A 72,089-nucleotide genomic window follows, 5' to 3' on the forward strand; every position below is an offset into this window, starting at 1 on the left:
GCCGGGCAGCCCACCTCGTAAGGTAGGCCGCCGGAGCCCCCCGGTGCTGGGCAGTCCATAGAGGGTCCCGCCCGATTGTCCGACTGGTGGCGTGTATCGCGCCGGCGCACGATGGTGGTCCGAGCATCTTCGTGAGCTCGTTCTCAAAGAACTTGGCGCTGGTCGCGGAGGGTCCGGGGGTCGGACGATGCTATGGAGATGTTATCACAAGCGTCGTCACGACGGGCCGACGCCCGCGGCGGCTGGCGAGGGGGAGGAGAGTGCACCGTGGCCACAGCTACCCCGGTCCTCCCAGCACCAGCATGTGGCGGCTCGGTGGAGCGCCGACCCAAGGGCCCTGCCGGTCGCGGATCGTCTTTGTTGGCGACGGCGACGAGGCTCCGGATGGTGGCCCTCCACTCGTCGAGCTTCTCTGCAGCAGGAGGGAAGTCGAGGAGCAGCTGCGCGCACGCCAAAGCTTCTGCTGGCGTGGGCGGCGGCGACAGCTGCGTGGATCGCGGCGCGCTTCGACTTCTAACTGCGTTAGAAGGAGCTCCGATACGACCCAGCGGCTACGTGCCATTTTTGCCAGCACTTCGGCGGGCATGCTGAACCCCTTCATCCCGCGGATGACGCACGGGGCTCTTCTTACGGCGGTGCCCAGGGTCACCAGCGTGGTGACGCTGCTCGGCGCGCACACCATGGGAAGAGCGCGCAGTGGTCGCCGGTGTGGGCGTCTTGGAGGTCGCTGCGCCGCCCGGAGGTGGCACAACGACACCCCTGGAGGGCCCCGCGCCGCCTGCGGGCGGGCCAGCTCCGGCTTTGGATCTGGCGACGTGCGACCGGTCATCTGGCGCGCGAACGACGCCGCGCGCCAGGCTCTGACTGCCAGGGCGATGCTGGTGCTCGCGGACCGCGGCCCGGGTCTTGTCCGCGACCGGTCCACTGCTCGTCCGCACCGGCACGGGCCGTTCGGCTCCGAACGAGCCGATCGCCGTGGTCGTCTTCTTCTTGGGAGCCATGGCGACGAAGAGCTGCTAGGCTAACTACTAGACCAGATTCTCACAATTGCGCCCCCTACCTGGCGCGCCAAAGATGTCGGTGTGGAGCGACACCTATGGGATCACAAGAATCCCTACTACGGTTGCCGGGGCGCAGGGTTGCGAGAAGAGCAGGATTAGTAACCAGCACGAGGATCGTTTACCCAGGTTCGGGCCGCGAGGATGCGTAAAACCCTAGTCCTGCTTTGGTGGGTGTATTTCAGAGAGTTCTTGAGCTCTCGAACTAGCTGTGGTGAGTGCGTGGTTTGAAAGAGCCGAATCCTTCTCCAGTATGCCATGGGCCTCCTTTTATAGTCGAAAGGGGCTGCCACAGTGGCACACAGGAGATGGAAAGGCGCACAGTGCTATGAGCTTATCGCTGATATTACAGGACAAGTCGCATTTAATGCGCCGCTGAGGTGTCCCCTAGCTTTATCGGGGACGGGGGCGAGGCCCGTCCCGTCCGTCGCCGCTCCTCCTCGCTTCGACACGCGCCCTGGCCAGCGATGTGTGTGGCGCTATGTAGGTAGGCAGGCAGCTGAGGTGGCGTGGTGGTAGGGTCTTGACGAAGATCTGCATGCCGCCACGCAGGCGCCTGCTGAGTTGGCCTGGAAGCTGCATGTTGCCATGCAGGTGCCTGCCTAGCTGGTTTGGGCTGGCAGCTGCATGCGAACGGCGGTGAAGACTTGGCTGGTGCGGGCCTGGTGGTGGCCCTGCTGGCGTCCTCGGTGAGGGCCTTGCCGGGTGGCCCGGCAAGGGTCTTGCCATGGCGCGCTGTCGTCCCCGGCAAGGACCTTGCCGGGGGTCTGGTGGCCTTCCTCGGCAAGGACCCTGCCGAGGATCGTCGTCTTCTAATCCTCATCTGATCTTGAGTGTTTCTTGTCTTCACAAAGATCTGCATGCCACCATGGCGGTGCCTCCCGAGCCCTGGGCCAACATGATGCTGGAGACCGTGGGCTCAAGGGTGGCTCGCTCTGTTGGTGTGGGGCGAGCTGCCCCGGCAAGCGTCTTGCCGGGGGAACCTGCTTCGTCCCTCTGCTCTTTGTGGTCTTGGCCTTGGCGTTGCTCTGGTTGTCTTGGGCTTCGGTCTTACCTTGGCTCACCTCCCCTGTTCTCCTTGGTGTGACCGTGGGCGCGGCTCCAACTGCCGTGCACAAGTAAAGGGGTACAAAGGTGCGCCCCTTCTTTTGTACACCCACACCATTGCTTTTGTATCACACTATTTGTCCACAAAACTACAACACACGTTCGGCTGATAAACTCTAGCTCGCAACAAAACCAGAATCCAAAATCAAAATCCAACAAATGAAACTTGTATATTTACCATTTTTACCGCATCACAGATACAATAAACATTTTGTTAAATATAGGAAAAATGGCATTTTTTTTAAACGTCGGAGGGGCGGGGGGTGGGGGTGGCTTCACCACCAGAAGTTTCAATGAAGGGGTTTATAGGCCAATCGTTTACCGAGAGGAGAAGAAGTCATGCCACATGTTGGGGTCTTCCTTTTCCTTAATTTTTCTTAGTCTGTGTGTCCAAAGGATCAGCTTGCCAACGGTGTTTTTAGTTATATCCGCCAAAGACAAACGGATTTTCCTTAAAACCCAGGCATTCTTGGAGTCCCGGATTTCCCAAAGAATTTGCAACGTCATAAAAGTTTGTTGAGATGATGGAAGGTGAGCTTGTAGCTTGATGTCTCTGCAGTTGTGGTTTATACCAGGGGCTCGCCCGATGGCTCTCGCATTGGGGCAGAGCAAGAAGGGGTGAGTGTTATCTTCAGATGCTTGCATGCACAGGGGTAGTCCACGCAGTCGACAATCTTTTTCATGATTAGATTTTTGCATGTGTTTAGCGCTCAAGGAAGAGCAACTATCCAGAAAACTTTATTTTGTTTGGTACTTTTGAGGACCAAACGTCCAAACCATGCCCGGAGTTGGGTCATCGACTGCGTTGTATAACATGGAATAGGCAGTTTTGGAGGAGAAGAGCCCGTCGCCTACAAGAGTTCTTTGATATAGCTGTTCTGTGAGCAGTACCCCCTGCAGTAAGACACGAAGCGATGCAAGTTCCTTTGTTGCAACAGAGGTTATTCTATTACGCAGTACAGAGCCGATCTCTGCATGCATAATCTCGTTGACAAAAGCGTGTTGTTTTAGGTGGTGTGAGTAAATTTCTGGAAATGCAGTGGCTAGTGGAACTGGGGTAAGCCATTTATCTAGCCAGAAGAAGGTGGAGGGGCCACTGTTTGACAGTGCATCCAGTTACTTCTCTGAGAGGTTCAAGATTTTTGTCGACTAATTTTGCTTGGTAAGCTACTCTTGAACCCATAGAGACTGGGAAAGGCGATTGGATTAGGATCCACTGCTTTCAAGGTAGGTTTGTTGAATGCAAGTTGTAAGCAAACCTCATCATAAGACAAAAAAGTTATGCGTCAATGTTTTAACCCCTAGACCACCTACTGTTTTGGGAGTGCATACTTTGTCCCATGCCACCAAACATTGAGCCCATAATCCTATATGTCCTTGTCTGACCAAAAGAAGCACCTACATTTTTTGTCAATCAATTCAATGAGGATTTTTGGCAGCTGAAAGGAGCCCATGAAATAAGTTGGAAGAGAGTCTAGTACTGCAAACTGTAGCACTATATGCCCCCTTTTGTGAACAGCAGATCATCCCAACCAGAAAGGTATCTACCAAAATTATCTAGTAGAGGTTGGAAGGTTGTGATTGTCAAGATATGTTTGGGGGAAATTAGTTAATGTGGTTTGAAGACCAGTAGCTAGTGCGTTGGCAAGACTTGGGTCAACGTTTAAAGTTAGAAAGGTTATTTTATTGTACTTTATATGGAGATTCGTGGATGCAGCGAAATCGTCAAGAGTTTGCTTTAGGTTTGGGCCGCCATTGGTGTGGTTTGAGCAGAATGAGTGTGTCCTCGGCGTACTGGAGAACAATTGGTGGGAAATCGTTTTTGATCGTGTGGTTAGGCTCGTTGTTTGAATGTGCCTACTCAATCATGCGTCTGAGTAGGTCTAAAATGATTATGAATAAAAAGGGTGAGATGAGTCCCTTGTTGGGGACCTTGCTTGTAGTTTATCCATGGACTAGGTCATCCATTTAGCAGGACAACCGTTTTGCCGCTGCCTAGCAATTCATTGATCCAGTTGGACCAACGTTGAGGAAAGCCCCTGATTGAAAGCATTTTAGGAGAGAACCCAACTGACGGAGTCAAAGGCTTTTCTAAAGTCAAGTTTGATCATGAGCGTCCGATGATCTGATCTATGGCAGTGCTTCTTCTTTGAGTCAGTCTTTCGGGCTTTGATTCTCCTCAAATTTTCCCGTGGGAATGGATTAGACGGAACACCGGCTAGATTCTTGCTAACTCCTTGGGGCGCCGAGGTTAGGGTTTCTCATCGTGGGTACGCAACGGCGATATTGGTGTCAGGTTCTTCAGATTGTTTCAAGGATTCAAGGGTGGCGAATGCTGCTGCACGAAGACTTCTCGACTGTTATTGACAAGGTCAGGCCGGCTCCGGTATGAGAGCGGCGACAACGGCGCCTTGGCAGCTTGTTCTGGCGGCGGTAATGGTCGTTCAGTGGTCCATGGACCTCGATGTAATTTTATTATGTTTGAGGTGTTTTGTACATCCGATAAATCTTTATTTTTATTTATTATTTTGAGGGAGGTGAATCTATCTATCTATCTATCTATCTATCTATCTATCTATATCTATCTATCTATCTATACCTCTATATATATATATATATATATATATATATATATATATATATATATATATATATATATATATATATATATACTAATTCTAGACTTCCAATAAATTATCACGTTAATTAGAAATTAGGAGCCGTTAATCTGGTGGGACCAAGTTATTACGGTGTAGATCAATCCTAGAAAACAATCAATAAATCTTTTTTATCAATCCTAGAAAACAATCAATAAATCTTTTTTTTCGAGCCTCCGCATTGATCCATAAAAACGTTGCACGTAATGCTAAAGGTTTGTGCTACATGGGCAACAAGTCCAATCTGGTCACGTTAAAAAAAGCAACATGTCAAATCTGGTCACGCTAAAAAAAACAAGTCCAATCTGGTCACGTAGGTATATAAAACTTGCAATTCCTGTCATGGCGTGTATAGCTTGATTAGGTATGATGAAAAAATAGGACTCCAAATATGTCACTCTCCCCCACGTTCCCATAATTAATGATAAAAAAATAGATGCAATCTTTTCCTAAAAGTATAGATGCAGGTAAAAAAATCGATTCCGAAAGAGATCTGATTCTAATCTCAGCGTGGAAAGTATTCCCCGATGGAAACTGAAATATCTAGCCCACGGTTCCTTCCTCTCCATTATCTCTCTCTCTCTCGCCCCATGCCATCGTTCCTTCCTCTCCATTATCTCTCTCTCCCCCCACAATTCCTTCCTCTCCATTATCTCTCTCTCTCTCTCTCGCCCCATGCCATCGTTCCTTCCTCTCCATTATCTCTCTCTCCCCCCATGGAACTATTTCACGTCCTTTCCTCCCTCCAATCTCTTTCCCGCATAAAAACCAAAGCCATTATCTCTCTCAAACTAAAGAAAAGCAAGCAGGTCCGTGGATCTAAGAGGAAAAGGAAGGGAAGCCATGGATCTGGCGTGGTCAAGAGGCTTACTGCCTCAATTTTGTTTTCCTGGTCTATATCAGGTTCGTTTCTAAAATATTTTGTGTTAAATTTTTCTTGCCGTTCTACCATCCTATATTTTAATGTTGATTCGTGTTACATTGTTTTGTATCGCTCTTTTGATTGGCGCTCGAATTCATCCTAATCAGGATTCGTATTGAACCCTGAATCTTCTCACGTACAATTTTTGGATGCCTCATGAAGATCGGGCTGGAGCACCACTATGCCCATCAGTTGTACTTATACTTCTTGACTATATAGGATTCCCTCGGGAGGCACAAGGCATCCAACGCTCTAGCCCCCGGGTTTGCCCGGCCACATCTCTCACGGGGAGCATGGGCATCCATTACACAAGAGATGCTGGAGAAGCGGGAGTAACCCCATCGCCTGCAGCTCAATAATTGTGGCATCCAGGTAGTTACTTCAATCGCAGACGACATGCTCAAATCCATGCCATGGCATGTACATCACGTCATCGATGCATGCATAAATTTGTACATTGGTGAAACCTGATCAGCGAGCTAGGGCGTTCAACAGGTTAGTATTGATTGGTGCAATCATATCTTTCTACTATTGTATAGATATTTCACTGCCACATTTATCTTCTACTATTCTCCACCACATGGAAGTGGAATCTATGTAAAAATTGTGCGTGGTTAAGATGATCAATGCAGGTTGGCAAAGCATCTGAGGAAAAATAGACAACTCAGGGATCTCAAAGACTCAAAATATTCTGATTCAGATTGAGTGTATATTGCAAGAAAGTAAACAAGTACAAATACAATGGTTGTCAATACTTACGACTCCTGGAATATACAGGGATAATAAAATGTTAAAACTATGGAGTCAGAGAGAAGGTCAACAAAATTGTGGAGCATTCTTTCCGTTGTGTTGTCATAGTAACATCAAACAACTGTCCAAAATTTGATATTTGTGTATTTCATATTAAAAGGATGTAAGTATTACTATGTGTATATTTACTTTATAGGAAAGTTAATATCAACTTCCACCACCGAGAAGATGCTGTGTGCTGCGCCCAGTCAATCCCACCGCACTTCCATACTTGCACTACTATTGCAGATGCCCAGCCGGCTAACTGCCATGGATGAGGCGCCACACATGATTGAGGATGACATGGAGTACCGGTGCACCGCCGTCCGCGCTCGCCCATTATCGCCGGAGCCCACGCACGATATGCTCGCCTGTGGCCACCGTTTCCATCCGAATGAGAGTTTTCCACATCATTACCACGGCTGGCAGGTAGGCCATTCCATCCGCTGCTGCTGTTCCTTTTGAGGTCTGTTTTCCATTTGATTTCAACTTGGGAAAGGTGGAAAAATACCTTTTAGCTGAAAGCAGTTTCATCCTATAGTTTGTACTATTTCTGGATTTCTTTAAATTGCTGTTGTTTTGTGAGCTTTAAACCTGATCTACTTTTGATTTTAAAGCAGGTGCTGCTTTGTGGAGTTTTTACTCAACATAATTTTGATCGTCCATGCTATTCGCGTATATTTGAAAATTAAATTTGTCTTAGTCTACAATGGTTGGGAGTGAAGGCTACAGCATTTTCATGTATTATTTGGTTCAATTTCTATTCCACAAAAACACCTCGGTCCCGTTTTTTGCTGTGACTACTCAACAGTCGACACTGTACTTCTCTTTTTCCTATTTAAGATTAGTTTATTTATGTCATTCCTTAATATTCCTCTGGTAGAATAGCAGGTTAGTTTCTCGCATAAAAATAATAAACTATAAACTCCGGCACTCCAGCACTTGCTAAACTGGTACGTGCAAAAATGTACCATGTGTGGAGAAAAGACACATTGATGCTCAACTCCATGACAAAATACATATGGCAGATCCACGCATACCCATGAGCTATTGTACACCGCAAGGCTGTGGCTACGTCCAGTTTATCCAAATATGATTCGCGTGCTACTATACATATGTTATCTTAGCCAATTTGGTCCAAGATCGTGCTAAAGCAACCAAAACGGTCTGATTTTTGCCACGCTTATCTGCCACTCTGGAGGGCAACCAACATAAAATAGATAACACACAGATTTTGAGATACGAGATTACATTTTTATGGCATCACCAATGATTCCATCGCACAGCTTTTCCAGGGCAGAAGTGGGATTCTGATGATTTCTTAGGTCACTATTACTGCATATGTAATGTTTTTAATTAAATTTTTATAATGGTCGAGACGCGGGTTGGCAGTGCAATGCAAGAACTGTTAGCAGCACAACCGAAAACAGACCAGGGACACACGGCATGGTATATGAAATTAAAAAGTGATCCAGATTTCACAGGTTAATCCGGTGAAGTATTCTTTGTCACTTGGAGCATATTTAATTTGGGTGGCGCTATGACTATCAGATGTTCTTATAAATCAATGAGGATGTACCACATATAACGAAAACGAAGGAGTCTCTCAATGTTGGCAACAACATCCCTTGCATGTTACTGAGTTAGGGATTCATCTTCCCATTTGTTCCTTTTCCTAACTATACTTTTAAGTTTCATAGTATTACGTTGTGCAAGAATTGACACTATAGCCTTGATTGTTGTTGCCCTGTAGGTTATATAACCAAATTGGACCTTCATTTGTTTTGTTCCTTTTCCCTGTTTTCAAACTTCTCTAATTCTTTGTGTGTGGAAATTATTGGGGAAGCAATAGCATGTGACACTACTGGAAATTGTTGGGTAAACAAAGAAGGTGAATCCAGTACGTGAACTGATTGTTGCTTTCATTTGATATGCTATCAACTTTATCAAGAAGTTACTAAATTTCGACAGAAATATTTTATTTTCACCGTTTGATAGTTTTTATTTGCAATTGTAATGAGATTACAAAACCCTTATTTTTACCATATCTTTCTTACTAGGTTACATAACAGCTGTCTCTATTAAGAATCTCATAGTTTACATGGTTCTGCATCTCCAGTATACAATATACCTCCATAGACATAGACTAACTTTCTTGCGTGAATATAACTTTGTTTGTGGTAACTTAATTAAGTTATACCTCTCACAAGAAATATCTGATGAAAAATAGTGTGGCGCGCATTGTAAGAGTGCAAGTAACAGAAATCTAATACAAGTATGAAAAAGTTATTTATTTATAATCACTTAAATTAAATAATGTCATACTACATGTTTTAATGTAGTAATTTGGCTTATAACCCATGGAACAAGTTTGTAAATGCATAAGCACCAATTGAAACATTATGACGTTTTACAAACTAGCATTTTTTGAAACATGCATTGACCATTATTTTGTAAATTTGATTATTAATGAAACTATTTTTATTGAAAATTGATATGGTAGGTAAAATTTTAAGCAATGCATGTGCAAATTTGATGCACGAAGTTTTGCACATAGCTGAAATATGAACAACAAATATACCATTTTTCATGGCAATATAGAAACTTACCCATAGATAACCAAATGTTGAACTAATTCAATGGAAATAATCAATGTATTTCATAATATTCATTTCAATTAGGCATTAAATACACTAGCCCGTGCAAATGCACGGGTTGACGAGTAGTCTTTATAATAGATCTGATACTTAAAAAAAGATAAATGTACGGGCATTTAGCTAATACACGCATGCTTTTTTACGTAGATCCTAGCATCAATGTTAGACTAATTTTTGGACCGCGATAGTCGGCGAACGTTTGTTAGAGAGATGGTATTTGCGAACATTTTTTTTTGGCAGTTTCTTCAGATTCGCATGGCATTTTCTTCAAGAACATGCCAGTTCTATAATGAAAGACATTTTTCTTTAGAGGAAGACATTTTTTCTTCTAAAACTACCACCACTTGATCTCACGTCACAACTAAAACTGCAAGGAAAATGTGTTTGCTTGCCACCCCACTCCGAGGAAACGTTCGCCAGTTAGTATTTTCGTAATTTTTTTGTTAGATAAACATGATTCTTCATATCTGTTCTTTTAGTTTTGAAGGGAATTATAATTTTCAACCAATCAATTATATTTGTTTTCATGAACTTTTCAACTCCAGCATATCGTGATAATATTGTGGATGATAAGGTTTTAATTATCACATTAATTCTTAATGTGTGGCGATTCATTGCAATTACACACACAGAGAGTGGCTGGGGGAGAGAACGGAAAGGAGGATAAATGGCGACACAGATGGGGTGACGTGTCAAAACAGAGGATGTTGGCATTTCCATGTGTTGGGGGGTTACGACTATGTGACGGTTTTTGTCCCCGTTCACGCACACTCATGTTTGCTATTTGATATACCAATCTTAGGAGGGATTCTGATAATTACCATTGCTTTTGTATCACACTATTTGTCCACATAACTACAACACACGTTCGGCTGATAAACTCTAGCTCGCAACAAAACCAGAATCCAAAATCAAAATCCAACAAATGAAACTTGTATATTTACCATTTTTACTACATGACCGATACAATAAACATTTTGTTAAATGTAGGAAAATTGGCATTTTTTAAAACATCGGAGGGGCGGGGGTGTGGGGGTGGCTTCACCACCAGAAGTTTCAATGAAGGGGTTTACAGGCCAATCGTTTACCAAGAGGAGTAGAAATCATGCCACATGTCGGGTCTTCCTTTTGCTCAATTTTTCTTAGTCTGTGTGTCCAAAGGATCAGCTCGCCAACCGTGTTTTTAGTTATATCCGCCAGAGACAAGCGGATTTTCCTTAAAACCCAGGCATTCTTGGAGTCCCGGATTTCCCAAAGAATTTGCAACGTCATAAAAGTTTATTGAGATGATGGAAGGTGAGCTTGTAGCTTGATGTCTCTGCAGTTGTGGTTTATACCAGGGGCTCGCCCGTCGCATTGGGGCAGAGCAAGAAGGGGTGAGTATTATCTTTAGATGCTTGCATGCACAGGGGTAGTCCATAGAGTCGACAATCTTTTTCATGATTAGATTTTTGCAGGTGTTTAGCGCTCAAGGAAGAGCAACTATCCAAAAAACTTTATTTGTTTGGTACTTTTGAGGACCAAATGTCCAAACTTTGCTCGGAGTTGGGTCATCGACTGCGTTGCATAACATGGAATAGGCAGTTTTGGAGGAGAAGAGCCCGTTGCCTACAAGAGTTCTTTGATATGGTTGTTCTGTGAGCAGTACCCCCTGCAGCAAGACACGAAGCGATGCAAGTTCCTTTGTTGCAACATAGGTTATTCTATTACGCAGTACAGAGCCGATCTCTTCATGCATAATCTCGTTGACAAAACCGTGTTGTTTGAGGTGGTGTGAGTAAATTTCTTGAAATGAAGTGGCCAGTGGAACTAGCGTAAGCCATTTATCTAGCCAAAAGAAGGTGGAGGGGCCACTGTTTGACAGTGCATCCAGTTAATTCTCTGAGAGGTTCAACATTTTTGTCGTATAATTTTGCTAGGTAAGCTACTCTTGAACCCATTGAGACTGGGAAAGGCGATTGGATCAGGATCCACTGCTTTCAAGTTAGGTTTGTGGAATGCAAGTTGTAAGAAAACCTCATCATAAGACAAAAGAGTTATGCTTCAATGTTTTAACCCCTAGACCACCTGCTGTTTTGGGAGTGCATACTTTGTCCCATGCCACCAAACATTGAGCCCATAATCCTATATGTCCTTGTCTGACCAAAAGAAGCACCTACATTTTTTGTCAATCAATTCAATGAGGATTTTTGGCAGCTGAAAGGAGCCCATGAAATAAGTTGGAAGAGAGTCTAGTACTGCAAACTATAGCACTATATGCGCCCTTTTGTGAACAACAGATCAGCCCAACCAGAAAGGTATCTACCAAAATTATCTAGTAGAGGTTGGAAGGTTGTGATTGTCAAGATATGTTTGGGGGAAATTAGTTAATGTGGTTTGAAGATCAGTAGCTAGTGCGTTGGCAAGACTTGGCTCAACGTTTAAAGTTAGAAAGGTTATTTTATTGTACTTTAGATGGAGATTCGTGGCTGTGGCGAAATCATCAAGAGTTTGCTTTAGGTTTGGGCCGCCATTGGTGTGGCTTTGAGCAGAATGAGTGTGTCCTCGGCATACTGGAGAACAATTGGTGGGAAATCATTTTTGATCGTGTGGTTAAGCTCGTTGTTTGAATGTGCCTACTCAATCATGCGTCTGAGTAGGTCTAAAATGATTATGAATAAAAAGGGTGAGATGAGTCCCTTGTCGGGGACCTTGCTTGTAGTTTATCCATGGACTAGGGCATCCATTTAGCAGGACCACCGTTTTGCCGCTGCCTAGCAATTCATTGATCCAGTTGGACCAACGTTGAGGAAAGCCCCTGATTGAAAGGATTTTAGGAGAGAATCCCAACTGACAGAGTCAAAGGCTTTTCTAAAGTCAAGTTTGATCATGAGCGTCCGTTAATCTGATCTATGGTAGCAGTTAAGCAGGTTAGCTGCATAGAGGAAGTTTTTCGAAATTAATCTACCTGCTAGAAAACCTTTTTGATCGTCTGAGACAAGCAATGAAATGATTGGCTTTAGGGTGTGTTCGGAAGTTGTGCTCCGCAAACTGCGCATGAGAAGCTAGGCCGAACACTCTAGCTTCATGGAGGCATCTTCGAGAAACTTTACCGAGTCGTTGTGCAATTTGAAGGAGTTAGGGTTTTCACAGCTTTCTGAGAAAGGCTTTCGCCCATCTTTATACATAAAGCAACGATCATCAACAACCCGGTATAAACGCATGCCACCACAACACATGCACACACCCAAGGCATGATAGATAGGCGCTGAGTGCAGCAACACCACCCCTAGCACTACAAGAGCAACCGCGGGCTTCAACCGGGAACGCGCCACCGCAAAGAGATGAAGCCGCATACGACAAACCATGGGCTCCAAGGCAGCGCCGTCTAGAATACGACACTGGAGCGCCGCCACCGCCCAATCCGAGGATCAGAGTTTCCCCTGGAGCAACACGAGGGGCAATGAGAGCTGCGACGACACCTTCAAGAAGGGAGCGAGCTTCGCCGCCGTCTGTCCGTTCGAAGATAGAACAGGTTTTCACCCCGGCCAACACTCACCGCCACTAAACGCCACGCCCCGGCTACCTCGCCGCCCAAACGTCCATGGCCCCCGAGCAGCACCAAGCCACGGCCTCAGCCCACGAGCACCGCGCACCAGGGCCGCCACCCTGTCATCTGAGACCTTGACACCACCTCACCCGAGACTCGCCACTACCCCAACCAAAACCAAAGAAACAAGCGGAAAGGTCCCGCCTTTCACACCCTGGGCGGCCCCAGCACCGAGATTCAATAGGTCTTCCAAAACTGGCCTCCATCGACCCGTTTTGCATCACCGGGCGTGATACGAGCTCAGTCCTGCAGCACCATGTGCGAGATGAGGCTGGTCCTGCAGCACCGGCGTGAGACGAGCGATGGACCGCAGCTGGGAGGAGGCCAACCCTTCAACGAGAGTAGCGCCTGGACAACGAGGAGAGGGATCAAAGGCTGACACAAGCCGCTACTACTTCGCTGCATTGGGATTTCCCCGAAGAGGAGAGGATGATGTAGTATTTCTCTCAGTTAAGAACCAAAGTTATCAATCCATTAGGAGAACCACGTGAAACCTCGTTAGTAGAACCTACACACAAAAGAGCAAATACTTGCACCCAACGCGATCAAGGGGGTTGTCAATCCCCTAGGCGGTTATTTGCAAGAATAAAATCTGATAGTGATAGATAGATAAAATAAAACACAAAATAAAATAACGGTAAATAAATTACAGCAAGGTATTTTTGGATTTAATATATGATAAAGGTAGACCCGGGGGCATAGTTTTCACTAGAGGCTTCTCTCTCGAATAAAAAGCATACAATGGGGTAAACAAATTACTGTTGGGAAATTGATAGAAAACCGCATAGTTATGACGATATTCAAGGCAATGATCATGTATATAGGTATTACGTCGAGACAACTAGACCGACTCCTGCCTGCATCTATTACTATTACTCCACCCATCAACCGCTATCCAGCATGCATCTAGGGTATTAAGTTCATGAAAAACGGAGTAACGCCTTAAGCAAGATGACATGATGTAGACAAAGTAAACCCAAGCAATATGAATAAACCCCATCGTTTTCTCCTTAATGGAAACTATACAAATATGTGTCATGTCCCCTTCTGTCACTGGGATTGAGCACCGCAAGATTGAACCCATTACAAAGCACCTCTCCCATTGCAAGATAAATCAATCTAGTTGCCCAAACCAAATGGATAGATCAGAGAGAAATACAAAGCTATAATAGTCATGCATAAAATAATTTAGAGAAGAGTCAATTAATATTCATGAATAATCTGATCATAAATCCACAATTCATCAGATCCCAACAAACACACTGGAAAAGAAGATTACATCGAATAGATCTCCAAGACATTGTATTGAAGAGAGAGAAGAAGCCATAAAGCTACTAGCTATGGACTCATAGGTATGTGGTAAAGTACTCACACATCATCAGAAGGGCAGCAAAGTTGATGTAGAAGCCCTCCATGATTGATTCCCCATCCGTCGGCCTCCAGATGGGATAGCGGAAGAATAGAAACTTGCCCGGCAGAAAAAGTATTTTGGGTGGCTCTCTGATGTATTGGGAATTTATAGAGGTGGAATTAGGTTAAGAGGTGCTACAAGGGGCCCACAATCCTAGCACCAAACTTTTTTCTTTGTTTGGACTCTGTTTGATATTGATTTTCTGAAACACCAAAAACAAGCAAAAAACAACAACTGCCACTGGGCAATAGGTTAATAGATTAGTCCTGGAAAATGATATATAATTGCATATAATGTTGGGAATCGTAGCATAATTTAAAATTTTCCTACGCTCACCAAGATGCATCTATGGAGTCTACTAGCAACGAGGGGAAAGGAGTGCATCTACATACCCTTGTAGATCGCGAGCGGAAGCGTTCCAATGAACGTGGATGACGGAGTCGTACTCGTCGTGATCCAAATCACCGATGACCGAGTGCCGAACGGACGGCACCTCCGCGTTCAACACACGTACGGTGCAGCGACGTCTCCTCCTTCTTGATCCAGCAAGGGGGAAGGAGAGGTTGATGGAGATCCAGCAGCACGACGGCGTGGTGGTGGATGTAGCGGGTCTCGGCAGGGCTTCGCTAAGCTTCTGCGAGAGAGAGAGAGGTGTTGCAGGGGAGGAGGGAGGCGCCCAAGGCTGTTGTTTGCTGCCCTCCCTCCCCCCTTTATATAGGCCCCCTGGGGGGCGCTGGCCCCAAGAGATGAGATCTCAAGGGGGGGCGGCGGCCACAAGGGGGGAAGGGGTTGCCTTGCCCCCCAAGGCAAGGGGGAACTCCCGCCCCCCCAGGGTTCCCAACCCTAGGCGCATGGGGGGAGGCCCAAGTGGGGCGCCCCAGCCCACTAAGGGCTGGTTCCCTTCCACTTTCAGCCCACGGGGCCCTCCGGGATAGGTGGCCCCACCCGGTGGACCCCCGGGACCCTTCTGGTGGTCCCGGTACAATACCGGTAACCCCCGAAACTTTCCCGGTGGCCGAAACTGGACTTCCTATATATAATTCTTCACCTCCGGACCATTCCGGAACCTCTCGTGACGTCCGGGGTCTCATCCGGGACTCCGAACAACTTTCGGGTTTCCGCATACATATATCTCTACAACCCTAGCGTCACCGAACCTTAAGTGTGTAGACCCTACGGGTTCGGGAGACATGCAGACATGACCGAGACGCCTCTCTGGTCAATAACCAACAGCGGGATCTAGATACCCATGTTGGCTCCCACATGTTCCACGATGATCTCATCGGATGAACCACGGTGTCGAGGATTCAATCAATCCGTATGCAATTCCCTTTGTCAATCGGTATGTTACTTGCCCGAGATTCGATCGTCGGTATCCCAATACCTTGTTCAATCTCGTTACCGGCAAGTCTCTTTACTCGTACCGCAATGCATGATCCCGTGACTAACGCCTTAGTCACTTTGAGCTCATTATGATGATGCATTACCGAGTGGGCCCAGAGATACCTCTCCGTCACACGGAGTGACAAATCCCAGTCTCGATCCGTGCCAACCCAACAGACACTTTCGCAGATACCCGTAGTGCACCTTTATAGTCACCCAGTTACGTTGTGACGTTTGGCACACCCAAAGCACTCTTACGGTGTCCGGGAGTTGCACGATCTCATGGTCTAAGGAAAAGATACTTGACATTGGAAAAGCTCTAGCAAACAAAACTACACGATCTTTTATGCTATGCTTAGGATTGGGTCTTGTCCATCACATCATTCTCCTAATGATGTGATCCCGTTATCAATGACATCCAATGTCCATAGTCAGGAAACCATGACTATCTGTTGATCAACGAGCTAGTCAACTAGAGGCTTATTAGGGACACTTTGTGGTCTATGTATTCACACATGTATTACGATTTCCGGACAATACAATTATAGCATGAACAATAGACAATTACCATGAACAAAGAAATATAATAATAACCATTTATTATTGCCTCTAGGGCATATTTCCAACAGTCTCCCACTTGCACTAGAGTCAATAATCTAGTTACATTGTGATGAATCGAACACCCATTGCGTCCTGGTGTTGATCATGTTTTGCCCTAGGGAGAGGTTTAGTCAACGGATCTGCTACATTCAGGTCCGTATGTACTTTACAAATATCTATGTCTCCATTTTGAACACTTTCACGAATGGAGTTGAAGCGACGCTTGATATGCCTGGTCTTCCTGTGAAACCTGGGCTCCTTTGCAAGGGCAATAGCTCCAGTGTTGTCACAGAAGAGAGTCATCGGGCCCGACGCATTGGGAATCACCCCTAGGTCGGTAATGAACTCCTTCATCCAGACTGCTTCCGGTGCTGCCTCCGAGGCTGCCATGTACTCCGCTTCACATGTAGATCCCGCCACGACGCTTTGCTTGCAACTGCACCAGCTTACTGCTCCTCCATTCAAAATATACACGTATCCGGTCTGTGACTTCGAGTCATCCAGATCTGTGTCGAAGCTAGCGTCGACGTAACCCTTTACGACGAGCTCTTCGTCACCTCCATAAACGAGAAACATATCCTTAGTCCTCTTCAGGTACTTCAGGATATTCTTGACCGTTGTCCAGTGTTCCTTGCCGGGATTACTTTGGTACCTTCCTACCAAACTTACGGCAAGGTTTACATTAGGTCTGGTACACAGCATGGCATACATAATAGACCCTATGGCCGAGGCATAGGGGATGACACTCATCTCTTCTATATCTTCTGCCGTGGTCGGGCATTGAGCCGTGCTCAATTGCACACCTTGCAATACAGGCAAGAACCCCTTCTTGGACTGATCCATATTGAACTTCTTCAATATCTTGTCAAGGTATGTACTCTGTGAAAGACCAATGAGGCGTCTTGATCTATCTCTATAGATCTTGATGCCTAATATATAAGCAGCTTCTCCAAGGTCCTTCATTGAAAAACACTTATTCAAATAGGCCTTTATACTTTCCAAGAATTCTATATCATTTACCATCAACAGTATGTCATCCACATATAATATGAGAAATGCTACAGAGCTCCCACTCACTTTCTTGTAAACACAGGCTTCTCCATAAGTCTGTGTGAACCCAAACGCTTTGATCATCTCATCAAAGCGAATGTTCCAACTCCGAGATGCTTGCACCAGCCCATAGATTGAGCGTTGGAGCTTGCATACTTTGTTAGCATTCTTAGGATCGACAAAACCTTCCGGCTGCATCATATACAACTCTTCCTTAAGGAAGCCGTTAAGGAATGCCGTTTTGACGTCCATCTGCCATATCTCATAATCATAGTATGCGGCAATTGCTAACATGATTCGGACGGACTTCAACTTCGCTACGGGTGAGAAAGTCTCATCGTAGTCAACCCCTTGAACTTGTCGATAACCCTTAGCGACAAGTCGAGCTTTGTAGATGGTCACATTACCATCTGCGTCCGTCTTCTTCTTAAAGATCCATTTGTTTTCTATGGCTCGCCGATCATCGGGCAAGTCAGTCAAAGTCCATACTTCGTTTTCATACATGGATCCTATCTCGGATTTCATGGCTTCTTGTCGGAATCCGGGCCCGCCATCGCTTCTTCATAGTTCAAAGGTTCACCGTTGTCTAACAACATGATTTCCAGGACAGGGTTGCCGTACCACTCTGGTGCGGAACGTGTCCTTGTGGACCTACGAAGTTCAGTAACTTGATCTGAAGTTTCATGATCATCATCATTAACTTCCTCCCCAGTCGGTGTAGGCACCACAGGAACATTTTCCCGCGCTGCGCTACTTTCTGGTTCGGAAGGGGTGACTATCACCTCATCAAGTTCCACTTTCCTCCCACTCAATTCTTTCGAGAGAAACTCCTTCTCTAGAAAGGACCCGTTCTTGGCAACAAAGATCTTGCCTTCGGATCTGAGGTAGAAGGTATACCCAATAGTTTCCTTAGGGTATCCTATGAAGACGCATTTTTCCGATTTGGGTTCGAGCTTTTCAGGTTGAAGTTTCTTGACATAAGCATCGCATCCCCAAACTTTTAGAAACGACAGCTTAGGTTTCTTCCCAAACCATAATTCATACGGTGTCGTCTCAACGGATTTAGACGGAACCCTATTTAAAGTGAATGCGGCAGTCTCTAAAGCATAACCCCAAAATGAGAGCGGTAAATCGGTAAGAGACATCATAGATCGCACCATATCCAATAGAGTGCGATTACGACGTTCGGACACACCATTTCTCTGAGGTGTTCCAGGCGGCGTGAGTTGTGAAACTATTCCACATTTTCTTAAGTGTGTACCAAATTCGTGACTTAAATATTCTCCACCACGATCTGATCGTAAGAATTTTATTTTTCTGTCACGTTGATTCTCAACTTCACTCTGAAATTCCTTGAACTTTTCAAAGGTTTCAGACTTGTGTTTCATTAGGTAGACATACCCATATCTACTTAAATCATCAGTGAGAGTGAGAACATAACGATATCCTCCGCGAGCCTCAACACTCATTGGACCGCACACATCGGTATGTATGATTTCCAATAAGTTGGTTGCTCGCTCCATTGTTCCGGAGAACGGAGTCTTGGTCATCTTACCCATGAGGCATGGTTCGCACGTGTCAAATGATTCGTAATCAAGAGACTCCAAAAGTCCATCTGCATGGAGCTTCTTCATGCGCTTGACACCAATGTGACCAAGGCGGCAGTGCCACAAGTATGTGGGACTATCGTTATCAACTTTACATCTTTTGGTATTCACACTATGAACATGTGTAACATCACGTTCGAGATTCATCAAAAATAAACCATTGACCAGCGGGGCATTACCATAAAACATATCTCTCAAATAAATAGAACAACCATTATTCTCGGATTTAAAGGAGTAGCCATCTCGAATTAAACGAGATCCAGATACAATGTTCATGCTCAAAGCTGGCACTAAATAACAATTATTGAGGTTTAAAACTAATCCCGTGGGTAGATGCAGAGGTAGCGTGCCGACGGCGATCACATCAACCTTGGAACCATTCCCGACACGCATCGTCACCTCGTCCTTTGCCAGTCTCCGTTTATTCCGTAGTTCCTGCTTTGAGTTACAAATATGAGCAACCGCACCGGTATCAAATACCCAGGAGCTACTACGAGTACTTGGTAAGGTACACATCAATTACTTGTATATCACATATACCTTGGGTGTTGCCGGCCTTCTTCTTGTCCGCTAAATATTTGGGGCAGTTCCGCTTCCAGTGACCACTTCCCTTGCAATAAAAGTACTCAGTCTCGGGCTTGGATCCATTCTTTGACTTCTTCCCGGTAACTGGTTTACCGGTCGCGGCAACTCCCTTGCCGTCCTTCTTGAAGTTCTTCTTACCCTTGCCCTTCTTGAACTTAGTGGTTTTATTCACCATCAACACTTGATGTTCTTTTCTGATCTCCCCTTCCGCTGATTTCAGCATTGAATATACCTCGGGAATGGTCTTTTCCATCCCCTGCATATTGTAGTTCATCACAAAGCTCTTGTAGCTTGGTGGAAGCGACTGGAGGATTCTGTCAATGACCGCGTCATCCGGGAGATTAACTCCCAGCTGAGACAAGCGGTTGTGCAACCCAGACATTCTGAGTATGTGCTCACTAACAGAACTATTCTCCTCCATTTTACAGCTGAAGAACTTGTCGGAGACTTCATATCTCTCGACCCGGGCATGAGCTTGAAAAACTAGTTTCAGCTCCTCGAACATCTCATATGCTCCATGTTTCTCAAAACGCTTTTGGAGACCCGGTTCTAAGCTGTAAAGCATGCCGCACTGAACGAGGGAGTAATCATCAGCACGCTGCTGCCAAGCGTTCATAACGTCTTGGTTCTCAGGGATTGGTGCTTCACCTAGCGGTGCTTCTAAGACATAATCTTTCTTGGCTACTATGAGGATGAGCCTCAGGTTCCGGACCCAGTCCGTATAGTTGCTGCCATCATCTTTCAGCTTGGTTTTCTCTAGGAACGCGTTGAAATTGAGGACAACGTTGGCCATTTGATCTACAATACATAGTGTAAAGATTTTAGACTAAGTTCATGATAATTAAGTTCATATAATCAAATTATTTAATGAACTCCCACTCAGATAGACATCCCTCTAGTCATCTAAGTGAAACATGATCCGAATTCGACTAGGCCGTGTCCGATCATCACGTGAGACGGACTAGTCAAGATCGGTGAACATCTCCATGTTGATCGTATCTTCTATACGACTCATGCTCGACCTTTCGGTCCTCCGTGTTCCGAGGCCATGTCTGTACATGCTAGGCTCGTCAAGTCAACCTAAGTGTATTGCTTGTGTTCCGAGGCCATGTCTGTACATGCTAGGCTCGTCAACACCCATTGTATTCGAACGTTAGAATCTATCACACCCGATCATCACGTGGTGCTTCGAAACAACGAACCTTCGCAACGGTGCACAGTTAGGGTGAACACTTTCTTGAAATTATTATAACGGATCATCTTACTTACTACCGTCGTTCTAAGCAAATAAGATGCAAAAACATGATAAACATCACATGCAATCAAATAGTGACATGATATGGCCAATATCATCATGCTCCTTTGATCTCCATCTTCGGGGCACCATGATCATCTTTGTCACCGTCATGACACCATGATCTCCATCATCATGATCTCCATCATTGTGTCTTCATGAAGTCGTCATGCCAACGATTACTTCTACTTGTATGGCTAACGCGTTTAGCAACAAAGTAAAGTAAATTACATGGAGTTATTCAATGACACGCAGGTCATGCAAAATAATAAAGACAACTCCTATGGCTCCTGCGGGTTGTCATACTCATCGACATGCAAGTCGTGATTCCTATTACAAGAATATGATCAATCTCATACATCACATATATCATTCATCACATCTTCTGGCCATATCACATCACATAGCACTTGCTGCAAAAACAAGTTAGACGTCCTCTAATTGTTGTTGCAAGTTTTTACGTGGTTTGTAGGTTTCTAGCAAGAACGTTTTCTTACCTACGTATGACCAAAACGTGATTTGCCAATTTCTATTTACCCTTCATAAGGACCCTTTTCATCGAATCCGTTCCGACTAAAGTAAGAGAGACAGACACCCGCTAGCAACCTTATGCAACTAGTGCATGTCAGTCGGTGGAACCTGTCTCACGTAAGCGTACGTGTAAGGTCGGTCCGGGCCGCTTCATCCTACAATGCCGCCGAAACAAGAAAAGACTAGTAGCGGCAAGAAGAATTGGCAAACTCAACGCCACAACTGCTTTGTGTTCTACTCGTGCATAGTAACTACGCATAGGCCTGGCTCATGATGCCACTGTTGGGAATCGTAGCATAATTTAAAATTTTCCTACGCTCACCAAGATGCATCTATGGAGTCTACTAGCAACGAGGGGAAAGGAGTGCATCTACATACCCTTGTAGATCGCGAGCGGAAGCGTTCCAATGAACGTGGATGACGGAGTCGTACTCGCCGTGATCCAAATCACCGATGACCGAGTGCCGAACGGACGGCACCTCTGCGTTCAACACACATACGGTGCAGCGACGTCTCCTCCTTCTTGATCCAGCAAGGGGGAAGGAGAGGTTGATGGAGATCCAGCAGCACGACGGCGTGGTGGTGGATGTAGCGGGTCTCGGCAGGGCTTCGCTAAGCTTCTGCGAGAGAGAGAGAGGTGTTGCAGGGGAGGAGGGAGGCGCCCAAGGCTGTTGTTTGCTGCCCTCCCTCCCCCCCTTTATATAGGGCCCCTGGGGGGCGCCGGCCCCAAGAGATGAGATCTCAAGGGGGGCAAAAGGGGGGAAGGGGTTGCCTTGCCCCCCAAGGCAAGGGGGAACTCCCCCCCCCCCTAGGGTTCCCAACCCTAGGCGCATGGGGGAGGCCCAAGGGGGGCGCCCCAGCCCACTAAGGGCTGGTTCCCTTCCACTTTCAGCCCACGGGGCCCTCCGGGATAGGTGGCCCCACCCGGTGGACCCCCGGGACCCTTCTGGTGGTCCCGGTACAATACCGGTAACCCCCGAAACTTTCCCGGTGGCCGAAACTGGACTTCCTATATATAATTCTTCACCTCCAGACCATTCCGGAACCTCTCGTGACGTCCGGGGTCTCATCCGGGACTCCGAACAACTTTCGGGTTTCCGCATACATATATCTCTACAACCCTAGCGTCACCGAACCTTAAGTGTGTAGACCCTACGGGTTCGGGAGACATGCAGACATGACCGAGACGCCTCTCTGGTCAATAACCAACAGCGGGATCTGGATACCCATGTTGGCTCTGACATGTTCCACGATGATCTCATCGGATGAACCACGGTGTCGAGGATTCAATCAATCCGTATGCAATTCCCTTTGTCAATCGGTATGTTACTTGCCCGAGATTCGATCGTCGGTATCCCAATACCTTGTTCAATCTCGTTACCGGCAAGTCTCTTTACTCGTACCGCAATGCATGATCCCGTGACTAACGCCTTAGTCACATTGAGCTCATTATGATGATGCATTACCGAGTGGGCCCAGAGATACCTCTCCGTCACACGGAGTGACAAATCCCAGTCTCGATCCGTGCCAACCCAACAGACACTTTCGCAGATACCCGTAGTGCACCTTTATAGTCACCCAGTTACGTTGTGACGTTTGGCACACCCAAAGCACTCTTACGGTATCCGGGAGTTGCACGATCTCATGGTCTAAGGAAAAGATACTTGACATTGAAAAAGCTCTAGCAAACGAAACTACACGATCTTTTATGCTATGCTTAGGATTGGGTCTTGTCCATCACATCATTCTCCTAATGATGTGATCCCGTTATCAATGACATCCAATGTCCATAGTCAGGAAACCATGACTATCTGTTGATCAACGAGCTAGTCAACTAGAGGCTTACTAGGGACACTTTGTGGTCTATGTATTCACACATGTATTACGATTTCCGGACAATACAATTATAGCATGAACAATAGACAATTACCATGAACAAAGAAATATAATAATAACCATTTATTATTGCCTCTAGGACATATTTCCAACATATAAAACATCCAAGATTGGTACTGTAATAGAATAGAACAATAAAAAATTATAGATATGTTGGAGACGTATCAAGCGTCCCCAAGCTTAATTCATGCTCGTCCTCGAGTAGGTAAATGATAAAAACAAAAAAAATTGATGTGGAATGCTACCTAACATGTCTGTCATGTAATCTTTCTTTTATGGTATGAATATTTAGATCCGAGTGATTCAAAGCAATAATCTATAATTTGACATAAAGACATTAATACTCAGGCATACTAACAAACAATCATGCCTTTCAAATATAAATGCTAAACAACGCCATCCCTACAAAATCATATAGCCTTGTCATGCTCCATCTTCTTAACACAAAGTACAAATCATGCACTACCCCGGTGTCAGCCATGCAATTGGTTCATACTTTTTAATGCACTTTAGCTTTTTCAACCCCCACGCAAGACATGAGCGCAAGCCATGTATATAGCACTATGGGTGGAATGCAGAGGTAGAGACTAATTTGGAGAAGACAAAAAGGTGAAGTCTTAGATTGACGCGGCTAATCAACGAGCTATGGAGATGCCCATCAATTGATGTCAATGCAAGGAGTAAGGTTTGCCATGCAACGGATGCACTAGGAGCTATAAGTGTATGGAAGCTCAAAATGAAAACTAAGTGGGTGTGCATCCAACTTGCTTGCTCTAGAAGAGCTCGGGCATTTGAGGAAGTCCATCATCGGAATATACAAGACAAGTTCTATAAAAAAAATTCCCACTAGTATATGAAAGTGACTACATAGGGGACTCTCTATATGAAAAACATGGTGCTACTTTGAAGCACAAGTGTGAAAAAAGATAGTAAAGTTGCCCCTTCTCTCAATTTCTCTCATGTATTCTTTGGTGGGCTCTTTTTGGCCTCTTTTTCTGGGCTTTTTTGGACTTTTTTTTATTTCCTCATTGGGACAATGCTCTAATAATGAATAATGATGATCATTACACTTCTTTCTACTTACAACTCAAAATTACAACTCGATATTAGAAAAAAATATGACTCTATATGAATGCCTCTCATGGTGTACCAGGATGTGCAATTATCTAGCATAACATGTATAAAAAATGATGAGCAGTGGCCGAGCCACAAATACAATGTCAGCTATATGATCATGCAAAGCAATATGCCAATGATGATGTTTGTCATAATAACAGAATGGTGGAAGGCGCCTGGCAATATATCTCGGAATGGCTATGGAAATGCTATAATAAGTAGGTATGGTGGTTGTTTTGAGGAAGATATAAAGAGGCTTATGTGTGATAGAGCGTATTATATCACGGGATTTGGATGCACCGGTGAAGTTTGTACCATATATCGAGGTGAGAAAGGGCAATGCACAGTACTGAAGAGGCTAGCAAATGGAGGAAATGTGAGAGTGTGTATAATCCATGGACGAGCAGCCATGGCCACGCGGGTGGGTGGTCGCTGGTTGTTGGCGGAGCTAGGATGCATCTGGGAGTGCCATGGTACATCACTTTCCCAATCATTGTATTGGCCGTGGACACCGTATCCTTCACGAAGGATCCGTCCTGGTGTCCCTACTCCTTCCGTCCTTCGAGATGCTCCAGGTGAAAACACGATCTTCAGGATCGGATGGTGGCGGCTATCAGTGGACGTTCCCTTTTAGGAGGCACCATCTTGGAGTCTTTCTTTCATCGTTTTCCATTTCACCTCTCCTCGGAGGATTGCTCGTGGTGGAGGTCTCAGTTGGCTCCAAGCGGTTTGTCTTCGCTCATATGTAGTGGCTTGGTAGTCGTTGGGGTGGTGTGGCGGTGCTCGGCACCTTTGTTTCTTGCCCTGAATGTGTGTGTGTTGTGTGCGATGGTGGCGTGAATTTGTATCATGATGCTTGTGGATCGGTGCTTTTATATACACTAGTAGAAAAAGGGCCTTTAGTCCCGGTTCATAAGGGCCTTTAGTCAAGGGTCGTTACTAAAGCCTCCCCCTTTAGTCCCGGTTCTTACACGAACCGGGACTGAAGGCCCTCCACGTGGCCGCTGCCTGGAGGTCCACCTTTAGTCCCGGTTGGTAACACCAACCGGTACTAAAGGAAATTTTATGATTTTTTTAAAAAAAAAATTGATTTTTTTATTTTCAAATTTCTGAATTATTTTAACCTCTAATCTCTAATCACCCCTCATCACTGCTCAATTTAACCTCTAATCTCTAATCACCCCTCATTATTCCAAATCATCTAACTTCCCGGACAGTCACCCATCCTCTCACTACTCCAGCCTGAGCACGCTTAACTTCCGGATTCTATTCTCCCTCGTTTTCAAGTCTGCACTTGTTGTTTTCCTGACAATAGTAAGATGTCAATCCTATTAACCCTCGGGAATTTAGCTTGAGCATGAAGTCACACATTTCACTGTTTGAGTTTGAAACTATTGTTCTAAAAAACAATAATTATTTAGTAACACTAATATTTCTTGAATAAGTAGTTTGACCATAGTTTGACAATAGTTTGACCGGATTTGACCAAAATTCAAAAAAAACTGAAATAATTATTTAGTAACACTAATATTTCTTGAATAATTAGTTTGACCATTGTTTGACCATAGTTTGACCAGATTTGACCAAAATTCAAAAAAACTGAAATAATTATTTAGTAACACTAATATTCTTGAATAATTATTTAGTAACACTAATACTTCTTGAATAAGTAGTTTGACCATAGTTTGACCAGATTTAACAAAAATTAAAAAAAAAACAGAAATTTGAGCATAACTTTTTTTCCTTTTAGAATCTGAGGATTCTAAAATTTAGAATTTGACCAGATTCAATCCAAGCATTACTGATGATTGGGCCGCAGTGTGGGTGGGCCACCTACGCATTTTCAAGACCGAATAGCGCGTGAGGAGGGATTGTTGTATCCATGTGCATCTGAAGCTTGTCTCTAAAAAAATGTGCATCTGAAGGGGGGAGCTCCCCGGCGCCTTCTGTGCCCTTGAACCCAGAAAAATGTGTAGTGACCAATCAGGACTTTACTTGGGTTCTTCTGCTGTGGTCTTCCAAGGAATTAATGATCCACTGATTCTGGAAACGTATGCTTGTCGAGAAGCTCTAGCTCTTGCGGAGGATCTCGCCGTGCAAAATATATTGGTGGCCTCAGACTGTCAAGAAGCGGTGAACGGCATCAACAAAGGGACAGGGGGTCCTAATGCTGCCATAGTACATGAAATATCGGCTCGTCGGAATAGTTTTACTTCTAGTGCTTTCATTCATGAACATAGAAACTTTAACTTTGAGGCTCACAAACTCGCCAAGTTCGTTTGTAATTTAGGTGTAGGTCGACATATTTGGTTGGGCAATCCTCATGACCCAAACCTTGTACCTATGACCTTTGCTTTGGTTGAATAAAGATGGCGAGTTTCTCTCAAAAAAAACTGGCGCACATGCGCGCCCAAGCCGGCAGCGCCCTAGCAACGGGACTTCGCTCCCCTGCTCGCCCAGCCGCAGGCTAGTTTTTTTTTCATTTTTTGTGTTGTTGGCCTGGTAGAAAAAAATTATGATATTTTTTGTGAATTACGAAAATTCATTAAAGAGTTCATCCATTTGGAGAGAAGTTATCACCGATTTTAAAAAAATTCATAAATTTTGGAAAAATGTTCACAAAATAAAGAAAAAAATATGACTTTTTTAGAAAATAATTTATTTAAAAAGTAATTCATCGGTTTTAAAAAAGTTCATTTTTTTAAAAAAAATCATCCTTTAAAAAAAACTTAGTTCAGAAAAAACTTTGAAAAAATTTCATCAATTTTGAAAATTTTCATTGAATTTGAAAAACAAAAATCATCGCTTTTGAAAAAATTCACTTATTTTGAAAAATAAAATACTCACACAATTAAAGAAAAAATAATTAAAAATGTCCAAAAAACCAGAAAAAGGGAAAACACGCTGTGATTTTTTAGCGTTATATTTACAGAAGGAAAAAGAAGTAGACTAGGCACAGCACAACTGTTTTCCCAATGTCCCAGTTGGTTACCTTGGCTTGTACTAAGCGAAGAGATTTGGTATTGTGATCTCATCGGTTGCACTCTTTTTTGAAAGGTTTACAGAAAAAGAAAAATACTACCTGGGCCGGCCCATATAGCGCTTAAGGCGCCAAATAGGAAATGGCTTGAAGAGGGGCATGATCGCTAATGAAACAGGTGAGAGAGGTTAATGTAGTGTTTGGAAAAAGCTAGGGACCACACATTGTTAATGAAGACTGTCAATTTTCTCAAGTGTGGTTTCGTCTCTCTTGTTGTACCAAGTAAACTTTCTGTCAAGCAGCGGGATTTTGACGAGTGCGAGAGAGTTGAGCGAAGCGTTAAAGAGATCGGCTTCCGCCTGCCTGAAGCGATTATTTTTCTGTTCCTCCACCGCATAGGGTTAAAATCACCAAGTATCAGCGAAGGAGAGTTTTGGTGGGCTGGATTGAGGTGAGCTCAGCAAGGAAGGAAGGTTTGAGAGTGTGGTCAGTATGGGGCATAAACGTTTGTCATACTGATCGGTGCAGTACACTGCAGACAGTGCAGCGTGGTGGTTAGTGTGAAGTCTCGTTCTCTGAGCTGATGATCGTCCAATGGCTCTGAGCGAAGGAGGAAAGAATTCCACCCGACGATTCATCTTGAAGGAAAGATCTGGCTTTAATTGGGGGATTGCAGTTTGTTTCTAAAGAAAAACAGCATGTGGTTTTGAGCTGCAATAGTTCAGACAAAATGTCTGCACACTTGCCCGGCTGGCCAAGCCCGGGCACAAAACCCAGGAGACAATAGAGTGGTGTTTTTCATGGATGAACTAGGTGAGCACCAAGCCAGAAGTAATTAAGATAAACTAGCATTACGGGTAGGCGACCAAAGGCATAGTACAATACAGACCAAGTGACCATAAGGATCAGATTAAACGGGAATAAAACTGCAACAAACTGGGTACATACTAGATAGCCACTATGGCGCTGCATCATCAGCAGGGATGAAAAGACTCCAAGTCCACGGCGAGAAAACTTGTGTCGAGGAGTCAGACTTCAGTTGGCGATCTTGAATGTCCCACTAACACTCGATGACATTCTCGAACTATTATCATTTACAGTGTCATTTTACAGTGTTCCCCCCGATAAATACTGACGTCGCCAGATAGATAGGCGCGCCACTGGATTGATACAACATTGACTACACTAGTAAAGAAAGAAAGAGCTCTTGGTATGAATGAAATAAATAACACTGCAGTGCTGGATTGCTTGAAAGGGAATCACACTGGTGAACAGTTTCACCAGGAGTTTTGGTTTTCACGAGACCGAGGAGGCTCGTTCAGAACTCTGCATGGCTTGGTAGGTCGATGACGTCCCGTCGGGGCGTTCCGCTCCAGAAGGAACCGGAGTTCTGGTAGAATACGTAGAACAGGACGGCTGATGCGAGGAAGAGCGCCAAGAGTATGAGCCAGATTTGCCATTCTGCAAAACATAAAGAGTAACAGCTTGGTCAGTAAAGCATATCACTTGAGTGCCAGACAGCAATTTGGCTTAGAGATATACCTTTCCAGTCAGCAGGCACATTCAGTCTTGTCAGCTCTGCTCCCCACTGTGGCGATGTGGAGATTACAACTCTGGAATATCAGCAGGCATGATATAATTAATAGCAGAAACAAGGAGAAACTTCTGAAAATTTGTTCTTGCAATGGCTATTGTTCCCAGTTCTTTATGATATAGTACAAGTCCTTACCTTTCAGTAGGACAAAATTCAATTCCGCATATAGGGGAACCAAGATGGACCTTCTTGCTCCAGTGAGAAATCTCCATCTCCTTTACATCCACAACACAAAAATCACCATCCTGGCTTCCTCTGAAAGAAATACAGAAGCATGTCAGGTTTCACAAGCAATGGAAGTCAAAAGATGGTAACCGATACAACGAAACAAGCTATTAGCAAATAAAACAAAATGTCAGCTGATGCTGTCATTATTTATGTATTCGGATTAATGGAAGGGGTAGTGTTCATGAACTTTTCAGGGCATGCAACACACTGGGCTTAACCTATATGATAAGCTGATAGCCCCTAACAACCAGAGTAAAGTACTCGACAAGACAAAGTAATAGGAAAACATAGAATACGAGATTTTCCTAGGTATGGTAAAGGAAATCTCACAACTGCAACATTGTACGAAAGAAAAAACACAAGCAGTATTTTATCCACTTACAAAGCCAGAAATTTCCCATCCAAGCTAACTGAAAGTGTGGAGACAGGTTTTCCCAGTAGTCTTTTGTACCCAATTCTAGACCAATCACTTATGTTCCAAACAACAGTCACAGCTTTGCTACCTGTCCAATGATGAAAACATATCCAGTTAAACTGGGCAGATGCATACATTTCTTTTTTTGACTTGGATAGAAAACATACCTTTTGCAACTGTGCAAAACAGGAACGGTTTCATGCCATCCCTAGAAAAGCGGCAACACTCAATCTTCTCGTCCTGCATAGAAAAGCAAAAGCACCAGAGAATAAGTTTCTGACATAGAAACAAGGAAACAGGAAATGTACAAATGTATAATATGTACCGAAGATCGAGTCAAGTTGACCAATGGTACCCCCTCATTTATCTTCCAAATTCTTGCAGTGCCATCAGTAGACGATGAAACTAAAAACTCTGAATCTAAGCTACAAGAGAGAAGGCAACAGCCTAATATCAGTCCTGCTGTTTACTGAATAAAGTGTAGAAAAGATAGCCAAGGACCATAAGACTTGACTTGCATGTTTGGGATTAGCATTACATTATTAGTGTTTTTAGTTGAGACAATGCCTGTGTACTTGTATGTGCTTACATCAAGTCTGTTGTTCAATCTGTTAAGGAAAAATACTGTTTGACTTGGCCTAACCTGATATCCATGTCTCTGAAGGATTTATGAGCGTTGGGTTCATCTAAGAGCACCTTCATGCTTGGCCAATGAAATATTCTTAGATGCCCATCCTAGAGTAGTACAAAAAAGATACTATGAGAAAATTAAATGCAGTAGCCACGTCTCAGAAAATTAGCTACAAGAATAGTGCTATCAAAGAAAATGCATTGCCAAAGCAAACCACAAAAAATGAACAAGCTCCAAGAAATAGCATAAAGGAATGGAATCACGGTTACTGTTAATGTTGAAAGCTTGCACAGCTAACAAATGTCATAGTTAAAAAAAAAATACTCCCTCCGATCCAAAGTTGTACTGGTGACTAGGGTGAGCGTCAGTTAATTTGGATCGGAGGGAGTAGAAGAAAAATGTAACCAAGTAACAGAAAGGAGGCAATATCATAGTAAAATTTAATACCTCACCACCGATAGCAAATTTAGCACCATCTGTGCTAAAGGCAACACATTTCTGCAGTCCAACAGATTCGATCGCTGGAGCTTTACTTTCAATAAAGCGAACGGTGAACTCTTCAAAAATCAGTTTAAATAGCCTGCAATTTTAACATTCTTTCGTTACAAGTCCTAGACTTCATGAAAGTAAGCTTTAAAGGAAAAACAGAAGGTAATAGTAAATCAGAGTTAACAAAGAGAGAATATGTGTGTTGCTCTCAGCCTCTCACGATAATTTTATCAGTGCAATTAAGCTTACTTTGAGTTCATCAGAAAATATAACAAAAGAAACAACAGTGCTAAAAATAACAGGAACCAGATGTGAAATAAACCTGTATATCACGTGCAACTCACACAGGTATTGTCCCATGCATTTATGATTCTCATTACTTCTAAGAATCTATAAATAACATCAGCTATTGATGAGAAATTCAAAGTGCAAGCAGTATCTTCTCTCAACAAGTCGTGAAGCATGTGTTTGTTACTGTAATCCCAGAAACAGGAGGAGAAAGTTCTTGTTGGACACTACATCGCCTTGCATTGCACATTTGGACGGTCTCATAGATCTTCAGAACTTATAAACAGCCAACGGCACTAAAATCCCTCACTTAATTTATAGTAGTTCTATTTAAGCTTTTCAGGTGTTTGGGAACATTGTACCACTGATATTGGTTTCCAGAGTATGTGCAAGGAGAACTTGAATCAACACTGCCGATAGTAATCAATTTAACACTCTAATACTCCCTCCACCCAGATAAGGAAGCCGTATAAGACACTTTAGTCTCCAATGCAACACAACGACTAGATTTTTCATAATATACTAGCCATTAAAATGAGTGTTTACCAAATAAAATCATTTTGTTTACACAATCACATTAATATGGCAGGTAAATCACGGGCAAATATGTAGTAAGAGTAATAAAGATAAGATAAATAAAGTGCAGCGGCCTTCTAGTTTTAGCATCAATTCACACAAACACACCTGGCTCTAGAGCAGCAAGCCAGTTTCCTCCTCTAGATTGCCATGACCACACGATAATCCAAATATCTAATTAGCCTTGACACAAATTGTAACGCAGACCTTCAGATCAGCTCGATTCAGCACTATCCAAACTATGTAGCAGGGCACAAACAGAGTAGGCAGAGAGAAGCAGAGTCGTGCACGCACCTGCACCCCTTGGCCGTGGTGCACACGAGCTCGTCGCCGGTGGGGTGCACCGCGACGGCGAGCGGCGCGTCGTCTGGATCCTCCCCGAGCACAATCCTCGCCTGCAGCCCAAAACCCAAAACCCCAAAGAGAGAAAAGAGGGCACACACAGGTCAACGGTCAACCACAGTCGAATCTGAAGCCCAACCAAAATCGAAGCAAAAAACAGGCCGCCGGGCGGCGACGGCGACGCACCAGGGGCTCCTCGGAGAGCGAGCAGCTCCCGGAGTCGAAGCCGAGAACCTCCAGGGCCGGCGGGGAGGGCCGGCCGTGCACCGCGAAGACGCGGGTGGCCTTGTCCTCCCGGCGCCGGATCCACGCCGCGCACGCCACCTTCCCGCCGCCGCCTGCCATGGGGTTCGGGAGCTCGCTGGTGATCGTGCTTGGAGGTGGGAGCTATGGAGTCCGTACGAGATGGCTTCAAATTGGGAGATTTTTCGGGGGGTTTAAAAGGGGACGGGAGGGGAGTGGTGGGGATGGACGACGGAGGAGGGAGGCGCCGATCAGGAGGAAATCATTTTGTTATGCGGGGGTTGGAGGATTATCCGTGGCCCCCAAGGGATATGCTTTCGGTTATCCGTTGACATATCGTATAGTTAACGCAGCCTGGGGCCATCTCATGTTTATACTTCTTCATTCATTACATTGCAATCAAGGGTTTGTTGCTGTTGGCTTCAATGATTTTGGAGAGTATTTGAGTATTGGTTGACTTTGTGCAAAGATTAGTAATGGTTGACCTGCAACTAAAATGGAAGGCTAAGGGCGTGTTTGGTTGCCGTGTGCTACAGTATCAGCGTTGCATACCCTTCTTCACTCAGCCTAGCTCTGAAAAAACAGCCTCATATGCGACATCTGCGAGTTGTTGGTTGTCTGCATATGGACTTCCTGCATTAGGGATCAACTTTGGCATGTTGTTTGGTTGCCTGCATTGTCTCGGCGCATACAACTACACGCTGTTTGGTTGCCCGCATGGGGTATGATTAAGAGCTAGCACTTGCACTTAGCACACAGGGTTAAGAACTAGCAGAGAAAGGGGGGGGGAAGAAATGCAGTGTGCGACGGACCATGGCGACTGCGGTGGACAGTGGCCGTGGCGTCGTGTCCGACATGACAAGCATGGAATCGTGGGCGAGCGACCCCGTCGGCGGCACGGCGAGCGACACCGTCGGCGAACTAGTTGCGGTGCTCGCACAAAGACAGTGGACAGGGGAGGAGAATGCAGTGCTCGCGCCATGGTATCATCCGTGCGGTAGGACGAGAGAGGAGGCCGAGATGATCGACGCCGGAAACGACTCCAGTGTAGTGGGACGAGAGAGAGGAGGCCGAGAGGAGGCCAAGATGATCGACCCCGTCGGCGGCGCGGCGAACTGCAGTGTGCGCGTCATTGCAGCGTCAATGCAGTAGGAGGACGACAGAGAGTAGACCGAGATGAGCGACGCCGAAAACGACTCTAGTGTAGTAGGACGCGGGCAAGGAGATCAGGGGGAAGGGTATCGGCGTCGAGAGGGACGAATAGGAGGGCTTCGAGCAGAGGACAAAGGAGCTCGGCATGGCGGCGTCAGTGCAGTAGACTACTGTTCAAAGAGAGATGAAGCTACGATCGTCGAAATCAAAAACTTACAACACGAATGTTGTGAGGAACTGCGAGATTAGGCTGCTGGTCAAAGGGAATTTCAAATGATCAATCGTGCGCGACGAATCTGACAAAATTCGTCCAGAATAGCTCCAAACGGGAAGACGAAATTAAGAAATTACGGCTGACGAAACTACGAACCGATCGCCTGAATGGAACCGTAGCATCAGGTGCATCTTTTTCGTGTAGAGCTTACCTCGAACCGAAGCACCGTTGTGTAGATCAAAAGGGAGAAGATTAGAAAGGAGCTTACTGGAGGTTGAAGAAGACCTCACCTAATCACCTCGCATCCCTCCTGTCTTCACTCGTGCAAGGGCCCACTCGATTGCGCTCGGCTCGGCCTTGCTCGCGAGAAACTGCCGATTCCAGCGTTTCCAGCGAGCCAGCCTCTGGGCTGCTTTAAGAAGCGTGCGATGCAGGCCTAACAGTGAAACCAGGCAACCAAACTGGCCTCTTGCTTCCCGCGCGGGCCTGGTTGAGCTCTATGCAGGCAACCAAACACGCCCTAAGGCGTCATTTTAGGGGTTGTTTGTAGGCTGCGGCAACTTGGCCATGCTGCATGAGGCTTGGTTGAGAAAAATGGTGCAAAAAAGGCGTAAGCATGTAGTTTGGTCCCCTCAATCAGTGGCGGAGCTAGACCATGAAGATTGGGGGGCTAAAGAGAAATTACTATTTCTACGGAGGGCAAAATCTCTATTTTTTCCAATCTAAAAATCTATATAAAATATTTCTTCACTAAGTTTACCCAGGTTGGGGGGGGGGGCATGACACCTGCAGGGATGCACGTAGCTCCACCAGTGCACTCAATGACGGTTGGTGGGGTTTGGTCGCATGCATGGTGCCTTGTTTGTTTGTGATGGCTTCTCGCATGCTATATGAGAGAAGGATGCAGCTTGACACGAAAAATGAGAGAATCTTTCCCACCTCATGGTCCATGACAGGATGCATGAGTGGCAACGGTCGATTCAGTCGCTCCTCCTCGGGAAGGCCCGATAGTGCTTTAAACAACATGTGATGCAGGAATCTCATGAAACACAAGCAAGTGAACACCACGTAAAAGCAAAAGATTGCTTCCACATGCAGTCTACCTACCATCGTGCAAGAAACCAACCCCCATAGGTTTCACAGGATCCTCCAGGGATCCCTGCCTATTCCTCGGGCCAAGTAACCACGGGCCAAGTTAGCCCCGGGTGATCCATCGACGCATTTGAAAGCCCATGAGACAGGGGTATCCCCCCCCTTTCTGTGGCCTTTCCTCGGGAGAGCCTTCCACGTGTGCATAGGTCGGGGAGGCCACGCTCGTTCAGCCTCGTGAACGAGAGGCGGTGGCGATAAGATTCAAGAACAACGCTCCACTCTCCTTCGTCCAACCCCTTGCCCTCATCTGTCCAGCCATCCAACCTGTAACTGTAAGCAACACACTCACTACTAGGGAAAAGCCTAGCAGTAGCGCGGGGGCCTGCGCTACTGATACGGCGCTACAGCTAACATGTATCAGTAGCGCGGGTTGCCCCACGCTACTGCTATACATGGCTAGCAGCAGCGAGCTTTAGCTCAACGCGCTACTGCTAATAGCTGCAGCGCTTTTAACTAGGGCGTGCTACTGGTAAGAGCGCGCTGCTGCTAACTTCATTCCCCTCGCTACTGTTAGTTTTATTAGTTTTTGTTTTATTTTCTGCATATTTGTTTTGTATTTGAACATGCTTTATACAATAATCTTTAGCATATCATACACATACAAATGTAATCATAGCATCAAATCATGTCATCATCATAATCATCATCCAACACAAAGTGGTCTCTGGTCATCATCTCGAAAATAGCGATACAATTCTTGATTACTTGCAACTACATCGTCATCCATCTAAACAATGATATACACGAGAAGAGCTATCACTAGGAGTGAGAGCGGAACTATGCAGTACATGAGTTCGTATCCCTCTCTCGCACTAGCGTGAACCTAAACTAACTACTGGCTGTCGCTCGGAAACCGAAAACCGGTACACCTGGGCCTGACACTCCGGCCACTCGTCGTATACTCCTGGCGTAGCACTTCTTGGTCATCGATGATCTATGCACCTGCATCGTCACATGAGTCGATGATATGCAACATATATAGTTGAGCAACAGAAAGAGACAGACTTAGCAAAAATAGAAGCAACATATCATAAGCATAAATAACAAAGTTCATCATACCCAAAATGCCCTAACCAGAGTGATCTTCGCTAGTTGAGGAGGACGATTTAATTACATCACAAGTAAAGTTTCGTTGTGCATAACTCAATGTTTCGTCATTCAGAAAGTATGGACTAAATGGGCACATTGTCATATATCGACAATCACTCCAACATGTCGTTCCATCCATCCAAGTCAGGGAGATACTCCCCGAGCTTAGCGAAAGGCTTCAGATCGAGACGCTGAGCGGCTACGCGTGTTCGGACGTCTTTCCGTGCCCTTCCTCGTAGAACAGACCTATTTGTCGAGGACCTCATTCATGATGACTTGGGCAAGTTCACACTGGATGTGATAGAACTCAGCTCGAAGTCGATGATCCGGGAGATCTCCTACGTTCTTTGCCCATTGCAGAATATGGGCATCGCCGGATTTAGGTGATATGCGAAGGTTCTGCTGATCCTGTCTGTACTCCAACATGTGGTGTAGGACATAGAATCCATCACTAAGAGTATCACTCGGTTGCTGGATGCAGCAGAAGTCGGTCTTATGGCCGAAGGCGGGCCTGCCGTCCCTTTTCTTCTTGTCCTTGATCTCTCCAACCCGTACGCCGTAGTAAAAGATAGCACTGTCGAGAACAGACTTGATGTGGGTGTAATCCTTTTTGTTCATGTTCTTCGACGAGTCCAAGTAAAGAGCGTGGGAGTATCGGGGGTAAAGGATGATGAGGACGGCGCGCCCGCCGCTGCGCAAAATAAGTACACCTCAAACTAATTTGCCTCCACCGTGCAAATGAATGATTGAAATCGAAGGAAGGATATCCGCGCGGATGACTTACAGGGGATGATAAGGCACGAGAATCGCCTCCTTGTCCATATTGGCAACCACGAAATCGGTGATGTAGTCCCTCGCGTATTCACGATGCTCTGCGCAGACTGCCAAGAAGCCCTCGTGCATGAAGTACGGGCCAGCGACACAGATATAAGGTATTTGCTCAATCCCGATGATGTAGTTCATGTACAAGTGCTACCTCTTAAGCATGCGTTGGTTTTCCCTTGAAGAGGAAAAGGTTATGCAGCAAAGTAGCGTAAGTATTTTCCTCAGTTTTTGAGAACCAAGGTATCAATCCAGTAGGAGACTACACGCAAATCGCCTAGTACCTGCACAAACAATCAAGAACCTTGCAACCAATGCGATAAAGGTGTTGTCAATCCCTTCACGGCCACTTGCAAAAGTGAGATCTGATAGAGATAATAAGATAAATATTTTTGGTATTTTTGTTGTATAGATTGGAAAGTAGAGATTGCAAAATAAACGGCGATAGAAATTGGCAAGTTGATGATAAACTAATATGATGTAAAATAGACCCAGGGGCCATAGGTTTCACTACTGGCTTCTCTCAAGATAGCATATATTACGGTGGGTGAACAAATTACTGCCGAGCAATTGATAGAAAAGCGCATAGTTATGAGAATATCTAGGCATGATCATGAACATAGGCATCACGTCCGTGTCAAGTAGACCGAAACGATTCTGCATCTACTACTATTACTCCACACATCGACCGCTATCCAGCATGCATCTAGAGTATTAAGTTCATAAGAACAGAGTAACGCATTAAGCAAGATGACATGATGTAGAGGGATAAACTCAAGCAATATGGTATAAACCCCATCCTTTTATCCTCGATGGCAATAATACAATACGTGTCGGTTCCCTTTCTGTCACTGGGATCGAGCACTGCAAAATTGAACCCAAAGCTAAGCACTTCTCCCATTGCAAGAAAGATCAGTCTAGTAGGACAAACTAAACCGATAATTCGAAGACACTTGCAAAGATATCAAATCATGCATATAAGAATTCACAGAAGAATCAAATATTGCTCATAGATAATCTTGATCATAAACCAACAATTCATCGGATCTCGACAAACACACCGCAAAAAGTATTACATCGAATAGATCTCCAAGAACATTGAGGAGAACTTTGTATTGAGAACCAAAGAGAGAGAAGAAGCCATCTAGCTAATAACTGGACCCGAAGGTCTGTGGTAAACTACTCACACATCATCGGAGAGGCTATGGTGTTGATGTAGAAGCCCTCCGTGATCGAATCCCCCTCCGGCAGATCGCCGGAAAAGGCCCTAAGATGGTATCTCACGGGTACAGAAGGTTGTGGCGGTGGAAAAGTTGTTTCCTGGATGTTTTCAGGGTATAAGAGTATATATAGGCGAAAGAAGTAGGTCGGTGGAGCTACGAGGGGCCCACGAGAGTGGGGGCGCGCCTACCCCCTGGACGCGCCCTCCTGCCTCGTGGCCGCCTCGTTGCATCTCTGACTTCCACTCCAAGTCTCCTGGATTGCGTTTGTTCCAAGAAAGATCTTTGCGAAGGTTTCGTTTCAGTTGGATTCCGTTTGATATTCCTTTTCTGTGAAACACTGAAATAGGCAAAAAACAGCAAGTGGCACTTGGCCTTTGGTTAATAGGCTAGTCCCAAAAATAATATAAAAGAGAATATTAAAGCCCATCAAACATCCGATAATATAATAGAATGGAATGATAAAAAATTATAGATACGTTGGAGACGTATCAGCATCCCCAAGCTTAATTCCTGCTCGTCCTCGAGTAGGTAAATGATAAAAACAGATTTTTTGATGTGGAATGCTTCCTAACATAATTTTCAATGTAATTTTTTTTATTGTGGCATGAATGTTCAGATCCGAAAGATTCAAGACAAAAGTTTAATATTGACATAAAAATAATAATACATGAAGCATACTAATAAAGCAATCATGTGTTCTCAAAATAACATGGCCAAAGAAAGTTATCCCTACAAAATCATATAGTCTGGCTATGCTCTATCTTCATCACATGAAGTATTTAATCATGCACAACCCCGGTGACAAGCCAAGCAATTGTTTCATACTTTGATGTTCTCAAACCTTTTCAACTTTCACGCAATACATGAGCGTGAGCCATGGACATAGCACTATAGATGGAATAGAATGGTGGTTGTGGAGAAGACAAAAAGGAGAAGATAGTCTCACATCAACTAGGCGTATCAACGGGCTATGGAGATGCCCATCAATAGATATCAATGTGAGTGAGTAGGGATTGCCATGCAACGGATGCACTAGAGCTATATATAAGTGTATGAAAGCTCAACAAAAGAAACTAAGTGGTGTGCATCCAACTTGCTTGCTCACGAAGACCTAGGGCATTTTGAGGAAGCCCATCATTGGAATATACAAGCCAAGTTCTATAATGTAAAAAATCCACTAGTACATGAAAGTGACAAAATAAGAGACTCTCTATCAATGAAGAACACAGTGCTATTTTGAAGCACAAGTGTGGAAAAAGGATAGTAACATTGTCCCTTCTCTCTTTTTCTCTCATCATTTTTTTATGGTGGGCTTCTTTGGCCTCTTTTTATTTTTTCGTTCGGAGTCTCATCCCGACTTATGGGGGAATCATAGTCTCCATCATCCTTTCCTCACATGGGACAATGCTCTAATAATGAAGATCATCACACTTTTATTTACTTACAACTCAAGAATTACAACTCGATACTTAGAACAAATATGACTCTAAGTGAATGCCTCCGGCGGTGTACCGGGATATGCAATGAATCAAGAGTGACATGTATGAAAGAATTATGAAAGGTGGCTTTTCCACAAATACGATGTCAACTACATGATCATGCAAAGCAATATGACAATGATGGAGCGTGTCATAATAAACGGAACGGTGGAAAGTTGCATGGCAATATATCTCGGAATGGCTATGGAAGTGCCATAATAGGTAGGTATGGTGGCTATTGTACGGAGGGTATATGGTGGGTGTATGATACCGGTGAAAGGTGCGCGGTATTAGAGAGGCTAGAAATGGTGGAAGGATGAGAGTGCGTATAATCCATGGACTCAACATTAGTCATAAAGAACTCACATACTTATTGCAAAAATCTATTAGTTATCGAAATGAAGTACTACGCGCATGCTCCTAGGGGGATAGATTGGTAGGAAAAGACCACCACTCGTCCCCAACCGCCACTCATAAGGAAGACAATCAATAAATAAATCATGCTCCGACTTCATCACATAACGGTTCACCATATGTGCATGCTACGGGAATCACAAACTTTAACACAAGTATCTCTCAAATTCACAACTACTCAACTAGCATGACTATAATATCACCATCTTCATATCTCAAAACAATCATAAGGAATCAAACTTCTCATAGTATTCAATGCACTTCATATGATAGTTTTTATTATACCCATCTTGGATGCTCATCATATTAGGACTAATTTTATAGCCAAAGGAAATTACCATGCTGTTCTAAAAGACTCTCAAAATGATATAAGTGAAGCATGAGAGATCAATAATTTCTATAAAATAAAACCACCACCGTGCTCTAAAAAGATATAAGCGAAGCACTAGAGCAAAATTATCTAACTCAAAAGATATAAGTGAAGCACATAGAGTATTCCAATAAACTCTGATTCATGTGTGTCTCTCCCAAAAGGTGTGTACAGCAAGGATGATTGTGGTAAACTAAAAAGCAAAGACTCAAATCATACAAGACGCTCCAAGCAAAACGCATATCATGTGGTGAATAAAAATATAGCCTCAAGTAAAGTTACCGATAGACGAAGACGAAAGAGGGGATGCCTTCCGGGGCATCCCCAAGCTTAGGCTTTTGGTTGTCCTTGAATTTTACCTTGGGTACCTTGGGCATCCCCAAGCTTAGGCTCTTGCCACTCCTTATTCAAAAATCCATCAAATCTTTACCCAAAAACTTGAAAACTTCACAACACAAAACTTAAACAGAAAATCTCATGAGCTCCGTTAGTGTAAGAAAACAAACCACCACTTTAAGATACTGTAATGAAATAATTCTTTATTTATATTAGTGTTAAACCTACTGTATTAAAACTTCTCTATTGTTCATACCCCCTGATACTAGCCATAGATTCATCAAAATAAGCAAACAACACACGAAAAACAGAATCTGTCAAAAACAGAACAGTCTGGCGTAATCTGTATCAAACATATACTTCTGGAACTCCAAAAATTCTGAAATAAATTGGTGGACGTGAGGAATTTATCTATCAATTATCTGCAAAAAGAATCAACCTAAAATCACTCTCCAGTAAAAAATGGCAGCTAATCTCGTGCGCGCTAAAGTTTCTGTTTTTTAAGCAAGATCGCAAAGACTTCACCCAAGTCTTCCCAAAGGTTCTACTTGGCACAAACACTAATTAAAACATAAAACCACAACTAAATAGAGGCTAGATGAATTATTTATTACTAAACAGGAGCAAAAGGCAAAGAACAAAAATAAAATTGGGTTGCCTCCCAACAAGCGCTATCGTTTAACGCCTCTAGCTAGGCATAAAAACAAGAATAGATCTAGGTATTACCATAATGATAAGGCAAATCACGAAAACTCATCTCATACTCCCTATGTTCAGCAGAAAGTTTTCTTTGCGGCAGGCAAAAGTAATAAAAAGGGCTAAATTCAATGGGACAAAAGTCCCCAAGATCAAGCTCGAGAGGTATTGATTCCTCCTTTGGCCCCTCATATTGCACAACCAATTCATCATTATAAGCATTCTTTTGGCAAAAAGTCATGAGCCTATGTTCAAGAGGAAATCCTAACCCATTATTCCTAATAGCAAAATCATCATTAAGTTCAGAGATTCTATTAACTAGAACATCGGTAGGAACCTTCTTTCTAAGGTTTTCATTATAAGCAACATGATCTAAAGATCGTAAACAAATTATGTCTTCTTGATTAAAAAGGATAGATTCTATGGGAGGACGGCCAGCGTCCACCCTATAATGCGCAAAAATTTCATTGGCCTCTTTCATTATAAATCTGAACTCATGTGCTAAAAAGATAGTAGCTGCTCGATCGCTTAACAGAAGAATGCTCAATATTGGAAAATTCTAGAAAAATCCTTTGTATGCAAGGGTGCATATGAATAAACTGTCTTTCAAGTTCAACTACGAGCAAAGATATAGCATCCGCAAGACTACTAGTTCTATGAAGAATAGACCCACCCATAGTGGGCAGGGCACCGGCACAAGTAAAGAAATCTTGAATAACTCCTTTTCCAATAATATTACCACTACCAATCTGAAACTTTTTAGTGTGTAAAATAGTAGGTTCTTCATGAGGATCATCAAAAGCATCAAAGTTTCCCCCGTTATTACTATTATCCTTAACAATGATAACCTCCCCAGTTTCAGACATGATGGCAACAAGCCGCACAAAGAGCGAACACACAAAAAGGTAAGCAAAAAGAGGCAAACGGAAAAGGGCGAATAAAACGGTAAAGGTGAAGTGGGGGAGAGGAAAACGAGAGGCAAATGGCAAATAATGTAATGCGAGGGATAAGAGTTTGTGATGGGTACTTGGTATGTCTTGACTTGAGCGTAGATCTCCCCGGCAACGGCGCCAGAAATCCTTCTTGCTACCTCTTGAGCGTGCGTTGGTTTTCCCTTGAAGAGGAAAGGGTGATGCAGCAAAGTAGCGTAAGTATTTCTCTCAGTATTTGAGAACCAAGGTATCAATCCAGTAGGAGACAACATGCAAATCGCCTAGTACCTGCACAAACAATCAAGAACCTTGCAACCAACGCGATAAAGGGGTTGTCAATCCCTTCACGGCCACTTGCAAAAGTGAGATCTGATAGAGATAATAAGATAAATATTTTTGGTATTTTTGTTGTATAGATTGGAAAGTAAAGATTGCAAAATAAACGGCGATAGAAATTGGCAAGTTGACGATAAACTAATATGATGTAAAATAGACCCCGGGGCCATAGGTTTCACTACTGGCTTCTCTCAAGATAGCATATATTACGGTGGGTGAACAAATTACTGCCGAGCAATTGATAGAAAAGCGCATAGTTATGAGAATATCTAGGCATGATCATGAACATAGGCATCACGTCCGTGTCAAGTAGACCAAAACGATTCTGCATCTACTACTATTACTCCACACATCGACCGCTATCCAGCTAGCATGCATCTAGAGTATTAAGTTCATAAGAACAGAGTAACGCATTAAGCAAGATGACATGATGTAGAGGGATAAACTCAAGCAATATGATATAAACCCCATCTTTTTATCCTTGATGGCAATAATACAATACGTGTCGGTTCCCTTTCTGTCACTGGGATCGAGCACCACAAGATTGAACCCGAAGCTAAGCACTTCTCCCATTGCAAGAAAGATCAATCTAGTAGGCCAAACTAACCGATAATTCGAAGAGACTTGCAAAGATATCAAATCATGCATATAAGAATTCAGAGAAGAATCAAATATTGTTCATAGGTAATCTTGATCATAAACCCACAATTCATCGGATCTCGACAAACACACCACAAAAAGTATTACATCGAATAGATATCCAAGAACATCGAGGAGAACTTTGTATTGAGAACCAAAGAGAGAGAAGAAGCCATCTAGCTAATAACTATGGACCCGAAGGTCTGTGGTAAACTACTCACACATCATCGGAGAGGCTATGATGATGTAGAAGCCCTCCGTGATCGAATCCCCCTCCTGCAGATTGCCGGAAAAGGCCCCAAGATGGGATCTCACGGGTACAGAAGGTTGCCGCGGTGGAAAAGTGGTTTCGTGGCTCCTCTGGATGTTTTCAGGGTATAAGAGTATATATAGGCAAAATAAGTAGGTAGGTGGAGCTACGAGGGGCCCACGAGGGTGGGGGCGCGCCCTCCTGCCTCGTGGCCGCCTCGTTGCATCTCTGACTTCCACTCCAAGTCTTCTGGATTGCGTTTGTTCCAAGAAAGATCCTTGCGAAGGTTTCATTCCGTTTGGATTCCGTTTGATATTCCTTTTCTGCGAAACACTAAAATAGGCAAAAAAAACATCAACTGCACTGGGCCTCCGGTTAATAGGTTAGTCCCAAAAATAATATAAAAGAGCATATTAAATCCCATTAAACATCTAAAACAAATAATATAATAGCATGGAACGATCAAAAATTATAGATACGTTGGAGACGTATCAACAAGGCATAAAGGCGGGCAAACGTAAAATCCAGCTTCTTCAAGTGAAACATGTCGAAGATGTAATCGAATCGAATGAAGAACTTGTCCGCGGGGCATGTATGGACGTACGACCTTTGTTGCGGCACGTTAACCACGTAGAGTGGGTATCCTGGATTTTCCGAGGCGATGAGGCTTTTCTCTCTCCGCAGCACATCGTCATGAAGTCTCCTTAGATCGCCGTGTGTGGCCTCTACCGCTGCCTTAGGTAGGATTGGTTCACCGAGGATATGCCATTTTGCCGCACCGGGGATAGGTATACGGTCTTGAACACGAAGCTGCTGAGGCGGTTGGATCATAGAAGCAGCTTTGTTGCTTTCCTCGGTCTCTTCCTATGCTCCTTTCCTACTGGAAGTTCGTCTATAATACGTTCAGTCTCCGGAGGCGGCAATTCAGACACCGACTCATGACGCTCAAACCCTGAGTACTCATCATAGGCGCCAGTATTGAGATACTTTTGAGTGTCATCATCATGCTTATCCTCATCTATGGCGATGTCATCAGCGACTAATGTAGCGTCTTCCTCACCCCGTCCGCTATCATCCAGCACGACAGCCGACGCTAACTGGGTAGCTGGGGTGTTGGTGTTCATACCTTGCTGAGGTTGCGTGCTCGTGGGTGTGCTCCCGGCCGCCTCCAGACGAAGCAGACTCTTTGGCCACAAAAGGACCCACCCATTGCAACCACCAAGCCGCCGCGGGGTCTCGTGGCCCGGTTTGACACTGGCCACGAAAACCTTGAAGACATCAGGGGGGATTGGCCGGCTATGGAACAATGGTTCCTTCGGCTTCATTATCGTTGCCTTCCCCACGTCCACCTTTTGGTCGCCGGATGGTGTACGATATGGTGCACGGGGTTACGTCGGCCTGCACTGCGACGTGAGACATCCAAAAGGCAACGGAAACGGGAGATTATACATTTATTGAAGAGGGCCGGTGTGACAGATACCGTGAGGGCGTCGAGCTCAGCCAAAGATGAAGCACCGCCGAGCATGTCCGAGACGGAGGACGGGCTGCTATGAGCAGGCGCGGGAGCCGGTGCAGGAGCAGGAGCAGGTGTTGGAGCAATGCTAGTCGAGTTGCTCTCGAAGAAGTCGGCAAGGGGAAAGTCCGCTGCATTTTTTTCTGGATTTTTCCTGCTCCAACTGACAACGGTCGGAAACAAGACACCAGACATATCTGCAATCACGTGTTTTGAGGCAGCTACCACTGTTGCGACTGTCTTAGCTGATTTCTTCTCAACCGCAATCTCAACCTTCTTATCGATGTTTTCTTTAGTTAACCTCCGTCTTTCCTTTCTCTCCTCTGTGGTCTCACGGTAGTACTTCTTCCACGTGGCGCCGTCTCCGACACCGTGCACGCGTCCATACGACGGCCGAGTGTCCACCGGGAGTCCTTTCAATATGTCCAACGCCCGGTTGAATGGGGTGTCCCACTTGGGCCTCGCCAACGCCTCAGACGGCGAGTCACTTTCATCCGCAATCCTGTGCTGCTCTCTCTGCAAAAGGAACAAGGATCATTTACAAATCTGACTAAACGTGCAGTCGAATTGATCAGAAACTAAAATTACCAGCAGTCTCATGAACTCTGTCGTGACCGGGTCTGTCTCGGAAACCTTCTTGACTGGGTCCCAATGGTACCGGGCCCTAAGGACGTCACGCTCCCGCGGGACGGTAAAGTCCGCCAAGGGGTCTGGGATGCCCATACTTTCGCGTTCCGCGTCCTCCTTGGCCCATATGGACCTCTTCCCGCCGTAACCACGGCTTCTGAGGTGGTGGCACCCCATGTTCCTCTCTCGAAGCGCCTTCATGTACTTCGACTTCTTTTTGGCAGCTTCGGCCTCGCAAGCCGCCTTGAATATTTGAAACCGCTCTTCCGTGATTGTCGGATTATCCTTTACAATCTCGGAGTAGGGTTCCTTTTTCTTGACGATCCGATGTTTCACCCTTGCTTTCCAGGCGGCCAACGCATCGCTAAACTTGGTCATGGCGTGTTTGTTTATCTTCTTCATTGTTGGGTCTTTATCTGGATTTTTATATTCCTTTTCGTCCCGGCCCAGGAACAAGAATATCTGGTGCAGCTTCTTTAGGAGGGAGGGCCTCATATTATCTATTTTCTGTAGTTTCTCATCCTTGATGGTGCCGGTTGTCCATACGATGCAGCCTATTTGATTGCCGTAGCACGCGTGCGCTTCCGCAGGCTCTTTTGGCTCAAAAATGCCGTCGTCCACCTCTGTGACCACCAGTCTAGTAGTCATGAGCTGGTTTGGGCGTCGTTGCCTCTTTGCTTTCGGTTCTATACCAGCTGCGCTAATCTCGGCGCCGGCCTTAGTCTCAGCGCCGGTCTCAATGTCGGTCTCAGTCTCCGATGTGGTAGGTGGGCCCAGCAACAAGAACCATTTATCGTCGGCAAGGCTCAAAAATTCGTCTGCCGCCAGGTAGGCATTGTCGCAATCAGCAGAACCCTGTCCTTCATCGTTGCTATCCATGTTTCCTATGATTAAATCTAGTCAATTAATTCTAGACCTAATAAAATGAATAATGACATAAAAAGGTCTATGTTTTGTAGGAACGTTGACCCCTTCCCAGTGCGGCAAATCCTGGGCACTCGATATGCCCTAGTTTGTAGCACAAGTCATGCCGAAATTCATGGAAAATTTCGGCATAACCTTTGCTAAAAAGTGGACAAATTGAGCACCTGAAATTTGCCGGAACGGAAATGAATCAACATTCCGGCAAAACATAGGCCACTCGGCTTCATTCCTCGGAAACAACAAAAGGCCACTTGGGCACAATCGAACCACTTCAATGAAAAGATATAGCACGACCACTTCAATGAAAAGATATAATCAACAATAAAAGTCTAGGAAGTGATCATCTTTAAAATAAAACTCGCCTAAATTCTTTTCCTAGAAAATAGTGGTCTTTTCAAAAATCAAAAACCTTTGCAAAATGACCTCACTAAACACTTCTCTGTCTAGGACAGAACCCAAATTCTGTTCTAACTATTCCTCTCTCTCTCTCACACACACACACACATTATTTTCTCTAACCCTTCTCTGCCTAGAACAGAACCCAATTAAATTGCAAAGGAACTCCATTTCTCTAACCCTTCTGACCTAATGCTCTAAAATAATTTTTTGCTCTAACCTAGCGAACCTAGTTAACCTAGCTTGTTAACCTAACGAACCTAATTAACCTAGCTATTTAACCTAGTTAGTTAGCCTAGCTAGTTAACCTAGTTTACCTAGATAATTAACCTAATTAAACTAGTTAACCTAGCTAGTTCTCTGTCAAAGCGCTAAATAATTTTTTTCTTAACCTACATAATTAACCTAATTAAACTAGTTAACCTAACTAGTTCTCTGTCAAAGTCCTAACTATTTTTTTGCACTAACCTAGATAATTAACCTAATTAAACTAGTTAACCTAGCTAGTTAGTTCTCTCTCCAATGTTTGTGCTATGCATGAGAGAGAGAGGAGGGGTGGGGGCTTAGAGAGGATGGCTCTGGTGGTGGCGAGGGAGGCAGGGGCGTCTCCGGTGACGGCGAGGGAGGCAGTTGTGGCGAGGGAGGCAGGGGCGTCGAGGGTGGCCCCTGTGGCGCCGAGGGCGGCTCCGGTGGCATTGATGAGGCGGCGCGGCTCCGGTGGCGTTGGGGGCGGCTCCGGTGGCGTCGACGGCGCGCGGCTCTGGTGGCTCCAGGGGCGTCGACGTCGGCAGGAGACGGCGGCGAAGTGGGGCGACGGCGAATTGGGGAGACGGCGGCGAAGTGGGGCGAGGGATTTGGGGGAGAAGTGGTGGCCGGGGGGAGGAAAACCGCTTTTGGGTTAAGTCAATCTAAGCGGTAGCGCGTTGCTGAAAACGCGCTATAGCTAAGTTACTAAACGCACTACTGCTATAGCTATATATTTTCCTTTTCTTTTCTTATTTCCTTTTCTCTTTCTATAGCGGGGGTCTAAAAACGCAATGCTGCTATATTATCTATAGCGCCTCTTATGAACAGACGCTACTGCTATGCTTTTCTCCTTTTATTCTTTTTCATTTATTTTTCTTTACATTTTATTTTTTCCTTTTTCTATTTCTTTCATTTTCATTTACTTCTCTATTTGTTTTTCATTTTATTTTATTTTCATTAGCAGTAGCGCCTTTCTCCGTAAACCGCTGCTACAACAATCTTATCGGTAGCGCGGTTTTTATAAGACCGCTACTACTATGTGTAGCCTATCGGCCTAGTAGTGGGAATTTTAGTAGTAGCGCTTTTACAGGAAGATGCGCTACTGCTACATATGTATCTGCAACGCGGTTGTCCTACACGCGCTACTGCTATGTAGCACTAGCACGCTTTTTTAACAAGCGCTACTGCTAAAGTTTTGTGTATAAGGTTTTCCCTAGTAGTGACTCTTGCCCAACACCTCCATGCTCCGCCTCTCCAGCGGGGCAGACGACGGCCGGGGTCGTCATCCCCCCTTACCAAGTATTTACTCCCCTCGATTTTTGGCCGGAAGCGGGATGAGGAGGTGGTGGAGGACAGCGACAGAGGCCTACAAGTCTTCCTCTGCGGCCGGTCGATGCCAACGGGGAGGGGGGAGGGGTAGAAGGGCCAACGAGGGCAAAGATGCGGCGTGGGAGGGGACGGAGAGGGAGCAGAGGAGAGTCGCGTCGTTTACTCGGTCGAGCAAAGTTGAAGTAAATATAGGAAATTTGTTAGGGAGAGGAATAAAATTTTACTCCGTTAGGCCGGATAGGGGATTGGCTAGGTGCGGGTTAGTGGAGTAAAAAGCTAAATATACTCCACTAGCCGATTATATGGAATCGGTTAGAAATGGCCTTACAATCGTAGCCCTCTCTTGTCATGTAGGTTTGATCTTGACACAATTTTGCATAAACAATTCTCTCTCTCCTCTGCTTTGTATCCATTCCTCAACATGCAAGAGTAGAGGGACATGCAAGAGTAGAGGGGGTTGTTGTGAAAGTTGGATATCTTCTAAAATGTCTAATTGTGATTCTTGTTTTCTTTGATCTTACTCTTCTAGTAAAGAATTAGCGAATTATTATGTAATCCAATGTCGTTGAATGAAATAAAGAAGCAATAAATGTGTTTTGATGGCTGAAATTGAAATGCAAATTTGTTTTACTCCGCTAAGTTTACGGGATCGGCTAGATCTGGCGAAAACTTAGTAGAGTATTTATACTCCACTAAGCCTTTTACTCCCTTAAATTTTAGGGGATCGGTTAGAAATTCCCTTACTTCACAACTGATACCCTTTTTCAATTGCTTCAGTGTTGATGGAACATGCCAATCTTGCACCGCTTGTATTTTACTTGGATCTGTTCCCACACCTGAGGAACTCACACTATTTCCCAAGTATTCTAAACTATTCCGTGTTAAAGAACACTTGCTCTTCTTAACGTGCAATTTGTAGTGATCCAAAATCTTGGAAACAACAGCTAGATGCTCTTTATGTTCCTCCAAAGATATAATATAAACAAGTATGCCATCCATGAAAAAAATAACATGAAAAACATTACTCATTTCATCTTTATTTATAAGCTAGTGTCCTCGTTATATGACTTTACTGGGTAGCACATAGATCATTGCAGGATATTGGCATATGTTTATCTAATGCAGATCGAACTAGTCTTAATATATTCCCTCCGTCTAGGTGTGTAAGTCACCTTACGAAAACCAAATAATTCCAAAACACTTAGGCACGGTACATTAACTCCCTCCTCGTTTATTGTTTCGTGACATATCAACCAATAAGAGATGTGGTCCGTGTATATTTTTAATGACTTGAGACTAACAAACATGACATGCAGTGGTTAATTCATTGCACGCAATGCTATTAATTAGCAAAAAGACATTAAGTTATCTTGTTTTCCCCTCCGTCTTGGTCGCAGTGCATAACCTAAGGTGACTTATACACTTAGACGGAGGGAGTAATATGGAAGATCTTGGGGACAAGGAGCTTAAACGTTATCGATCGACATATTGGCTCGATCAGGGCCCAGGCTCTGCCCTCCGAGCACTTTAGCATGCATCCGGATTCGGGCTCTGGGCTTGCTCATCAATATGTCAGTGTGGCAAGTGCTTAATGTAGCATTCTTGTCAAGGACTTCCCAATGTTTAAATAGAGTCCAGGGATCTGCAGGCTTGTATTGGGAATGCCATCTGGTTCTAGCGTGCGGTTGAACGGGCTGCCGGCACAATAATTTAGGGTTTGCATATGCTCGAGCATTCATTTTTGTTCTTGGTCTTGCTTGTTCTCCCTGGATCTCACCGCTTCCTTCCTACCTCTGCTAGCAAAAGTCACGAGGGTCATAAGAAAGGTCCATTTGTTTCATCTCTACTACTATTAAACAAGCAAACATATTCATCGCTAAGTACACCCAGGCTAACGTACGCATAACAAACGAAGCGGTTACAGCCTCACGATCAGAACCATTTAATTTGATCTAACCATTAAATTATACTAACCCTCAACGAGAATTGCGTTTAGCAATTTGCGTAAGCGGACGAAAACTCTGCCGAACCAACGTTCCGCGCTCCACACCAATACATCGCTTCGCTAATCCAAGGAAAAAAACACAACCTGATTTGCAAATAGATACTACCTGATTGCATGCTAGCGATGCGGGGCGGCGGCGACAGCTCGATGCAGGGAGGCGTGGGCTCCGGCGGGACTGGCGTGGATCTGGCGGATGGCAGCCGGATCGGATCGACGACGTGCGGCTCCGGCGAGTCGGAAGGGCGGCGCCGGCAGCTAAGCTCCTCCATGGACTGTTGCAGTTCCAGGGAGATAGAGCTTCGAAGGCCCAGCTTTTCGATTCGGAGCCCCTTCTTCTGGCCTCTTGAGCACCGATCCCGTCATCGTTCCTCTTCTTAGACCCCCTCGACGTCCAGCTGCTGCGGTCTCCACGCCGTCCCAGTCTTGGCCCGGCCACCGGGTCTCCTCCCTCTGACCCTCTCTCTAAGGTATGCACGAGCAGCTAGGTTGTGTGATTGCTTCTTCACAACATCAATTCTCCTCCTTGCTAATTCAATCGGTCAATCCCACAAGGGTGGTGATGGGACCTTCGCAATTTCTGGGCCAGATCCGCCCTGGGTCTAGTGTCCATGGCACGATCATACATGCTGTTGTGTTCCTGGATTCCATCTTGAGAATGATTTGTGTATGATTTGCTATCTTCATCTTGCGTCGTCACAAATTTCTGTTGCTTTTACAAAATGATGCGTCATAGCTTGGTGCCTTTTACGAATTTCAGTATTTGTTTAGATCGTACTGTATAAAGTATTGATTTCTTCGCGGCTAGCAACTCCATTAATTAGTGTGTTAAAAATCTTCTCATCATTTGATAGGTAGATTCTGATTGCTGCTCTTCGTAGGTTTTGAAAGGGAGAAGAGAGGTTGAACCATGGGGAAGGGGGAAGAGGAAGGCAGCCGCTAAGCCACCCACTAGGAAGCGGATGGACAAGCTCGATATGGTCTTTTCCTGCCCATTCTGCAATGACAGGAGCAGCGTTGAATGCCGGATGTTAGTACCATCTTCACGTATTTTTCCTGTCAGTTGGTTGATACTGAATGGCTATCTATCAATTCAACATTGTGTCTGGCCTTCTTTTGTCTTCAGTGATATGGAAACCTGATTGGTGAGGCTAATTGTGAAATCTGACAGGAAAGCTTCAGCAGCCAGCACCACTGCAAATGGTATGTCCAAATCATACATAAAACTGCAGATTGTACCTCCTATAACATAGACGTAGATGCCATAGATGCCATAATGATTGGCTCTCAACTAGAAAATTATGCACCGGGCATCTCATTTGGTTTTGTTCCTTCTCAACCTAATGATTGCAACTCCGGGACAGGGTATAGCTTATGTATACATTTTGTACAGCCATGCCCATTTCATATACTCTTGGGGGTTTAATCACTCTAATCAACTATTATAATAGAGCATAGCTGAGGTAGTAAATCATGCAGGGTTATATGCAGACTCAGTTTCCATTAAATGATGTCTGTACGACAGGCGGCTTCGGCGAGTCGGATGGACAACGGCGGCGGCTGAGCTTCTCCATGGCCTGCTGCAGTTCCTAGGAGAGAGAGCTTCGAAGGTGAGGAGATATAGAAGAACAGAAGGGAGAGGAGGAAGGGCAGGGGCGTGGCGGCCTTGACGGTGAACCTCGGGTTGCGACGGTCTCCGGCGAGAGGCGGCGTGGGGTGGCGGCGCGAGCCTACGGAGCGGCGGCGGCTTGGAGCTGCGGGAGCTCGGGCGTTTGGATGCGTTTGGATCGCAGGCCTAAGGTTATGCATATTGGGTATGTTTTGATCGCTATCAAACCTGTCCATACAAAATATTGCCATGATTTATCCTGCTGTTGGCTAGATCTGAAGTACTCCCTCCGTTCACAAATATAAGATGTTCTAACTTTTTTGTGAATCGGATGTATGTACGCATATAGGATATTTATTATAGAAGAAACAAAAGCATATTGGATCCCTGTAGGTAGAACTATAAGAAGAGGACTGGTCCTCTAATCATTATAGGCCTTCAACGCCAATTTAGGAATTAGGACACACATGTTATGTTTTGTTACCAGCTCATGGAGTTAATTCCGAAAGTCTACAATCTGCATGGTATACAGTAATCATCAGCTTAGTCGCTCATGTGTGCCATCGTTGAGCTTGTGATGTCATGTAAGAGATTTAGTACCATCTATATTTTCTATAGTTATTTTAATCTTTCATCGAGATGGACGAGGGTGATAAACAATTTTTGAGATTATGGTTCCCATTTTTGCATATTGCTTGGCTCTCGACTTAGTGCTTATCAATCAAAAGTTGAATGCTTGGTGATGTGACCTTCCATTTAGATTTTAATTATGTGCAACAGTAAAAGATGCTACACTTGTAATATAGAGGGAATGTAGAGAAAACATTTATACAGATGTATTAGTTATGACTTGTTATAAATATGCCCCACCACCTATGTAATTCAAAACTTTTATACCTACCAGTCCTCTTTTATGCGGGTTTCCACTTTAAGAAATGATTTTAAAATCCGACTCAATAGAAATGAGAAAATATGCAAACAAAAGCATATAGGATATTTGTTATATTATGTATTCCTAGGTTAGATTCATTATCTACAACATGTTTCCGATGTAGCGGCAGTTTCATTGTTTCTGATTATAGGCCTCAGATGTAGATATATAGGTAATCATTCTTCACCTGTAACGACTGAAGTGTGAATTCCACATTGTCTTCCCTTTTTTATAAATTGGTTTCTGAACGTAATTATTGCCTTCCATTTGTCCAAAATTGGAAGTATATACAGAAGATCAGAAATCATGGCATGGTTCCTTGCCTGCTTATGTGTACTGTAATTATTTTTGACAATCTGATGTGTTCACGCATCATTACAAGATTCTTTAAAACTACCTTTGTAGAATATTTCAAACCCTGGTTTAGGAGTATTCAGCCAACCATGCTTTCAAACCAATAGAGAATGTGAGAGAAAATATGTTGCTCGATACTGGTGAGGATAGTGCACTATTTTGCTCGATATTGAAGCATCAGATCCTTCTTGTTCTATGCAACAACTAAGACTATTTTTCGCCACTACAGCCATGAAACTTCAACCAATACATATGTGCTCGAGTTGCTTTGCAACACATAATGACCATTCAATGTTTGCAGCAGGTGGTCGCTTTCATGGTTGGAGTGAGCAGCTTGGCCAGGTACCATGTGCAACAATCCCACGGAATCTACCACCCTTCATGGCTGCCAGAGCTGGTGTAGTGTGGCGAAGATGTCGTCAATTGTGGCGACACAAATGGTGAGCGACCAATAAAAAGAAGTAAGATTGCCGTTGATGTTCTTGTGCAGGAGTGCTCCGATTATTGATCAAGGGAGCATTGGTCTGATTTAAGAGGAGATTTGTAGCTTATTTTGTTCACATATGTTTAAGAGGGGACCGAGAAAATTTCTTGCTAAGCTTATAACAGTGTTGCACGGGCAAACTTCTGCCATGAAGAAATATAACTAGAAACACGGTGTTTTTGATTGGGAATGGATGTATCTTCAAAAAGAGCTTTAGCCAAGACGTGCGTTGCACGTGAAAGCTTACTAGTTAAGATAAACACTCTGTTAAAGTTGGTTCACCGTACAAATCATAAAATACCCGTTTACAGAAGAAAAAGGCATCAAGATCTCTTTTGTGGGTGCTTGGTGAGAAATTTTAAGATGGTTTAAACTCTTGTCGATCGTCCATTATTTCTTATTCAAGGATCCATATTGCTGACGTTACCCATGAGTAAAGATGACGATTTTATCGCAAGGGTACCACATGCATAGGATATGGACTCAATTTGGTGCCCACAGGTAGCGCGTGAACCCTACCCGACTTGTCATGGGTAGGGTATGGTTACAACTATTTATCCACGGGCATACTCAAACCAGATCCAACAAGCTAACATGTGGGTTCAAACTATTTTCCGTATTCTTGAAATATTATAGTCAACTATAACTAGAAAAATGATCGTGAGCACGAGAATGATGCAGAGGCAAGTGGTTTCAGCCTTCTAAAAAAATCCTATCCGTAATCGAAACTCCAATATTTGCGTTGGATAGCTGTACAAAATTGTACTGTCCCATCCACCTTACTTCAGTTGTTTTTGTCATCACACTAGCATAATACCATGTTGCTACGAAACTATAAAATACAAGAATGTCACTACTCACGAAGTCATCAATAGGTCAGCGTCCTTCAGTCTTTCTGTGAAGTTCACGATTAAAAATGCAGAATCTTAAGCGATCGTAGTACTAGTAGGAAAAGGGGCTTTTACCCCGGTTTGTAAGGGCCTTTTGTCCCGGTTTTCGAACCGGGACTAAAGGGTCGTTACTAAAGCCCTAACCTTTTAGTCCCCGTTCTTACACGAACCGGGACAGAAGGTCCTCCACATGGCCGCTGCTGCCAGCCCAGGCAGGGGGGCCTTTGGTCCCGGTTGGTGGCACCAACCGGGACCAATAGGCAGGGCCTTTGGTCCCGGTTGGTGTCACCAACCGGGACCAATAGGCATCCACGTGTCAGCATTTCAGGGGTTGGGGTTTTTGTTTTTTTTGAAAGGGGGGGGGGGGTTGTGGGGTTAATTTAGGTGTTTCATATATTGCTGAATCTTCTTGACTGGTATTCTCAAAAGCTCGTTCGTCCAAACGCACCTCCCTGATACAGGGTCCAAGGTTCCGCCAGCCCCGAAGAACCAAGTCCGGCAACGGTCTGTCCAGTTCATTGTCTGTGGTTCGATCCCTTTTTCAAGCAGATCATTCTCAGCCTTGGCCCACTTAGGCCGGGCTTTGAGGTAGCCACCTGACCCCGTGCGATGGTGAAGCTTCTTATTCGCAGCATTCTTCTTGTTTGTCGCTGACATCTTCTTACTCTTTTCCGATGTCTTGTGGGCCACAAATGCGGGCCAGTGATCTCTGATCTTCTCATACCGGCCGATGAATTCTGGTGTCTCTTCTTTGTCGACAAACGTTTTCAGCTCATTCTTCCACCTCCTGAATAGGTCTGCCATCTTCTTAAGAGCATGAGACTTGATTAATTGCTCTTTAACTGGCTTCTCCGGATCCTCCTCTGGCGGTAGGGTGAAATTTGCCTTCAGCTCAGTCCAAAGATCATCTTTCTGCATATCATTGACATAAGACACCTCAGGGTCTTCCTTCTTAGGCTCATACCATTGCTGGATGCTGATCGGGATCTTGTCCCTAACTAGAACCCCGCACTGAGCAGCAAATGCATCCTTTGTCCGGATGGGTTCAATCGGTTGGCCGTCGCGCGCGATTGCTGTGATCTCAAACCTTTCATTCGAGCGCAACTTTCTCTTCGGGCCTCGTCTCTTTACCGCAGTTGTGCTCAATCCGGAGGGCTAGAAAAAAGAAGAAAGACGAGTGTTAATTAATATGTGTACATACCAAAACAATGAATGCATCAATTAGCTAGTCAGCACAGGCTTAACTAATATATTTACCTGGCCGGACTCTGTTCGGTCACCGGAGCCGTCACCACGGGCTCCTTCTTGCACCAGCATTGGGTCACCGGAGCCATCATAATCATGTCTTTCCTCCTCCATTCTTCGATCACCGTAGCCTGCTTCTTCACCCTGTTTTTCCAGACCATCATTGTCGTTAAGATACGACAAGATATCACCTCCGGCTAAGATTATGTCCCCCAACACCTCTTCTGCTTGCTCGTCTCGTCCGCGCTCCATTGTTTCTGCAAATATTACAACATGGCAATTATTACACAAACATGACAGAAGGTGGTTAGTGCAAACGTAGACCTAGCTTATTCCGGGTTTGGGGTGGCCTCGGCAACGCTTCAAGGGTAGGGGCGTGGCGGGAGGGGGTAGGAGACCGACATCGTTTTCTTCGAGGGTTTGGGTGTCCTCGAGAGTTTTGGTCGAGCGAGAGGGCCGGGGGGGTGCTCCCGTGGTATAAGTTATCACGGTCGAGAGGGGGTATAAATATCGACCGTCCATCATGTCGAAGTTATCTGGGAGGGAGTTATATATATCGACAACGACGACATACATACATGGGAAAATAATGTTATCGGGGAGGGGGTATATCGACACCCCCCCCCCACGTGTTGAAGTTATCGGGAGGGGGTTATATCGACAACGACGACATACGTACATGGGAAAATAATATTATCGGGGAGGGGGTATATCGACCCCCCTCGTGTTGAAGTTATCGGGAGAGGGGTATATCGACGACGACAGACCCGATAAAACATAAAAAAATGAAGAAGAAATAAAAAGGGGAGAAGAAGAAAAGGAATAGAGGAGAAGATCGAAGAAAAAAAAAGAAGAAAAAAATAGAGGAGAAGAAGAAAGGAATAGAGGAGAGAAGAAGAAAAATTCTATTTTTTCTTCTTCTGTTCTATTCCTTTCTTCTCCTCCTCTTCTTTTTCTTCTTTTTTGCTCTTCTTATTTATTTCTCCTCTTCTTCCTCTCCTCTTCTTCTCCTTTCTTCCTCTTCTTATTTTCCTTTTTCCTCTCATTCATAAAAAAATGTTCAAATAGAAAATTTCGAAAAAAGTAAAAGTTTTGCCTAATGCATTGTTCATATGAATATACAAACATTTGCATATTCTACAATAATTAATATCACCAAAAAAATCTATGAACAGAAAAAAATCCTAACTTTTCGAAAAATCTATCTTTTGCATATATACATGAACATATATATACACAGAGAACATATATACATACATATACTCATACATGAACATATCATCATATATATAAAAAACAAGCATATATATGAAAAAAAACAAGCATATATATGAAAAAAGGGCGCCGGCCGGACCAAGGTGAGGAGGACCGCGGGGTTGGCGGCGAGGATGGCGACGGGGCAGTGGGCGCACGCTCGGGGTAGGGGGCGACGGCGACGACAGGGACGGGCCGGGGCGGCGCGCGTCGGGGCAGGGGCGCGGCTGACGGCGAGGGCGCGGGCAACGGCGACGGCGACGACGGGCACGGGCGACGGCGACGGCGACGGCGGGGGCGGTGGGCGGCGTCGGGGCAGCGGGCGGCGTCGGGGCAGCCTGGCGTGGTCGGCGTCATCGGGGCAAACTGCAGATGAACTCTGAAAAATTTCCGAAGTGTTTGCTTATATAGAAAAGCCTTTAGTCCCGGTTCGTGGCACCAACCGGGACCAAAGCCCTCTTTTCAGCAGCCCAAAGGGCGGGAAGCGGCGGCCTTTGGTCCCGGTTGGTGGCACGAACCGGGACTAAAGGGGGGCATTGGTCCCGGTTGGTGCCACGAACCGGTACCAATGCACCTCTTTAGTCCCGGTTGGTGGCACCAACTGGGACCAAAGGCCTCTTGCTGCCCGCGTCGCGGCCAAAAGTTTAGTCCCACCTCGCTAGCCGAGGGGCGACCGCACCAGTTTAAAAGCCCCGGCGCGGCTGCTGTCTCGAACTCCTCTCTATAGCAGGCTTCTGGGCCTAACTTTGGCGCGCTGCCCGTTGAGCCTTCTAGCCCTTCTGGGTCTGTATTTGCAAACCGGAGGGTTGGAAGGCCCAGGGGGCAGCGCCCCAACAATTTTTTTTGCTGTATTTAGTTTTTTTGTTTTCCTTTTTGCTTTATTTATTTTGTTTTGTTTCTACTTACAACAAAAAACTTATTTATTTTATTTTATTTTTTGTCTAATTACTTATTTATTTTACTTTATGATAATTCTTTTTGCTATTAAAGTTTCTATCAAAAAAAGTTCTTTATGAAAATTCTTTTTGCTGTATTTAGTTTTTTTGTTTTCTTTTTTGCTTTATTTATTTTGTTTTGTTTCTACTTACAACAAAAAACTTATTTATTTTATTTTATTTTGTTTCTAATTACTTATTTATTTTACTTTATGATAATTCTTTTTGCTATTAAAGTTTCTATCAAAAAAGTTCTTTATGAAAATTCTTTTTGTTTTTAATGATTTTGAACAGAAAATACTTCGATAATGTTAGTTGCATCAATTTTATATGATTTTAGTTTCAATAATACTAGAGGTTTCTTATAATGTTTTGAACAGAAAATACTTTGTTAATTTTAGTTTCATAAATTTTATTAAAGTTTATTTTATTTTGTCGTAACACAAGAAGTCCGGAGTTGTAATAAGTTATTAAAAATAAAAAAGAGGCGCAATGCTCGTTGATTTGCTTCAAGCCTTTCGGAATAGTGTAGACTGCACTGCACATAGCTCCATGCAGTGTACCTTATTCCTCAAGGCTTGAAGCTAAGCAACGTGAGCATTGCGCCTCTTCTTCATCGTCTCTGCACCCAGGGCTTATAAACCGCTCCTAGTGCCTCTCAGCTAGCGAGGTGGGACTAAAAAACTGCTTAGTAAGAAACTCTAGTACCGGTTCGTGCCACGAACTGGTACTAAAGGTGCTCGTGGGGCCACAGCCTCATTAGTACCGGTTCGTGGCACCAACCGGGACCAAAGGGTGGAATTGGTCCCGGTTCGTGCCACCAACCGGGACCAATGGCCTTGCACAGCGGCGTGGTGGTGTGAGTTTAGTCCCACCTCGCTAGCTGAGAGAGCGCCGCACCTGTTTATAAGGTGCGGTGCGTCTGAGCTGTCGAGCTCCTCTCTAAAGCAGGCTTACGGGCCTAACCTCTCTGTACATGCCTGTGGGCCTACTGGGCCTTCTGCGGGCCTGAATCCTGGCCCATGGATGGATTTCTAATCGTATTCAGGCCATGGTGGCCCAGTAGGTGGCATAATTTTTAATTTTTGGCCTATTATTTTTCATGCATTTACTAATTATTTTGAGCTATAAGACCCTAAAATTGAAAAGCATTTCAAATGAACTCTGAAAAGGTTGAAAGTTGGCATGGTATCATCATTTCATCCACATAGCATGTGCAAGAAAGTTGAGAGGGTTACGGCAAAAACTAGATGCACTTCGTGTACAAAACGAACAATGGTATCATACTCGTCTGTTACAAAGTTGGCATGGTATCATCATAATAGTTGCGGGAGAAAGTCTTCACTTTTTCTTCGCTTGTGTCATTTGCTTATTGCGCCGTAACCATGGATAATCTTCATCGTTTATCAGGATGCTTGTGTCAGCCTTGACTTTGAAGGGAGGAATTTCATGAAACTTTTCATAATCTTCAGACATGTCTGTCTTGCCCTCCACTCCCACAATGTCCCTTTTTCTTGAAAGAACTATGTGGCACTTTGGCTCATCGTATGATGTATTCGCTTCCTTTATCTTTTCTTTTTCTCAGTCTGGTAGACATGTCCTTCACATAGATAACCTGTGCCACATCATTGGCTAGGACGAACGGTTCGTCAGTGTACCCAAGATTGTTCAGATCCACTATTGTCATTCCGTACTGTGGGTCTACCTGTACCCCGCCTCCTGATAGATTGACCCATTTGCACTTAAACAAAGGGACCTTAAAATCATGTCCGTAGTCAAGTTCCCATATGTCCATTATGTAACCATAATATGTGTCCTTTCCCCTCTCGGTTGCTGCATCAAAGCGGACACCGCTGTTTTGGTTGGTGCTCTTTTGATCTTGGGCGATCGTGTAAAATGTATTCCCATTTATCTCGTATCCTTTGTAAGTCAATACAGTCGAAGATGGTCCCCTGGACAACGAGTACAACTCATCACAAATAGTGGTGTCACCTCTGAGACGTGTTTCCAACCAACTGCTGAAAGTCCTGATGTGTTCACATGTAATCCAGTCGTCACACTGCTCCGGGTGTTTGGAGCGCAGACTGTTCTTGTGTTCATCGACATACGGGGTCATCAAGGTAGAGTTCTGTAGAACTGTGTAGTGTGCTTGAGACCAAGAATATCCGTCCCTGCATATTATTGAGTCCCCTCCAAGCGTGCCTTTTCCAGTCAGTCTCCCCTCTTACCGCGATTTAGGGAGACCTATCTTCTTAAGGCCAGGAATGAAGTCAACACAAAACCCAATGACATCCTCTGTTTGATGGCCCATGGAGATGCTTCCTTTTGGCCTAGCGCGGTTACAGACATATTTCTTTAGGACTCCCATGAACCTCTCAAAGGGGAACATATTGTGTAGAAATACGGGCCCCAGAATGACAATCTCGTCGACTAGATGAACTAGGACGTGCGTCATGATATTGAAGAAGGATGGTGGGAACACCAGCTCGAAACTGACAAGACATTGCGCCACATCACTCCTTAGCCTTGGTATGATTTCTGGATCGATCACCTTCTGAGAGATTGCATTGAGGAATGCACATAGCTTCACAATGGCTAATCGGACTTTTTCCGGTAGAAGCCCCCTCAATGCAACCGGAAGCAGTTGCGTCATAATCACGTGGCAGTCATGAGACTTTATGTTCTGGAACTTTTTCTCTGGCATATTTATTATTCCCTTTATATTCGACGAGAAGCCATTCAGGACCTTCATACTGAGCAGGCATTCAAAGAAGATTTATTTCTCTTCTTTCGTAAGAGCGTAGCTGGCAGGACCTTCATACTGCTTCGGAGGCATGCCGTCTTTTTCGTGCAAACGTTGCAGGTCCTCCCGTGCCTCAGATGTATCTTTTGTCTTCCCATACACTCCCAAGAAGCCTAGCAGGTTCACGCAAAGGTTCTTCGTCACGTGCATCACGTCGATTGAAGAGCGGACCTCTAGCTCTTTCCAGTAGGGTAGGTCCCAAAATATAGATTTCTTCTTCCACATGGGTGCGTGTCCCTCAGCGTCATTCGGAATAGCTAGTCCGCCGGGACCCTTTCCAAAGATTACGTGTAAATCATTGACCATAGCAAGTACGTGATCACCGGTACGCATGGCGGGCTTCTTCCGGTGATCTGCCTCGCCTTTGAAATGCTTGCCTTTCTTTCGACATTGATGGTTGGTCGGAAGAAATCGACGATGGCCCAGGTACACATTCTTCCTGCATTTGTCCAGGTATATACTTTCAGTGTCATCTAAACAGTGCGTGCATGCGTGGTATCCCTTGTTTGTCTGTCCTGAAAGGTTACTGAGAGCGGGCCAATCGTTGATGGTTACAAACAGCAACGCGTGCAGGTTAAATTCCTCCTGTTTGTGCTCATCCCACGTACGTACACCGTTTCCATTCCACATCTGTAAAAGTTCTTCAACTAATGGCCTTAGGTACACATCAATGTCGTTGCCAGGTTGCTTAGGGCCTTGGATGAGAACTGGCATCATAATGAACTTCCGCTTCATGCACATCCAAGGAGGAAGGTTATACATACATAGAGTCACGGGCCAGGTGCTGTGATTGCTGCTCTGCTCCCCGAAAGGATTAATGCCATCCGCGCTTAAACCAAACCATACGTTCCTTGGGTCAGCTGCAAACTCAGCCCAGTACTTTCTCTCGATTTTTCTCCACTGCGACCCGTCAGCGGGTGCTCTCAACTTCCCGTCTTTCTTACGGTCCTCACTGTGCCATCGCATCAACTTGGCATGCTCTTCGTTTCTGAACAGACGTTTCAACCGTGGTATTATAGGAGCATACCACATCACCTTCGCAGGAACCCTCTTCCTGGGGGGCTGGCCGTCAACATCACCAGGGTCATCTCGTCTGATCTTATACCGCAATGCACCGCATACCGGGCATGCATTCAAATCCTTGTACGCACCGCGGTAGAGGATGCAGTCATTAGGGCATGCATGTATCTTCTGCACCTCCAATCCTAGAGGGCATACGACCTTCTTTGCTGCGTATGTACTTTCGGGCAATTCGTTATCCTTTGGAAGCTTCTTCTTCAATATTTTCAATAGCTTCTCAAATCCTTTGTCAGGCACAGCATTCTCTGCCTTCCACTGTAGCAATTCCAGTACGGTACCGAGCTTTGTGTTGCCATCTTCGCAATTGGGGTACAACCCTTTTTTGTGATCCTCTAACATGCGATCGAACTTCAGCTTCTCCTTTTGACTTTCGCATTGCGTCCTTGCATCGACAATGACCCGGCGGAGATCATCATCATCGGGCACTGGTTCCTCTTGATCTTCAGCAGCTTCCCCCCTTGCAGCATCATTGGGCACATCGTCTGGTTCCTCATGATCTTCAGCAGCTTCCCCCGTTGCAGCATCACCGTATTCAGGGGGCACATAGTTGTCATCATCCTCTTCTTCTTCGCCGTCTTCCATCATAACCCCTATTTCTCCGTGCCTCGTCCAAACATTATAGTGTGACATGAAACCCTTGTAAAGCAGGTGGGTGTGAAGGATTTTCCGGTCAGAGTAAGACTTCGTATTCCCACATATAGGGCATGGACAACACATAAAACCATTCTGCTTGTTTGCCTCAGCCACTTCGAGAAAATCATGCACGCCCTTAATGTACTCGGAGGTGTGTCTGTCACCGTACATCCATTGTCGGTTCATCTGCGTGCATTATATATAATTAAGTGTGTCAAAAACCATTACAGAACATCATGAATAGATAATTAAGTGACCAAATTAATAGAAGTTCATCATCACATTAAAACCAAAGTACATACATAGTTCTCATCTAACAACATATATATAGCTCTCCAGAGCATCTAATTAATTAAACCATACATTGAAACTATGTAAAACATTTCAATGCGAAAACAAATGCGATCATAATCGCAACCAAGGTAACAATTGATCCAACGGCATAATCATACCAAGCCTCGGTATGAATGGCATATTTTCTGATCTTTCTAATCTTCAAGCGCATTGCATCCATCTTGATCTTGTGATCATCGACGACATCCGCAACATGCAACTCCAATATCATCTTCTCCTCCTCAATTTTTTTTATTTTTTCCTTCAAGTATTTGTTTTCTTCTTCAACTAAATTTAACCTCTCGACAATAGGGTCGGTTAGAATTTCCGGTTCAACCACCTCCTAGATAAATAAAATCTATGTCACGTTGGTCGGTATATTTGTCATAAACAATAAATGAACCAAATAGTTATAAAAAGATAATATATACCACATCCGAATCATAGACAGGACGAGGGCCGACGGGGGCGGATACCAAAACCATCGCACTATGTAATAAGAAGGAATAATAAAAGTAACAAAATTAGACAAGTAACTATCTAAAGTAAGAATTTTTTCCTTTCAGAAAGAAGATAAGAACAAGAGGCTCACCACGGTGGTGCTGGCGACGAGATCGGCGCGGGCGATCGACGGCGGTGAAGACGGGGACGGGACGTGACGGACCGCTAAATCTAGACAAATCTCGAGGAAAATGGAGTTCGGAGGTCGAGTTTCGAGAGGAGAAAGATTGACTAGTGTGGCTCAGACATTTCATCGAACACCTCATGTGCATAGGAGGTGAGCTAGAGCACCCAAATGCCCTCCCCTCGTCGGCCAGAAAAAACAGAGCACTGTGGAGTGCTCTGCTGTGGCGATGGGGTATATATAGGGAACTCATTGGTCCCGGTTCGTGGCACCAACCGGGACTAAAGGCCTTTGGTCCTGGTTGGTGCCACGAACTGGAACCAATGCCCCCTTTAGTCCCGGTTGGTGGCACCAACCGGGACCAAAGGCCTTGTGCTGCCCCGCGTCAAAAGTTTAGTCCCACCTCGCTAGTTGAGGGGGCTCGAGAGTGGTTTATAAGCGCTGCTGCGCCCACCCTCTCGAGCTCCTCTCAACTGCAGGCTTTCGAGCCTAACCGTTCTCTTTACCTGTGGGGCCTACTGGGCCTTCTGCGGGCCTGAATCCTGGCCCACGGATGGGTTTCAAGTCGTATTCAGGCCGTGGTGGCCCAGTAGGTGGCATAATTTTTTTCTCTGTTTTTTGTTTTCTCTTTTGCTTTATTTGTTTTTTTTTGTTTCTACTTACAACAAAAAACTTATTTATTTTATTTCTAATTACTTATGTATTTTACTTTAATTATTTTATTTTTATTAATTTTACTGGTGCTATTTTTATTTATTTTACTGCTGCTATTTTTATATTAATTTATTAAGGTTTATTTATTTTAGTTACTATAGTTTATTTTATTAAGGTTTATTTATTTTTATTTATTTTATTAAGGTTTATTTATTTTATTTACTATAAAAAAATGAACATAGATGCGCCCATAGAGAAAATTCAACCTAAATTTCTATGAAATTCAAAGAAATTTACTGTGAATTTAGGTCAAATTCCCTGTATAAGGGCATCTATTTTCACTTTGAGAGGAGCTCAACAAGGCAGAGAGGGACGGGCTTATAAACTGGTGTGAGCGCCCTTCGGTTGGCGAGGTGGGACTAAACACTTTCCGCAACTAGGACCAGCCCTTTAGTCCCGGTTTGTGGTATGAACCGGGACTAAAGGGTGGTGGGCCAGGAGCGTGGCCCATTGGTCCCGGTTTGTCCCACCAACCGGGACCAAAGGGGCCGGACGAACCGGGACTAATGCCCCCACGAGGCCCGGCAGGCCCCTGGCCGCACGAACCGGGACCAATGCTCGCATTAGTCCCGGTTCGTGACTGAACCGGGACTAATGTGAATATTGCTCTGTGACCAAAGCCCAGTTTTCTACTATCCTTTGCTAGATACAACAGTTTGAATGTTGATCGGGTAGGAGGACAAGACCTATTATCGCTTTGGAATTATAATTTATTTACTCATTTGTTCTATATTTTTTTTGCGAATCTACTCCTTTGTTCTATGATATAGAATTGGAGAACTTGGTTGGGAAGAGAAACGAAAAAAGAACAGCACGATTTGGAGTTGGAGTCGCATCTCTACATATATTATTTGTGCCTTCTATGTGCGTTGATCTCACCACCAACGCCCATCTTTAATCTCTACATATATTATTTGTGCCTTCTACGTGGGTTGATCTCACCACCAACGTCCATCTTTATATGTAAGACCGTGGCATATTTACTCATTTCACCTTTGGTTATAGAGCATCTACAGCTGGACTGAACAAATTTGACCCTTGACACATCCGCGGACGCGCCCGGTCAGCGTTTGGGCCTGTCTACTTTGACTATCTATTTTGTTCGTTCACACAGTCATGTGCCTCACTTTTTTCTCATATATGTCCGGTCACATATGCATGTGATTGATGGAGGAGAGAGAAAGAAAAGAAATAATAAAGAAAGAAAAAAGATGCTCTAGGGGGGCAATGCTATGTGGCGGACGCAAGACCACTGACCGGACACGCTCGGGCACTCCTCATACTCATCCCATATATGAGATGAATATGAGGGCTGCCGGACAGTCCGGACATTTAAAGAGGCTTTAAGGGGTCTGGTTAGGTTAACTTTTTACTTCTCTCTTATCCGGTCAGTGATCTACGCTCCCGTCTGGTCAATTTAAAGAGTCCGATTGTAGACGCTCTAAGCCAGTGTCCTGGTTTTGAGACCATTATGGCTCCCAGATAGCACGTACATCTTTGGAGCATCCATGCCATAAATAACATGATATGTTCCTGGGTCCTCGTGCTCAACGGACCGTAAGCAGAACTGCAGAAAGTTCATACTGATGCTGGAATTGGATGCATGGTCTTTTTGTGTTTGCTCCAACAATGGCCAAGTTTGTTCGGCATGAGAGGTTTCGGGAAATACAAATAAATACGCAGTTGGGGCCACTTCGGCGAGACGACCGAGGAACATGCATGTACGCCCAGGTCCATCAACTCCTATGCCGCATTTAGCGTGCGTGCACATATATGCATAACCGAGCATATTTACCATTGAGGCATAGACGGGCTACGGTTAGACTAGTCATAATGGTAGTAATATAGAATAGTAATATGGGTAACATAGTAATAATGCTCTACTTACAGATAGACCTGGCCATACCTCGGGCCGGGCCGGGCCTAGCCAAGCCCGATGCAAAAAACCCAGGCCCGGGCCCGGCCCGGCCCGGCCATCGGGCCTGTTTTCTGGGCCCAAGCCCAGCCCGAACACAGAAAAGCCCGTCGGGCTTCGGGCCGGCCCGGCCCGACCTTCAGAAAAGTGCAAAAATGACGGGCCCGAGCCCGGCCCGGGAGCAGCGTCGGGCCGGGCCTGGTCGGGCTTTTTCGGGCTGGCCGGGCCGGGCTTCCCATGGCCAGGTATACTTACAGACGATTTTGCTACGGGGCGCTCCTACGGACGTAGGTGGCATCAAGTTGTGGCTCGGTGGAGCAAAATGGGGACCAGCCATTTCAATGTCCACTAATCACGTGATTTCACGAGGGCGTCCGTAAGCGCAGTCTTGTAGAAACTGCGTGTAAGTGTAGCATTGTTGGTAACATAGAGTAGTAACATGCCCATGTTACTACTCTATGTTACTCCCTTCAGTCTTTTTTACTTCGCGTATTAGATTTTTGGCCAAGTAAAACTTTGCGAAGTTTGACCAAATATATATTAAAATATATCAACATCTACAATACCTAATATATATTCCATGAAACTACATTTCATAATAAATCTAACAATATTGATTTGACATTGTAAATGTTGACACTTTTTTATATAAGTTTGGTCAAAGTTAAGATGCTTTGACTTTGGACAAAATTTATGTGCAGACTAAAAAGGACCGGAGGGAGTACTACCTCTATAGTGGGGAGTAACATATGTGTGGTAGTATCATACAACATTTCATTTATTAGGCTATAGACTCATCTTGCCTTGGTATGTGTGATGTAACTCATACTAGTAGTAACTAGTTATGTTACCACATGCCTCTCTTTCTTCATTTATTACTTGCCACATCATCTATTTTATCTAAATATGTGTGATGTTACTACCTATGTTACTTTCATCGTGGGTAGTCTTACCGCGTCTTTGCCCAAGGGATAACTCTACACTTTTTCACATCCCGATACATCTTATGCCTAGAACAGAACAAACATGTCATAGATAGAGAAGCAGAGGACCCAACAACCCCCAAATCTCAACTGATTCCACATCTCATTTTGCGATCGAGGGCGATGAATATATAAGGTGGAGATGGCATAGAGATTGGTGGGATGCTAAGGTAGTTCACATATTGTTTCAAAAGGTGACAAAACCATGGGCCAGGGTAAAGAAAATAAGCTAGTGATCCAATAGACCAGGACACGCACACATTTTTTCTGTACTGCTCTCTAGTTGTGAACACATCTGCAGCTAAAAAATACGCAGTTTTCAACTTTTTTTGATTTTGATTTAGTTTGCCAAGTCTTTCAAGAAACTTTCTTTTCACCTTTCACTATTTCATCAAAGAGGTTTTACTTCTAAAATGTGCTCTACTCTCTCTAGGTAGCAACTAAAAATCCACTTGGACTCACCACCCTTAGTTATTGTTATTATGTGATTATTAAGGTCTCCATCTATTGTAATCCCAAGTTTATACAATTGTAATCTTAGGCAAGTAAAAACACACTGATGACCAACCTAGCACCGGTGCTATTTGTGCAGTTTCTTTAGGGCATTTCTAACCGATCCCCTAAAATTTAAGGAAGTAAAAGGCTTAGTGGAGTATAAATACTCCACTAAGTTTTGACCAGACCTAGCCGATCCCCTAAACTTAGCGGATTAAAAAAATCATCTGCGTTTTAATTTCGACTACCGAAACACATTTCTTTGTTTCTTTATATTATTCAGCATTATTGGATTACATAATAATTCACCAATTCTTTGCTAGAAGAGTAAGACCATAGAAAATAAGAACCACAATTAGTCATTTTAGAAGATATCCAACTTCCATAACTGCTCCCACTAGTTGGATTGACATCTTCTTGATGCCTTCATTCTTGATCCGCGGATTCTCGATCTTGCATACTTCATTCTTCTTCTTTGGTTATAAAGAAGTAGACGTTGCTTCCCCTCTAATTTCTTCTCTAATCTCACATCCAGTCTCATGTTTAGCCTCAATTATAGCAACGAGTGCACGAACATCTACTATTTTTTTGCTATCAATAGATCGACGTATTCTTCTTCCCAATACCAAAACGAGCATCCATCATCCTACACACATAGATAAGCATCAATGAGCTATCGATATTGAACTGAATCCGGTGAAAACCCGAATCAAAACAAGAACATACCCCATGGTTTATGCATTTAAAGAACACCCATCCAGGATGTTTCGACGTGGTATAAACTTGGCGCACCACTTGCCGTGTGCAGTCGTTGCATTATATGACCTGCAGTTGCAAGCCGGTGAGCTGCTGCGCGAGCGCCGAGCCCGGGCGACGGTCCGCCGTGTAGTTGCTGGAGAACTGACGGCGGGAGCGATTAGAGTGGCTAGAGGAAGAGTCGGTACCTGCATGCGGCGCAGAGGCTTTGCTGGGACTGTGTGGGCCGCTTCCTGGCAAATCCATGGCAAGGCGTAGCCGCCGGTGGTCAGAAACGCCAAATCCGGCGGCGGCGACAGCAGCCGCGGATCCCCTCGATTTTTGGCTGGCAGCGGGACGAGGAGGTGGTGGAGGACAGCGGCTGAGGCCTACAAGGCTTCCCCGGTGGCTGGCTAGTGCCAGCAGGAAGGGTTAGGAGCTGCGACGGGGGCGAAGATGCCGCGCGGGAGGGGAAGGAGATGGAGCAGAGGAGAGCTGCGCCATTTAGTCGGTCGAGCAAAGTTGGAGTAAAATAGGGAATTTTTAAGGAGAGGAGTAAATTTTTACTACGTTATGCCGGATACGGGATCGGCCAGATAGGGGATCGGCTAGGCGTTGGTTAGTGGAGTAAAAAGTTAAATATACTCCACTAACCGATTATATCGGATTGTTTAGAAATGGCTTACAACGTAGCCATCTCTTGTCATATAGGTGTCCTGACACAAGTTTCCATAAACAATTCTCTCTCTCCTCTGTTGTATCCATTCCTCAACATCCAAGACCAAGAGTAGAGGGACATGCAAATCAATATTTTTCCTATTGCCCAACCTAAATTGGCACTAGGCTGTACAATGGTATACACTAGTGCCAAACGCCAAACCTAATATGTCCACGTTATTTGGGTACACGTTATGGATACCCTAAGAGCTCCTAATGTTATGGTCTTCCGCCAACAAACACCGTAATCAGCTGCCTTTGCCTCCAAGCTCGCCGTTACGGGAGGACTCCAACGTCTGCAGCGTCTACGCGGACAGTGACCAACCCTAACTCATTCAACTCCACCTTCTTCATAATTATCGTGTTGAATGTCCGTCCCTAAAGCAAATGAAGGTGCATTTATCCGACGGACCGTTGTGCAAGACATAAAATTAGGTTAAAACTAACATTTCAAATAAGAAATATAGTTTGTCTCTCCATGTCTCTGCATCTAAGGACACAGTAGATCACATGGACAGTCCTCGAGAGACCAAGACTTTTATTCTTCATTTCATTTACAAACCACAAAGCCCTTTTTTTGTGACATTTACAAACCACAGAGCCCTTAAGGCAAATGTTCCCTAGTTTCATGCATATGGTCTATGCAAATACTTTAGGTCAATAATTACAAACTAATACGTCTACACATTTAGAAAGAGCAAGTGAAAATATACACGATTAACTGCACTTTGTATTTTCTTTACAAAAACAATGTAAATGCCCATGCATCTAATCCTTCATATGCCCCTGGTGTTCTAATTTAATATTCAGTCACACTGAGAAGTGATAGAACCTCTGGATCGCTAGGCTAGATGATATCCGGTAAACCTACCTTCTGCCTTGCCTTGCAAGCTTGAACCAGCGCCGACCATGGTGAAGTAGTGGCCGGTGATGGCAGAGGGATGGCGGCGGTGGTGTGCTTCCCGTGAGCATCGCGCTAACCCTAAATCGGTAGGGATTGTAGGTGGGGATTGTGGCAGCGATTAACCTCGTTGAGTCGTGCCCCGGCCCCCACCTCTGTTTATATAGCACGGGTCACAGGGACCCACCAACCATGGTTTGGTTGGGCGCCCCCGATCAGGGCGCGAGTCAGGGGCCCGTTCGACCCGTTGGGTTCGAACGGGAGAGAGATCAACCTAACATTCTCCCCCTTGATCTCAACTTTACTTTTAACTTTATACTTTCTAGTTTATTTGTTTCATCACATATTGGTACATAGAGCATGTTCCATCGTCACAGCTTAATTGCCGATAGAATCATACAGCTACAACATACGTTATGTTCATAAACAAATTCTGTTCCTTTTGGGCCTATCCAGGAATCATAAGGCTTTCCCTTAAACCCATGCCGGCTAAGTGTTCCTTGAACACATTGGGTGGTAAGCCTTTCGTTAGCGGATCCGCAAGCATATCTTTTGTCCTTATATGCTCGAGACTTATAGTTTGATCCTGGATTTTATCTTTCACAACATAATACCTTATCTCTATTGTTTTGGCATCATTACTCGACTTGTTGTTGTGAGCATAGAATACTGCAGGCTGGTTATCACAATACATCTTTAGTGGTTTGTGAATACAATCTACCACTTTCAAGTCGGGTACAAACTTCTTTAGCCATATCGCCTGCCCCGTGGCTTCGAAGCATGCTATGAATTCTGCATACATCGTGGATGATGCAACTATTGACTGTTTGGAGCTTTTCCACGAAATAGCTCCCCCAGCGAGAGTGAAGACATATCCTGACGTGGATTTTCTATCATCTCTGTCCCCCGCAAAATCCGCGTCTGAATACCCTTTTATCTCTAGGGAATCACTTCTCCTGTATATTAGCATGTAGTCCTTCGTGCCTTGCGCATAACGCAATGCTTTCTTTACCATCTTCCAGTGCTCTATGCCTGGATTCTCTTGATATCTACCGAGTACCCCGGTTATAAAGGCTAAGTCAGGGCGAGTGCACACTTGTGCATACTGTAAGCTGCCAACTGCCGAAGCATATGGTACTTCTTTCATTCGATCGATCTCGTACTAGTTCTTGGGACATTGGAATTCCCCAAAACTATCGCCCTTAACTATAGGAGCAGGTGTGGCTTTACTCGCATGCATATTATACTTTTTAAGAACTTTTTCTAAATATGCTTTCTGCGATAGTCCTAAGACTCCATTGTTCCTATCTCGGTGAATTTCTATGCCCAAAACATATGATGCTTCACCAAGATCTGTTATGTCAAAATTTGAGGATAAGAACTTCTTTGTTTCTTGTAGTAGACTAACATCACTGCTAGCAAGCAGGATATCATCTACATACAAGATTAGGAAAATATATTTCCCATTTTTAAGCTTTGCATAAATGCAATTATCCTCAATATTTTCTTTAAATCCAAAACTTTTAATTGTTTCATTAAACTTTAGATACCACTTCTAGAGTCTTGCTTTAATCCATAAATGGATTTCTTCAGGCGGCATCCCATATTTTCCTTGCCTTCCATGATAAAACCTTTGGGTTGTTTCATGTAGACATTTTCTTTTAAATCCCCGTTGAGAAATGCCGTCTTTACATCCATTTGATGTAACTCTAAATCAAAATGAGCAACTAATGCCATTATGATTCTGAAGGAATCCTTACATGAGACTGGAGAAAATGTCTCATTGTAATCTATCCCTTCTCTTTGTGTAAATCCTTTTGCCACGAGTCGTGCTTTATACTTTTCTACATTCCCTTTAGAGTCATACTTAATTTTGTAGACCCATTTGCAGCCTACTGTTTTGGCTCCTTTAGGAATTTCCTCTAAGTCCCAAACATCTTTGGAACTCATCGATTTCATCTCGTCTTCCATTGCCTTCATCCACATCGATGAATGAGGGCTTCTCATGGCTTCTTCATATGAAGTGGGGTCTTTTTCCATATGAACCATTTCTGTGTTATAAACTTTAAAGTCAGTAGAAATAGCTGACTTTCTTGGTCTTGTAGACCTTCTAAGGGCCTCAGTTTCAGGCACATTCTGTGCCTCAACTTCTGGCACTTCTTCTAGAATTTGCTGCTGCACCTCCCTTTCATGCTCAACAACGGGTTCAGTCGGCTCTTGACGGACAGGTTCCGAGTCTACCCCCATAGTTGTCATAGGTGGAGTTGCAACTGGT

At 44.6% G+C, this 72,089-nt stretch overlaps 1 protein-coding gene across 1 annotated transcript; it reads right to left on the reverse strand.

The window, feature by feature from the left end:
- Nucleotides 1-28,285: 28,285 nt before the first annotated feature.
- Nucleotides 28,286-32,352, reverse strand: LOC109771807 (SEC12-like protein 1). Its single transcript, XM_020330504.4, has 10 exons — nt 31,982-32,352; nt 31,748-31,848; nt 30,548-30,680; nt 30,113-30,204; nt 29,795-29,894; nt 29,637-29,709; nt 29,437-29,557; nt 28,962-29,081; nt 28,775-28,845; nt 28,286-28,693 (listed from the first exon to the last, which is right to left on the reverse strand). Exons 1-10 carry the CDS (start codon nt 32,138-32,140, stop codon nt 28,551-28,553), a joined length of 1,113 nt encoding a protein of 370 aa, XP_020186093.1. The 5' UTR covers nt 32,141-32,352; the 3' UTR covers nt 28,286-28,550.
- Between the last annotated feature and the right edge of the window lie 39,737 nt (nt 32,353-72,089).

The sequence above is a fragment of the Aegilops tauschii genome, chromosome 7, assembly GCF_002575655.3.
Source record: "Aegilops tauschii subsp. strangulata cultivar AL8/78 chromosome 7, Aet v6.0, whole genome shotgun sequence".
In the NCBI taxonomy this organism is placed as follows: domain Eukaryota; kingdom Viridiplantae; phylum Streptophyta; class Magnoliopsida; order Poales; family Poaceae; genus Aegilops; species Aegilops tauschii.

Excerpts from the sequence above, each read along its gene's own strand:
- LOC109771807 (XM_020330504.4), bottom strand. The coding sequence starts at position 32,140 with ATGGCAGGCGGCGGCGGGAAGGTGGCGTGCGCGGCGTGGATCCGGCGC. Across the intron at positions 29,710-29,794 it reads TCAACTTGACTCGATCTTCG|GACGAGAAGATTGAGTGTTG; the intron begins GTACATATTATA and ends TTTTCTATGCAG. Across the intron at positions 29,558-29,636 it reads GTTTTGCACAGTTGCAAAAG|GTAGCAAAGCTGTGACTGTT; the intron begins GTATGTTTTCTA and ends ATCATTGGACAG.